This window comes from Euprymna scolopes, chromosome 23 (genome assembly GCF_053919585.1).
Source record: "Euprymna scolopes isolate OS-2025 chromosome 23, ASM5391958v1, whole genome shotgun sequence".
In the NCBI taxonomy this organism is placed as follows: domain Eukaryota; kingdom Metazoa; phylum Mollusca; class Cephalopoda; order Sepiida; family Sepiolidae; genus Euprymna; species Euprymna scolopes.
In genome coordinates, this window is record NC_136504.1 from 38,888,322 (window position 1) to 38,960,410 (window position 72,089).

Here is a 72,089-nt window from a genome sequence, read left to right on the forward strand (position 1 = left end):
ACTGATCTGAACTACGCCGCCATCTTGGTTACTGATCTGAACTACGCCGCCATCTTTGTTCAACATAATATCTCAGAACTTAAGAGTTTAACTACGCGACGGACCGCATTTGATTCTTAGTCGCCATCTTGGTTACTGATCTGAACTACGCCGCCATCTTTGTTCAACACAATGTCTCAAGACTTAACAATTCCCTCATGTCGCAGTGTTGCTATGGTCTCTTCCATGGCAAAATAAGAAAAAAAAAAGAGTTTAGCATCCAATGAGTTTTGGGTTGAGTTTTTACTTCTTCTAAAATATATGTATTATTGAGGTATTAATTTGGGGCGTACATGTAGTAAGAAATCACGTGACAGACGGACATTTAGGAGAGAGAAGAGAAAAACATGTGTAAATGCAATTGTCACCACGTGGGAATCGCCATCTTCCTGAAGGATTGTAGAGTGTGTTCAGAGTAGTTGCAAGTCAATATCACGTCGCTAGGTCACTATTTGTAGTGGACATCATTTAATGTTGTCTACCACGTCAAAAAAGGTAAAATTAATGGACAAACAACAATAAAGAAACAACGTTCACCAAAAATATGTAACTTACAAATCGTGTGAATTGATTATGGGCAACTGGTACAAGACATGTTTTATAAGAAAGCCAGGAGGAGAAAATCTTCACACATCCATACCGCATGACGTCCCAGATGAAAGAGACAGAGAGAGAAATTGAGAACTAGAGAGAGAAAGGAAGCCGATATCCACACCTATAAGCTTAAACATGCAACTGCTGGAAATAACAAGCAACAACCATATATGTCTCAAACTTGAGGGTGTTGTGCATTGTCTGCGTGTGTGTGCTGTGTGCGAGCGAGGCTGAATAGTAGTTCGACAAGCGTCTTTATATAAAGTCGCCAGATCTATGTGGTTTTAAGCAAAAATAACAGTACTTACTTGTCATGTCGTAAATAGTAATACATCCAAAAATTATGAAAATCCATAGAGCAGAACAACTGCTATTGTGTGGCCTTTTCAGGTCACCTGCTCCAGATGTGGACCCTCAGCGATCCCTAATAAAGGATCTCGTTGTTACATATGTCGGTTTCATTTTTCGCAGTGACTTCTTCACAAGATCTCTCGGCGCAGTAGAATTCGTTGATCGATTTCACCTTCGGGTTGATATGCCGCTGCCATGCTGGAAGTGAACAGATTTTCATGCACACAAAAGAAAGACAGACAGATATCTCTATTCTACTGGGTTAATTCAAGTGAAATATACAAAATATGATATAAACTTATATACAATTGTTCAGTTGTTGATTCCTTACAAAACACACTATTGAGTCTCAATTAGATTTAGTTACTCTCAGTTGCGGTGGTGATAGATGGGAAGAGAGGGGAGTGTCGACGACTCTTCAGTTAGTATTAGATTCGTTCAAGGCTCAGCTTCCACTCTGCGCCAACTTTCTTCAACTCACTGATTTTGGCACGGGGATTCGCTTATGTACTGAGGTATAGGGGTAGGGTAGGTTGCTCCTTAGACCAATCGCCAATCAGTACGTCATTCCCAGGAATTCCCGATTCCCTGTGTTTGTGCCTGTGATCTGCCGATTTCTCAGGCCTCAAAAGGTTAAGTTTATAACCTCGATTTTCGTTACCTATTCTCAAGGTGGCATATGCTGCCAATTATCCACCAAACAATAAAATTTATATGTCTGTTAAACAATAATAAAATTCATAACTCTTCCTTTCAGCAGGGTTGGTTGCTGTTATCCGGGCATACAACAATGCTTAATCATATCTGCCCCGCATTCTCCAGTGTTTCGGGAGTCTCAATCTTCCCCCAATGGGGAGCTCTACCGCTCCTTGAGACAGTCATGCCACAGTTGTGCTTTTAGTAAAAAAAAGTCTATCACTATGGTCCAACACAAAACGTCAGGCATTACAGTGGAAAAAAGGAAGATAAGTATGTTCCCTATATTCGCAATCTTCAAGGTCTTCACATCTAGGGAAAATGCAATTTCCCACAATTTTCCGGAAACATTACTTTTACCTATAAATCATTTTCTACTGAATGAATTTACGTTTTTTTTTTATATATTAGTATTTTCGACATGGCATTTAAGTAATTAGTTGTTTTGGTGGTTCTGGAATAACGAAAAAATATTGAATTAAATTAATTAATTGAAGTAAAAGAGATGGTATCTACGTACTTGTCATGTCATAAATAACATATCCAAAAATTATGGAAAACGGTTCCATAAAAAATTAGAAAAATAATTATTAATGAAAAACAGGTTTCTATAAAGTTTAGATAAGAAATAAAATTTGTTCGACATTTTGAATTACGTCCATTACGTGACGTAATCAACAGAACTTAATTACCTCCCTTGTCAACTTTTTTTCTTAGTAAGCGTGATTTCACAAATTTCATTTTTCATAAGAATTATTTTTCTACCTTATCGTTTTTCGTAATATTTTAATATGTTAGTCTATTTGAAACCTGGTAATTACTTAGGTACTATTTGTTTTATTTGAAATTCAATATTTTTTAGTTATTATAATACGGAAGTACCGCTGTTTTTTTTTTTTTTTTAAACCACATATTAAAAAAATCGATCTGTTACAAACTTCATTTTTCTTATTTCGCGTTATTTAACCAAATAAAAATTCCATAAAAACACCGCAACTCGCTTAGTCATAAAATTTTATTTTCTTGAATAAATAAAAAAAATACTTAATCATTAATCAAATTATGTAATTTTTGGGGCCCTCTTGCACTTTAGGCAACTGGAAATTAGGAAGATAGAAAAGGGACAGCAGTCGTCTGACACGGGTTGAAAGAATGCCATTGATTGGATAGAGAAATTGACGTCATTTTATATATAAACAATTTCTTAAACAATTTTTATGCGTAATTTGTGGGAACATGATGAGAATTAGCAGTGAACCGGATGTTAACGCATCCACCATGAGAGACAAAATGAAAAATCGTCTTTAGCACATGGCTCCACGCATCGCTTCCGCTCTGGAAGAAAAAAATAAGATAACCACAAAATAATTATCGACCAATGGCAGAGCTCCATGCCTAAAATAAACACCTCAAATATCACAGTCACTGGGAGCCGGTTTGCCACTATAAAATGAGGGGACCAAAAAGAAGGAAGAGGAGATTCGCCCTGCTGCGTCAGTGAACACACGGACAGATTCTCCCACCCGACCTAAAGAGATGAAGAAGAAAAAGAAATAAGGCACCAGTGAACTGAAGCCGACTACACTCTCATGTTATGGGCCAAACACCTTCAATTCTAAACAATGTCTAAGTCACACAAACCAAAGAAAAAAGGAGAAAAACATAGGAGGCGAAGACGCCGTGCTGCTAGCTGTTGATGAAAGAAGTCGCCGCTTCCAAGTTAAAAGCCAGGACACATATCACTGACAGTAGCACGACCGGCCACTCACTTACCACACCCATCATCCGAAAAGATAAGTACGCTTACGAACATTCATTCCTCGACAATTCCTACATACCTACAAACATTTTACGAACATTCATTCCTTGTCAATTAATACATACCTACAAACATTTTACAAACATTCATTCCTTGTCAATTAATACATACCTACAAACATTTTACGAACATTCATTCCTTGTCAATTCATACATACCTACAAACATTTTACAAACATTCATTCCTTGTCAATTCCTACATACCTACAAAAATTTTACAAACATTCATCTCCTTTGTTAAATCACATTCCATCCTACGAACACTTTGCCTCTTCTAATTAAAACTGTCATTAATAAATAAAACCGGTTCTCAACCTTCAATATTCGTCTGTCTTTAATTGCATGGAGTCAGATTTGTGGGGGTCGCCTGGCCTTTTTTTGGGAACTGACTTCCTCCACAAATAAAAAATGAAAATAAGAAATCTTATGTGCAAGACAAACGGAGGTTTATTTCCGGAATAGAAATAACAAACAATAACAAGTAAAACATAGTTCTCAATATTTCAGAGTTCTTTTTTTTTTAGTTCATATGAAAGAGGGAGAGTCTTTTTTTTGTGTTCTTTGAATGTTCAAATATGTAACAGAGACAATATTAATGTTCGTCTGTTAAAAGAGAGTATTAATGCGCGGAGCAGTGGAAATGAAATAATTGATGTTTGCACGCGTGGTAAGTCCTAATGAGAAAGCGTTGAATGAGTCAGAAGAGTTAAAAGAGACGAAAGAATGCTCGAAAGGCTAAGAGACTAAAGAGATAGATTTTGTGTTTGTGCATGTTTATATATGATTTGATCGGCTCCAAACAAGCTCTAGAAAATCAGTTTTAAAATATGTCCTAGGAGGAATTCCATTGGACGGAAGACATCACATGGGGTGCTTTCAACTACGTCCGCACCTTTGGTATATAAAGGTCACGCCGGAATTTGCATGGGTGTCATTTTTCATTTTTTTAACGCGCCGAAACAATCAATTGCACTGCGCGCCTAAATTGTATTTAACGATTTTAAATTTGAATATTAAACTGTGCCAACTGGCACAAATACTCCCTCCAGATTGGAAAAAAAAAGAAGTTTTTTTCAATATGTAATGTATTCCTTGAAATGTTTCGGCCAGTGGACTTTCCTACCCGTTTTTGTCGTGGGTTTGGTGTCCTCGTCATTTTCTGCTGGACTCCCATGTTCTAAGGGAATTTGTTCTGGTGGGGAAATTGTCTGAGGGTATTCCTCAATGTATGCTGGTTTAATTCGGTCGATCGCGATGTTGTCTTTCCTGTCTTTTCGTTGGACAGTAAAATATTTTTCACTTCTGTCCAAAACTTGGTATGGTCCAGTGTAGTTTGGACAAAATGGCTTTTTTGACCATATCATTCCTGATAAACACAAATTTGCATGTGTGAAGGTCGTTCGGTACATATGTTTGTTTGTCAGCCCTCCTGGTGGGGGTAAATTTGAGAGAAGACATTTTGTTCTTTAATTCCGTCACAAATGTAGCCGTGGGTGAAATATCTGTGTATGCATTAAAATACTGCCCAGGTAGTGTGACTACGGATCCAAAAACTAGCTCTGCTGGTGTGCTTTGTAAGTCTTCTTTTATTGTGTTTCGGATCATTAATAGGATTAATGGTAAATTATCTGACCAGTCCGCATTGTTAAGACTCGTAGCCAAAGAAGTTTTTAGCTGTCTGTGAAAGCGTTCGACGAGGCCGTTTGAGCAAGGGTGATAAGCAGTAGTCTTTATGTGGGTTGTTCCCAACAATTGGTTGAACTCTGCGAAGAGTTTCGATTGAAATTGCGAACCTCTGTCCGTTGTGAGTATTGACGGTACTCCAAAAATTGCTATCCAGTCTTTTAGTATTGTTCCAGCTACTGTCGCCGCCGATGTGTCTTTCACGGGTATGGCTGTTGGCCATCTGCTGAACCTATCGACTATGGTGAGAATGTGGGTGTGTCCTTTTGAGGGCGGTAATGGCCCCACCAAGTCAACATGGATATTGGTGAACCTGGCATCAGGCGCACTGAAAGTGCACAGCGGTGACTTCATGTGCCTGTGTATTTTATTTTTCTGACAGGATACACACGTCTTGGTCCAATTTCGAATATCTGCATTCATATTCGGCCAAACAAAGCGGTCTGTTATTATTTTTATGGTGGCTCGTTTGCCTGGATGCGACATATTGTGAAAATGTAGAAAAACATGTCGTCTGATGCTTGGTGGTATGTATGGACGCGGTTGTTCTTTTGCTGTATCACAATAAAGTGTTGTTACACTAAAAGGTATGGGCATTTCCTTCAGTTGCAAAGACGTTTTCTGTTGTACGTCAGTGAGTGTCTTGTCCGTCTTTTGTTCTTGTGCAATTAATTCCATAGTTAACGAACTGGAATTTAGTGAAGTTATTGCAGCTCGTGATAATGCGTCCGCCACAATGTTTTCTTGCCCCTTGACGTATCTGATGTCTGTGGAATATTGGGCAATATAATCAAGGTGTCTGATTTCTCTTGGACCATATTTATCTACATGCGTATGCAGTGTATATGTTAACGGTTTATGGTCAGTGTAAATATAGAAGTTTCTTCCTTCTAACAGATGTCTAAAATGTTTAATTGACAAATAAATTGCTAATAGCTCCCTTGAAAAGGTACTGTACTTTGTCTGTGTCTTGCTCAGTTTGGCTGAGAAAAACGATATAAGGGTCATTGTATCCCCTGTCAGTTGATGTATAACTGCTCCTACAGCTATGTCTGACGCGTCTGTTGTAAGTGTAAGCTTCGATTCTTCGCTGTCCTTAATATAATTCAATTTTGTGAAATTGACTAAGGCAGTTTTAGCTTGATGGAAAGCTTTTAAAGCTGATCCGTCCAGTTTTAATTGTTGGTTTTTCGTTTTGTTCTTCAATAATGACGTTAACGGTGCAAGGATTGTGGAACAGTTGGGTAAAAATCGTCTGTAATAATTAATTATACCTATGAAGCGACGAACTTGTCTAACAGACGTAGGTTGTGGAAAATCCGTAATGGCGCTTACTTTTTCGGGTAATGGTGATATACCATCCTTATCAATTGAATGTCCAAGGAAGTTTACTTCTTGCTGACTGAAAATACATTTGTCCAAGTTTATTTTTAAACCGTAATGGGACAGTTTTTGAAAAACTTGTTCCAAGTGTTGTTTATGTTCGTCGAGGTTTCTACTAGCAATTAGGACATCGTCCACGTAAGCGAATACGAATGGAAGGTCCCTAAAAACCTCGTCTATTAACCTTTGGAAGGTTTGACAAGCGTTCCTAAGTCCGAATGGTATTCTGACGAATTCGTAAAGTCCAAATGGTGTGGTCAGTGCTGTTTTGTGGATATCTTCATCCGCCACCGGTATTTGGTAATACGCTTTTACTAAATCCAGTTTGGAAAATACCGTGGCATTTTGCAGTCCGATTGCAAAATCGTGAATGTGTGGGATAGGGTATCTATCCGGTACAGTTTGTGCATTTAATCTCCTGAAATCGTCGCATGGACGCCATGTTGTCGCGTCTGCTTTCTGTACCATGTGTAGAGGAGATGACCACGCACTTTTGGAAGGTCGGATAATTCCTTGTTGCAACATGCGTTGAAATTCGTCTTTTGCGATCTTGTACTTATCCGGCTTCAGACGTCTGGGGGTGGCGTAGACGGGTTGTCTATTCGTTTTAATATAATGCTTTGCATTATGTTTAATATTATCCGTGACTTTGAATGGCTGAGTAAGTTGTGGGTATTTTTGAAACAGCTGACGAATGTACGTCTCTTCAGGTAAGGCAGAACTAATCCCAGTAGGCTGGTATCTTGTGGTGATACCTTTAATTACGATTTTTGTTTGGTTATCAGTCAGTGTGCGACTAGTCATGTCTACCGATAGATTAAACCATGCTAGGAAATCTGCTCCTAATATTGGTGTCGTCACGTTGGCTATGGTAAAAATCCACGGAAATGTGCGGCGCAGGCCGAGATAGACGTCTAAATATTTTTCACCGTATGTCAGTATTTGTGTGCCATTAGCTGCTTGGAGGTGGTAAGGCTGTGGAATAGCTTTTTGTTTACGTAGAGGTGGTATCACGCTGATTTCAGCTCCAGTGTCTATTAAGAAGTTATATCCGTGATTATTGTCACGAATAAAAAATAGACGACCTTTAGTGGAAAATCCAGCAACAGTCGTCGTCTCTACTGGCCGGAATAATCGTTTCCCTGATTCTTGTTTTTAAAAGAACAAGGATAAGTGCAACGCCGAGCTTGTGTGCCAAATTTTTTGTGGTAAAAACAGATTTTGTTCGCTCGTTCCCGTGTGTTGCTTCGACCTCTACTAAGACTTCGTTTTCGGTAGTTCGATCGTTTATTAAATGAGTAACGATGGTTTATTTGCATTAATTCCTGCACTTGTCGAGTGAGATTTTCGACCGTCATTTTTAGTCCTGATATATCGTCGTCGCACATCTGTTTCTGCTGTGCTTGTGCTGAGTTTACTTTGCGGTGCCTCAGATTTTCATGGATTCGATCTGCCATATCGGCGAGTTTTTCAATATTTGTCTCTTCCGTTGTGGTGCTAGGATTTGTACTGTTGTGTCTGGAAGTTTACCCAGCCACAGACTTCTCATTATATTTTCGGACATTTTGTTGTCCCTAGCAATGTACGCATGTATCGCAAAAGTTGTGACGGAGTGCGATCTCCCAATTCTACTTGGGTGAAAAGATTGCGTAACCTGGTTTCGTTTGAAAAGCCTGTCCGTCGTAAGATGGCCTCCTTAAGTTCGTCATATGGGTTGTCTTCTGGTACATTCTCCAATAAATCCGCCACCTCTTCGACGACGTCTGCCGGGAGTTTTTCCACCAAGTAACTGTATTTGGTTCGTTGAGACGTTATCCGTTTTGCGTCGAAAAGGGCCTGGATTTAGATAAACCAGGTCTTTATGTTGGTAGGATTAAATGCTGGCATATTTACCGTTAACGTTGCCAGAGGGTTTTCAACACAGGAAGGTTCCATGTTTGTTTTCTTCGCTCGAAAGTGATTTCAAAGCCTTTAAACTGTCAACTGACTTTTTCCGAGGACGCGGAGCTTGAAACTGTGGTCGAAAAAAAATTGTCGCTTTTGCCGCTGAGTCATAGTTGTTTAATAGCTTATAAGATTCCGTTGTGCATATGATTTTTGCGTCGGGTCACCAACTTGTGGGGGTCGCCTGGCCTTTTTTTGGGAACTGACTTCCTCCACAAATAAAAAATGAAAATAAGAAATCTTATGTCCAACACAAACGGAGGTTTATTTCCGGAATAGAAATAACAAACAATAACAAGCAAAACATAGTTCTCAATATTTCAGAGTTCTTTTTTTTGAGTTCATATGAAAGAGGGAGAGTCTCTTTTTTTTGTGTTCTTTGAATGTTCAAATATGTAAGAGACAATATTAATGTTCGTCTGTTAAAAGAGAGTATTAATGCGCGGAGCAGTGGAAATGAAATAATTGATGTTTGCACGCGTGGTAAGTCCTAATGAGAAAGCGTTGAATGAGTCAGAAGAGTTCAAAGAGACGAAAGAATGCTCGAAAGGCTAAGAGACTAAAGAGATAGATTTTGTGTTTGTGCATGTTTATATATGATTTGATCGGCTCCAAACAAGCTCTAGAAAATCAGTTTTAAAATATGTCCTAGGAGGAATTCCATTGGACGGAAGACATCACATGGGGTGCTTTCAACTACGTCCGCACCTTTGGTATATAAAGGTCACGCCGGAATTTGCATGGGTGTCATTTTTCATTTTTTTAACGCGCCGAAACAATCAATTGCACTGCGCGCCTAAATTGTATTTAACGATTTTAAATTTGAATATTAAACTGTGCCAACTGGCACAAATACTCCCTCCAGATTGGAAAAAAAAAGAAGTTTTTTTCAATATGTAATGTATTCCTTGAAATGTTTCGGCCAGTGGACTTTCCTACCCGTTTTTGTCGTGGGTTTGGTGTCCTCGTCATTTTCTGCTGGACTCCCATGTTCTAAGGGAATTTGTTCTGGTGGGGAAATTGTCTGAGGGTATTCCTCAATGTATGCTGGTTTAATTCGGTCGATCGCGATGTTGTCTTTCCTGTCTTTCCGTTGGACAGTAAAATATTTTTCACTTCTGTCCAAAACTTGGTATGGTCCAGTGTAGTTTGGACAAAATGGCTTTTTTGACCATATCATTCCTGATAAACACAAATTTGCATGTGTGAAGGTCGTTCGGTACATATGTTTGTTTGTCAGCCCTCCTGGTGGGGGTAAATTTGAGAGAAGACATTTTGTTCTTTAATTCCGTCACAAATGTAGCCGTGGGTGAAATATCTGTGTATGCATTAAAATACTGCCCAGGTAGTGTGACTACGGATCCAAAAACTAGCTCTGCTGGTGTGCTTTGTAAGTCTTCTTTTATTGTGTTTCGGATCATTAATAGGATTAATGGTAAATTATCTGACCAGTCCGCATTGTTAAGACTCGTAGCCAAAGAAGTTTTTAGCTGTCTGTGAAAGCGTTCGACGAGGCCGTTTGAGCAAGGGTGATAAGCAGTAGTCTTTATGTGGGTTGTTCCCAACAATTGGTTGAACTCTGCGAAGAGTTTCGATTGAAATTGCGAACCTCTGTCCGTTGTGAGTATTGACGGTACTCCAAAAATTGCTATCCAGTCTTTTAGTATTGTTCCAGCTACTGTCGCCGCCGATGTGTCTTTCACGGGTATGGCTGTTGGCCATCTGCTGAACCTATCGACTATGGTGAGAATGTGGGTGTGTCCTTTTGAGGGCGGTAATGGCCCCACCAAGTCAACATGGATATTGGTGAACCTGGCATCAGGCGCACTGAAAGTGCACAGCGGTGACTTCATGTGCCTGTGTATTTTATTTTTCTGACAGGATACACACGTCTTGGTCCAATTTCGAATATCTGCATTCATATTCGGCCAAACAAAGCGGTCTGTTATTATTTTTATGGTGGCTCGTTTGCCTGGATGCGACATATTGTGAAAATGTAGAAAAACATGTCGTCTGATGCTTGGCGGTATGTATGGACGCGGTTGTTCTTTTGCTGTATCACAATAAAGTGTTGTTACACTAAAAGGTATGGGCATTTCCTTCAGTTGCAAAGACGTTTTCTGTTGTACGTCAGTGAGTGTCTTGTCCGTCTTTTGTTCTTGTGCAATTAATTCCATAGTTAACGAACTGGAATTTAGTGAAGTTATTGCAGCTCGTGATAATGCGTCCGCCACAATGTTTTCTTGCCCCTTGACGTATCTGATGTCTGTGGAATATTGGGCAATATAATCAAGGTGTCTGATTTCTCTTGGACCATATTTATCTACATGCGTATGCAGTGTATATGTTAACGGTTTATGGTCAGTGTAAATACAGAAGTTTCTTCCTTCTAACAGATGTCTAAAATGTTTAATTGACAAATAAATTGCTAATAGCTCCCTTGAAAAGGTACTGTACTTTGTCTGTGTCTTGCTCAGTTTGGCTGAGAAAAACGATATAAGGGTCATTGTATCCCCTGTCAGTTGATGTATAACTGCTCCTACAGCTATGTCTGACGCGTCTGTTGTAAGTGTAAGCTTCGATTCTTCGCTGTCCTTAATATAATTCAATTTTGTGAAATTGACTAAGGCAGTTTTAGCTTGATGGAAAGCTTTTAAAGCTGATCCGTCCAGTTTTAATTGTTGGTTTTTCGTTTTGTTCTTCAATAATGACGTTAACGGTGCAAGGATTGTGGAACAGTTGGGTAAAAATCGTCTGTAATAATTAATTATACCTATGAAGCGACGAACTTGTCTAACAGACGTAGGTTGTGGAAAATCCGTAATGGCGCTTACTTTTTCGGGTAATGGTGATATACCATCCTTATCAATTGAATGTCCAAGGAAGTTTACTTCTTGCTGACTGAAAATACATTTGTCCAAGTTTATTTTTAAACCGTAATGGGACAGTTTTTGAAAAACTTGTTCCAAGTGTTGTTTATGTTCGTCGAGGTTTCTACTAGCAATTAGGACATCGTCCACGTAAGCGAATACGAATGGAAGGTCCCTAAAAACCTCGTCTATTAACCTTTGGAAGGTTTGACAAGCGTTCCTAAGTCCGAATGGTATTCTGACGAATTCGTAAAGTCCAAATGGTGTGGTCAGTGCTGTTTTGTGGATATCTTCATCCGCCACCGGTATTTGGTAATACGCTTTTACTAAATCCAGTTTGGAAAATACCGTGGCATTTTGCAGTCCGATTGCAAAATCGTGAATGTGTGGGATAGGGTATCTATCCGGTACAGTTTGTGCATTTAATCTCCTGAAATCGTCGCATGGACGCCATGTTGTCGCGTCTGCTTTCTGTACCATGTGTAGAGGAGATGACCACGCACTTTTGGAAGGTCGGATAATTCCTTGTTGCAACATGCGTTGAAATTCGTCTTTTGCGATCTTGTACTTATCCGGCTTCAGACGTCTGGGGGTGGCGTAGACGGGTTGTCTATTCGTTTTAATATAATGCTTTGCATTATGTTTAATATTATCCGTGACTTTGAATGGCTGAGTAAGTTGTGGGTATTTTTGAAACAGCTGACGAATGTACGTCTCTTCAGGTAAGGCAGAACTAATCCCAGTAGGCTGGTATCTTGTGGTGATACCTTTAATTACGATTTTTGTTTGGTTATCAGTCAGTGTGCGACTAGTCATGTCTACCGATAGATTAAACCATGCTAGGAAATCTGCTCCTATTATTGGTGTCGTCACGTTGGCTATGGTAAAAATCCACGGAAATGTGCGGCGCAGGCCGAGATTGACGTCTAAATATTTTTCACCGTATGTCAGTATTTGTGTGCCATTAGCTGCTTGGAGGTGGTAAGGCTGTGGAATAGCTTTTTGTTTACGTAGAGGTGGTATCACGCTGATTTCAGCTCCAGTGTCTATTAAGAAGTTATATCCGTGATTATTGTCACGAATAAAAAATAGACGACCTTTAGTGGAAAATCCAGCAACAGTCGTCGTCTCTACTGGCCGGAATAATCGTTTCCCTGATTCTTGTTTTTAAAAGAACAAGGATAAGTGCAACGCCGAGCTTGTGTGCCAAATTTTTTGTGGTAAAAACAGATTTTGTTCGCTCGTTCTCGTGTGTTGCTTCGACCTCTACTAAGACTTCGTTTTTGGTAGTTCGATCGTTTATTAAATGAGTAACGATGGTTTATTTGCATTAATTCCTGCACTTGTCGAGTGAGATTTTCGACCGTCATTTTTAGTCCTGATATATCGTCGTCGCACATCTGTTTCTGCTGTGCTTGTGCTGAGTTTACTTTGCGGTGCCTCAGATTTTCATGGATTCGATCTGCCATATCGGCGAGTTTTTCAATATTTGTCTCTTCCGTTGTGGTGCTAGGATTTGTACTGTTGTGTCTGGAAGTTTACCCAGCCACAGACTTCTCATTATATTTTCGGACATTTTGTTGTCCCTAGCAATGTACGCATGTATCGCAAAAGTTGTGACGGAGTGCGATCTCCCAATTCTACTTGGGTGAAAAGATTGCGTAACCTGGTTTCGTTTGAAAAGCCTGTCCGTCGTAAGATGGCCTCCTTAAGTTCGTCATATGGGTTGTCTTCTGGTACATTCTCCAATAAATCCGCCACCTCTTCGACGACGTCTGCCGGGAGTTTTTCCACCAAGTAACTGTATTTGGTTCGTTGAGACGTTATCCGTTTTGCGTCGAAAAGGGCCTGGATTTAGATAAACCAGGTCTTTATGTTGGTAGGATTAAATGCTGGCATATTTACCGTTAACGTTGCCAGAGGGTTTTCAACACAGGAAGGTTCCATGTTTGTTTTCTTCGCTCGAAAGTGATTTCAAAGCCTTTAAACTGTCAACTGACTTTTTCCGAGGACGCGGAGCTTGAAACTGTGGTCGAAAAAAAATTGTCGCTTTTGCCGCTGAGTCATAGTTGTTTAATAGCTTATAAGATTCCGTTGTGCATATGATTTCTGCGTCGGGTCACCAACTTGTGGGGGTCGCCTGGCCTTTTTTTGGGAACTGACTTCCTCCACAAATAAAAAATGAAAATAAGAAATCTTATGTCCAACACAAACGGAGGTTTATTTCCGGAATAGAAATAACAAACAATAACAAGCAAAACATAGTTCTCAATATTTCAGAGTTCTTTTTTTTGAGTTCATATGAAAGAGGGAGAGTCTCTTTTTTTTGTGTTCTTTGAATGTTCAAATATGTAAGAGACAATATTAATGTTCGTCTGTTAAAAGAGAGTATTAATGCGCGGAGCAGTGGAAATGAAATAATTGATGTTTTCACGCGTGGTAAGTCCTAATGAGAAAGCGTTGAATGAGTCAGAAGAGTTCAAAGAGACGAAAGAATGCTCGAAAGGCTAAGAGACTAAAGAGATAGATTTTGTGTTTGTGCATGTTTATATATGATTTGATCGGCTCCAAACAAGCTCTAGAAAATCAGTTTTAAAATATGTCCTAGGAGGAATTCCATTGGACGGAAGACATCACATGGGGTGCTTTCAACTATGTCCGCACCTTTGGTATATAAAGGTCACGCCGGAATTTGCGTGGGTGTCATTTTTCATTTTTTTAACGCGCCGAAACAATCAATTGCACTGCGCGCCTAAATTGTATTTAACGATTTTAAATTTGAATATTAAACTGTGCCAACTGGCACAGATTCTACATACTTCCAACGTTGTCAATTAAATGTATTCTTTGTTGTGACCTCTATGGCCTCATTTCCTTCACCCCTTCTCCATCTATAAACCAACCAAAAAAACCTCCGGGCCATAAATTTTAATTAATTAAAAATGATAAAAAGATACGATATTGAAATTGACAGTATTAGAAAACAATTTTTTTTTTTTAAATAAATGATAGTTTTAGAAATAAATAAATACATGCATGATACAAAAGTACTTTTTTTTTATTTAGTATAAAACAGATTTTTTTTAACCAACCAAAGATAATTATAACTGATATTGTTCTCTGATACATATTATTATACGCGGAAATATTTAATTTAATATAAAATATAGTTTAAAATAAAAGTAAAATAGTTCACTATAAGTCAGCGATCGAATTGCTTCTACATTAATTATTTTTATTATTAAATACTTATTTACAATACTTTCAATTCTTAAATTCTATCTGAACTTTGAAAAATTCTTTTAACTGGAGAACTAATTAACGTTTTTTTAAATTTAAAATAAAAGTAAAATAGTTCACTATAAATCAGCGATCAATTATCGAATTGTTACTTAAATGACTAACTTTTAAAAATGCTTCTCCATTAATTATTTTTATACTATTATTAAATGCTTATTAAATTCTTTTACAATAATTTCTATTCTTAAATTCTATCTTAACTTAAAAAAAAATTTTAATTCTAAAAATGCTATTAATTATTAAATACTTAGTTATTAAATTCTTTTCCAATAATTTCAATTTTTATCAATATTTCATAGTAATGACGTCATAATTTCTCTATCCAATCAAATTGCATTCTTTCAACCGGTGTCAGACGACTGCTGTTCCTTTTCTATCTTCATAATTTCCAGTTGCCTAAAGTGCAAGAGGGCCATTTTTGGAATATGACATCTCCGTTCTGTAAAGTGTATACGACGTACTCTTCTATATTTTCTTTACTATTACTCAACGACATAAGTGGCAGTTTGAATAAACAACTTTTTCTCTCCCGACGGAGAAGATAATACCTGGGATAGCACCAGTTTAATAATGAAAGGTGGAAAAGCAATTGTGTGTTTATGAACATCCTGTTTTGTTGCTAGAGGCAAATCCGCTCGGCCATGACAAGTGGATAATTATATACCATTTTCGGCGAAATTATTTGACAAGTTTCATTTTTAAAAACTGGAATAGACAATTTTGTTAATAAAAAAAACAAAAACAACAACACAAAAATGAAAGCAAAAAAAAAAAAATGTTCACAAAAACTAAAAGGCGCAATTCTTTCTATGGGTAAATCACAAATCGAAAAAAGATAAATATATACATATATATAGATTTTCATTTTCTATTGTGTTTATTTGTTTAAATGGCTACCCATATAAAATAATATAACAGACGAAAGTCAACCACACAAAATTAAACGCTTTTCTCTCTTCCCTAAAAAAAAAAAAAAAAAAAAACTGGCAGATGTTGAGATCAGCGGCCTAATCAAACAGACTGCAATTTAAAAAAAAAAAAAGTAAAAAATTAGGCATGTTTGCATTACACGAACGGCGCCATGTTTATAACCTCGATTTTCGTTACCTATTCCCAAGGTGGCATATGCTGCCAATTATCCACCAAACAATAAAATTTATATGTCTGTTAAACAATAATAAAATTCATAACTCTTCTGCGCCGTTTCTCTAAATTGTCGCTTCTCGGTCAAAGAACAGGGGGGGGGGGATTGGCGAACTTGCATTTTCCCGAGATGTGAACACTTTGAATATTGCGAATACAGGGGGCATCCCCTCTTTTCGCTACTTTAATGGCTTCCGACATTTGTAGCCGATAAGCGATACTTTTTATTTTTCGCTAAAAACACAATAGCAGTTGTTGTTCTACTCAATGAATAATCTTCGTAATTTTTGGTTATATTACTATTTTCGACATGACATTTTAGTAAGTAATATTGTTTGTGCTTAAAACAACATATTAAAAAAAATCGATCTGTCGACTCAAGCAAGCACCAAAATGTGTATAAATGATAAAACTGGTGTTTTGTTTTTTTTTTGTTTTTTTTTGTATTATTATTAAATGGTGAAGTATTTCGAGTCAAAATCGATTTATTATTACGTAAAATGCGTTTGAGATGTGCAAATATGGTAGACTTAGTCTACCATATTTGCACATTTGGTAGAATAATCGAGACTTTTACAAAATGGAGTCTGGGTTTCTTCGGAATAGGAACGAAAAACGAAATTTCAGTTAAATCCAATGGTATGTATTAATTGTTATGTTGAAATTAGTAAAATATCCAAAGATTACGAAAAATGATGAAATAGTCTTCGAAGAAAATTGCAGGTTCAATAATTGCAGTTTGTCTTCTTACCCCCCCCCCCAAATAATGGTACTACTAGTGCAGAGAGTGATCCGGATGTAAATAATAACGTTACTATTTAAAAAGCCATTCTTAATACGGGGAGGGTGTTTTGTACCTATTCTATACTTCAACCTTACAATTGAATAAAAAAGCATATCATTAAACTTGGAAATACGATTTAAAAACTAGCGCGGATCCGGATCATTCTCTGCACTAGCACCAAAATAATGGTGGATGGACGGGTAAATGTGACTATCGGAATACCCTGGCAAAATCACCGCTAAAAAATCGTCCAAAAAATCAGGGTATTCCGATAGCTGCATTTACCTGGCGGATGAATGAATTTTAAAATCGTGAAAACACATGTCATAATGCAATGCAGTAATATTTAACTAATTGTGACATGACAATTAAGTAGATAACATTGCTTGGAGATTCAATTTTGCGGCCTCCGATTTTCGTTCTTATTTCGAAGGAGCGTCTGGCTGTGGTTGGAGTCTTTCTTGAACCGGAAGTAGTGTAATGTGTAAAAAGGAAACCGAATTAAAGGAACGAAATAAGCACTTTCATAATTCCCACAAATAGTATATTTAATTTATTGCGCATGAAATTAATACAATACTATAGCAATGGTTACATTACAACAATAAAGGATTAATAACATAAATAACAGCTTTAGGCATGAAGCCCTAAGAAATTTTGGGGGGAAGGGGTCGAGGAAAAAATACTGGTTTATTTACGTTGTACCTGCTATATTTAGGTAAAATTGAGCTTTAAGGATAGATGAAATTATAAATTGACTTTTAACGTTGTATCTATCATTTCAGATGGTATTATTTTATTTTATTTTTTTCGTATTGTCACTCGGACTTAGGGTTAGTGATAAATTTAAAGAAAAGGCGTGTGTTTGTTTAATTAAATTTAAATTTAATGTTTATTTTCTTTAAATCGATTTGAAATCATATACTTGGCTGCCATGTTGATTACTGGGCCTTCTTAGCACATTAAAAAGCAAATTGCATATTCTCTCCATAGAGCCTAGCTACATGATTGGAAGGAAACAAAATTTCAGCCCAAAAGGGTTGGCACGTTTGTTATGTCAACCCGTGTGGATTATCTGGTTGTACTAAAAACATTTTCAGGACTGTATTTATTTATTTATTTTTCAGAGATTATGCTGTCCTCTCACTGGTATTCTATCTGGTACTGGCTTAGCTCAACATCGCTTAACATTGGTGATCTAACAAAAACTGGCATTTCCCAATTTTTGAGATGAAAATTGATTATTCATACTATTTGGATTCTTCAGACTACTGTTCTCATCTTGAGTGTGATTTTCACGTTTCGGTCAACGTAACCTCCAAGTACTTGGAAAAATCAATTGTAAAAGTGATATTCTCCTGAAGGTTGAAGGTTCAATTCTTAGTGTGGGCGACCGAAAAATACAATTGTGAATTACTTGGAACTTCTATATAGTCATAGCTGACGGGAGAAGAGCATACTACCCCCGTGAAGTAAATAAAGGGTTCCCTTCATAATTCTATCCATATTCTTGAGTTCGACAGAAACATTTCTGAGTTTGATGAGATGCACCCAAAGTAGGTCGGAGGTTACATCGATCGAAACGCTGTGAAAATCACACTCAAGATGAGAACAGTAGTCCGATGTATCCAAATAATACAAAAAACTGTCATGTTAATGGAATTATGATATTTGCATAAGTGTTAACCATCATTAAAAAGAACATGCTCTTCCTTAACCCTAACATTAACCCTAATACTGGGTGGCAATGGTGTTTTTCTTTTTACATCTTTCACTCCCTGTCTGCTTTATGTTTTTTTTTATTTTCATATTGTAAGTCAGTCATTTTGTGTATGATCATTTAACTTTTAGGGACCCTTAAAAGTCAATTTCACCTTATATATATATATATATATATATATATATATATACACAGTGTAAATGTTTTTAGTGAAGGAAATTGCTTTCATTTTTAGTGGCTACCTTTCAATTGTTATCGTATAAATCGTTAACTGATTTCATTGAGTCACTATAGACAGCCACGGTGGCTGATCTATACGAGCACCTTTTTATGTTTACCTTTTAAAAATTGATTGGCAATTTCTTTTTGATAAAAAATCATAGGCAAAATTGTACTCTTACGCTGCATACTAATTCTTGCGCACACACACACACACACACACACAAAAATAAAATTGTACATTTTTAGGCAATTTACATATAAATATCAGGTTGGTGCAAAAACGATATCGTTTTCTCACATATGTTACTTTTATATATGATTTCTGAAGTAATTCATTGATATATATATATATATAGCCATGTTATATATGATTTTGAAGCACGTTTTTCGCATTATCGAATCGTGTTATTTGTTACTGTTCTTAATCCCATCATTCATTTTTTTTTGCAGGCTTTTTGATAGCATGGACAAAATCCAAATCCACACGATTTTCTTGTTCCAGTTCAAACTAGGCCGAAAAGCTTCCAAGACAGCTCATGATATCAATGTTGTGCTTGGCCCAGGAACCACTAACGAACATGTGGCACAACAGTGGTTCAAGAAATTTCTCAATGATGAAGAAAGCCTCAAACATGAAGACAGTCGTGGCCAGCCGACTGTGGTTGATAACAAACATTTGAAAGCCTTAATTGAAGCCGATCTTCACAAAACGACACAAGAAGCTGCTGTTGAACTTGAAGTTGACCACTCAACAGTCGTTTGCCATTTAAAGCAAGTAGGGAAGTAAAAAAAGTTAGATAAATGGGTGCCGAATGAATTGAACAATAATAAATAAAAAAAATGGTTGTTTTGAGGTGTCTTCTACACTCCGTCTGCACAACAAAAACGATCCATTTCTTGAGCAGATTGTGATGTATGATGAGGAGTGGATCCTCTACGACAACTGGCAACATTCGGCACAGTGGTTGGATGTTGGAGAAGCTCCACAACACTTCCCGAAGCCTAAATTGCACCAAAAAAAGGTTATGGTGACTCTTTGATGGTCTGTGGCCGGTCTCAGCCATCACAGCTTCTTGAGTCTGGGCAAAACAATTACGACAGAGAAGTATTGCCAACAAATTGACAAAATGCACAAGAAGCTCCAACATATGCGGCCGAGATTGGTCAATATGAAGGGACCAATTCTTCTCCATGACAACGCTCGCCTGCATGTTGGTCAACTGACCCCGCCAAAGCTGAACGAATTGGGCTATGAGACTCTGCCTCATCCGCCATGCTCACTGGACCTCTTGCCCACTGATTATCACTTTTTCAAGCATCTTGACAACTTCCTGTGCGAAAAATGCTTTAAAAGCCGAAATGATGGCGAATCGGCCTTCAGTGACTTCATCGCTTCCAGAACTCTGGATTTCTATGCTAATGAGATAAATAAACTTGTTTCTCGTTGGCAAAAATGTGTCGATTCTAATGGTTCTTATTTTGATTAATAAAGTTTAGTATGAAAGGAGTCATGATCTTTTGAAGTTGAACGTCAAAAAACGACATTATTTTTGCACCAACCTAATAGCTTGAAACAAAAAACAATAATAAAAAATTGTTAGAATTTATTATGGGGGGATTAGTTTTGCATATAAATCTAACATGAAATGACCAGCTTTTTCTAAGCCAACAGGCAGTAATAATAACCCACTTTCAAAGCGGATAGCATTTTAAGGACATATAATTAAAATACTGAATTTATGTGCATGACGAAATCATGTGCATAGCGGCCATTTCTCAGAAACAGCAGATTGAAAAGTTAATGATCCATGAATAGAGGTTTACATGTAAAAGGTTGAAAAACGTGATAGTAAATATGTTTTTTTTTTTCAAATGTCTTCTTATACCCCCCCCCCCCAAAAAAAAAACGCCCTTTCCCAGTCCTACCACTATCGTTAAGTTCGGGTGACAATGCACACATCCACAATTGATTTCCAAGAAATTAAGAATAGCCAAGATGAAATTAAAAACAACAGAAATACAACACGACAGTAAACAACTATAGGAGAAGGTAATGTCTTGGAGGACTACCTCTTAGGATTACTAATGTCTCTTACAATTTTAACAGAAATCAGAATAAGTTTTTTTCTAGACGATTCCCCATTTTCAAGGTAGGGAGTCAAAAATTGGTGTGCCGGATTATGTTTTTATTTTTTATTTTTTTTTATCTGATTTCCTGGTTGCAACAAAGATGGAGAACAGGTCAACTGTGAGACTGGGTACCTCTACCACCTAATAATGTAAATTGAGACTCCATCAGAATGTCAAACTTGACCACGTTTTTCAACGTCAATGTCATATTAAATGCAGGTTTTCATCGGCTATATTCAAGGGCCAAGTAGGGAGTCTGAACAGAACTTTTTATAAACCTATATTGTGCTTGTTTCTTTGGTATCGACAAAGAAGTTATTGTCAAAAGTGACATTTGACCTAGATATCATAAAATTAAATCAGTTCTAAGTTAACCTGTAGAATAGCACACCAAAGTCACGCTCTAATATTTAAAACAACGTTATTGAGTCATCTCCATTCATATATAAATAAAAGAGGAGTGGAGGAGAAGGATATTCCTATTGGAAATAATACATAAATGCAAGGTGAAACGATTAAAGTGTTGCACTAAAGAAAACAACACTACAGCTTTATTTTAAAACCTTTTTTTTTTTTTTACATAGGAGTCACCATTTATCAAGGCCTGGAAGCCACTCAAAGATAAGGGTTAATTAGTGTACAGTGGTCAAGGGGAACATGTCAGTAACCATTAGTGGAAATTTGGTAAATTGGATTACTTAAGAGGATGGCTCATCAAGAATTTGTTCACGTTGGACTTGAAGACGACCATATTGTAGTCAGTTGGAAAGCAGGAAAACGGAAGAGAGTTCCACAGGCGTGCAGTTCTAAGAAAGAAGCTTTGTTCATGGAATTTACGTTTAGGTTTAGGCACAGATAAAGAGTGTGGGAAATTATTGATAGTGGTTTCAGCAGGGGTGGGGGCATAGATTGGAGCTCAGACAAGCACTTGCCATGAAAATAACGATAAAGCAGAAACAGAAAAAGTCAATTCAGGTAATTTGATTATGTAGTAGAGCTAATATCTATTCAATGTAACCGCCTTCAGCCTCATCACCCAGCTTAATACAGGTCCAGAACTGGGAGCATGCCTTTTCCACAAACGTTGGCAAGAGCTTGGCGAAAGGCAGCAATCAGGCTGGCTTTGGTGTTGTGGGAGGTCATGTTGGTGATGTTTTCAACGTATGACCAAACGAAGTAGTCAAGCGGGTTCAGGTCAGGGGAGAATAGGGCCAGTAAGAGAAGGGGACAAAGTAGTAAGGTCATACTAGATGCAGGTCTTCATTGGTTACAATATGAGCCAAGTTAGGAGTTTGCACAGAACAAAAGTTCAGTCCTTTGTTATTGTGTGACATTACCGTCTCTGGGAGCGGTAGGACTCCCCATTGGAAGGAGATTGAGATTCCTGAAACATCGGAGAATGCCAGGTAGATATGATTGTTTTATTGTTAAGTATTGTTGTATACCTGGACAACAGCAACCAACCCTGCGGAAAGGAAGAGTTAAGTTATGAATTTTATTATTTTTCATGAAACTGACATATAAATTTTATTGTTTGGTGGAAAACTGGCAACATATGTCATCTTGAATAGGTAACGGAAATTGAGGTGATGAACTTGACCTTTGGGGCCTGAGAAATTGGCAGATTCACAGGTATACACACACATGGGGAGTCCCCTGAGATGACATGCTTACTGACGATTGGTCTAAGGAGCAACCGAACCTACCCGAACACCTCCGTATGTAAGCGAGTCCCCGCGCCAAAATCGTCAGTTGGAGCACAGTTTTGAGCGAATATAATATTAATTGAAGCGTCATCGCTCCCCTCTCTTCCCATCCATCACCACCGCAAAACTGAGAGTAATTAAATCTAATTGGAACTCAATAGTGTTTTGTCAAAAATCAACAACTGAACAAATATGATATAAACTTAGAAGTTTATATCATATTTTGTATATCTAACTTGAATTAAACAAGTAGAATAGATATATCTGAGTCTGTCTTTCTTTTGTGTGCACGAAAATCTATTCACTACCAGCGTGACAGCGGCATATCAACCCGAAGGTGAAATCGACTCTGACCAAATCAATCAATGAGTTCTACTGCACCGAGGGATTTTGCGAAGAGTTCTCTGCGAAGAACGAACACAGGTCACCTTGGGGTCTGTGACCGACGATCGACCCGTATGTGACAAGGAGATCCCTATTTAGGGATCGCTGAGTGTTCACAATTGTAGTGAAATTGGAAAATTGAAATATTTAAATGAAACCATTGGTATCTACTGAATTGTCATGCCACACTAATGAATATATCTAAAAAAAATTATTATAAGGTAGAAAATTAATTATTAATGAAAATAGTTTTTGAAGACAATTAGCGAAAATTAAGTTTTTCAAAATTAGCCGAAGATTTTCAGTTTTCAGAAAATATTTACCTCCCTTTTGTTACAACTAGAACTCTGTTTTTTTTTTGTTTTTTTCTTCTTCTTCAAAAACTATTTTCAATAATAATTCATTTTCTAATTTATCGTTTTTCATAATTTTTAGATATGTTCATTACTGTGACATGACAGTTCAGTAGATGCCATTGATTTCACTTAAAATTCAATATTTCAATTTTCGAATTTCGGAACCATAAAGAAGAATCCAAAGTTCAACACCGAATGCCAAACTGTGTTTAAAGCACCACCGAGGATCAGAGCCTTTGTATGTCGTCGGAAGAAGCTGTATCAAGATTTACTGTAGGGTACCACTTCAGATCCACTTGGGGAGCAGCTGAGATGGTTGGAGAAAAGACAAGCTCTTGGTGGAGTTGGGCGCCGGGTCTGTGTTAACAGAACTGAAGTTATCTCTACAAAAGTGACATTTGACCTGTATATCTATATATCTATAAAAGTGAGAAACGTGTGTGTGATCCCGAACCCAACCCTTTATTATTATTACGGGAGTACCGTGTTCGGACTCCAGCTAGGCTCTGGGACATAGTTGCTGATTTTCTGTTTTGAATGTTACTTTTCACAGCCTTCGTTCAGGATTGAACTCAGCACCTTTGGGTAGCTGTAAACTTTGATACAACGTCTAGGACCACTAGACATTGTATCAAAGTTGTATCAAAGTTTACAGCTACCCAAAGGTGCTGAGTTCAATCCTGAACGAAGGCTGTGAAAAGTAACATTCAAAACAGAAAATCAGCAACTATGTCCCAGAGCCTAGCTGGAGTCCGAACACGGTACTCCCGTAATAATAATAAAGGGTTGGGTTCGGGACTCCTAACAAACAGTTGTGACTATAACGTTGTGACTATAACAACCAAGATGAGGAAGTCAGTCCGACAATCTCAATAAATGAAATACATGCAAATATGTTTACAATGGAATGTAAAGTTTTAAAATGATGTAAAAAAAACAATAACATTGCAAATTTAAAAAAACAATAACATTGCAAATTTAAAAAAAACAATAACATTACAAATTTAAAAAAAACAATAACATTGCAAATTTAAAAAAACAATAACATTGCAAATTTAAAAAAAACAATAACATTGCAAATTTAAAAAAACAATAACATTGCAAATTTAAAAAAAACAATAACATTACAAATTTAAAAAAAACAATAACATTGCAAATTTAAAAAAAACAATAACATTGCAAATTTAAAAAAAACAATAACATTGCAAATTTAAAAAAAACAATAACATTGCAAATTTAAAAAAAACAATAACATTGCAAATTTAAAAAAAACAATAACATTGCAAATTTAAAAAAAACAATAACATTGCAAATTTAAAAAAAACAATAACATTGCAAATTTAAAAAAAACAATAACATTGCAAATTTAAGAACAGAAAACCAGCATTTGCTTCATTTTCTTTCCCCCCCCCCCAATTTTTTTTTTTTCAAACTTTTTACATCCTAAATTTGATTCTGCTATAAACTAAAACGTGTAAAACTATTTCCTGTTTCAGATGTTAAGAAGGAAATTATTCCATCTCACTAATGGTACGTTGGTCGACCTCTACGTGGGTGATATCACCACTGTCCCATTAGATGCTGTGGTTAACATAGGAAATTCAACTTTATCAAATAGAAATGGACTCAACAAGGTAATATTGGACAGAGCTGGCAATGATATTGTGCAGGAAATCAACAGAAAGATCAATGCCACCCAAAAGAAGAGATTAGATTTTGGTGAAGTCCTGCTTACTGGCGGCGGCCGTCTTGCTTCTAAGAAGATCATCCATACAGTTGCCGTCACGTTTAAAAATGCACACGTCACTGACGTGGCAGCTGTTCGGAAAGTGATGCAAACCTGCTTGAAGAAAGCCAAGGCTGAAAAATTTATTTCCTTAGCATTTCCAGCTATCGGAACAGGTTTGTAAATTTTAAATATACGTTTTTTTTATAAGTCCAACATGTCAAACATACAACCCTTTTGGAAACATATTTGTGGACTGCTTTAAAGATACATGCCTTTCCTTACTTTTTAAAACAATATATCACACACACACACTATATATATATATATAATAAGTTATAAAATATATATGGCGATTAAGCTACACAGAATATTCCGCGTTTCATCCACGCTAGGATTCATCAGGCTTATGTCAATAAGCCTGATGAATCCTGATGCATAAGCCTGATGAATCCTAGCATGGATGAAATGCGGAATATTCTGTGTAGCTTAATCACCATATATATTTTATAACTTACTACCTAGCTCTACCTATGTATTGAGCACTGTTGAAGTAAATACTTAAAGTTTACGCATAAATCTATACTTTCGTATATTAATTTATGTGATTAAATGAAGTAGTCATATATATATATATATATATATATATATATATATATATATATATATATATATATATATATATATATATAATAATTTATAAAATATATATGGCGATTAAGCTACACTGAATATTCTGCGTTTCATCCACTATAGGATTCGTCAGACTTATGCGCATAAGCCTGACGAATCCTATAGTGGATGAAACGCAGAATATTCAGTGTAGCTTAATCGCCATATATATTTTATAAATTACTAACTAGCTCTACCTACGTATTGAGCACTTTTGAAGTAAATACTTAAAGTTCACGCATAAATCTATACTTTCGTATAATTTTATGTGAATAAATGAAGTAGTTATATATATATATATATATATATATATATATTTAGTATGTGATATATCTTTTAAACAGTCCTCAAATATATATGGTAGTGATGAAATGATTCTAATATTTTCCATGATTCTGATATAATTACCTATTCCGTATTAAATTCCTGATTTCGATATAATGATGGAGTCCGATTTTTTATAAATGTGTAAATATTTAATTATAAATAAATTCATTTGTCCTAATTATCATAAAAACCCATGTACAATGTGCATATATCTTAAACATAAAAACACATGTGTAAGGGGGTGATCTATAGATTTTAATTTTAGTGGTAGTTAAAAATAAATAAATATTGATTATTTTATAATTACTACCAGCAGTGGAAGATTTTGTTTTAAACAATATCAAATAAAAAAAGATAACTAATATATTATATATATATATATATATATATATATATATATATATATATATATATATATATATACTAGCAAAAGTACCAGTCGTTGACTGGGTTCAAAAGCAGCCTACAGAAAATGGACTCTGATTTATTAAAGTATGATAGGTTATAAAAAGGAAGGGTTGTAAAGAGATGGCTTCGAATTTGGGGGTATCAAAACCAAAGCAAAATATGATGAAAGTAAAAATAAAATAGATAAACCCCATAATTTATTATACCATACCTATTCACACTGAAACACTTATCACAATATTCTGTGGATCTTTATTAAAAAACCTTGTTAAACTTTGTGACATATTTCCATTCTATGAAGGTCAGGCGTGAACGAACACCCCATAATTTTATTATACCATATTTCTTCAAACTGAAACATAATTATCAAAGTATAATTACACAAATAGATATGAAAAGTCTTTATTAAAGTTTGTGCCTATTTCCATTCTATGGAGGCCAAGTGCGAACGCAGAACCCACAATTTTATTATACCATCCCTATTTAAGTTAAAACATACTTATAAGTATTCTTATGTACATCTATATCAAAAACACTTGTAAACGTTTTTTTTTTTTAATTTTTTATTTCCATACTTTGTGGACCAGGCACGAACGCAGACCCCACAATTTTAATGAACCACCATTCTGCCAGATCAAACATACCCATTCCTGTGTCTCGATACATCTTCTATCATTATATGTAATCAGTTTTTTAAAATAGTCAACCACATAGGAGCCTATTTGTGACCAGACACACACACACACACACACATACACACAGCTTTATATTAATTTTTTATTTCCATACTTTGTGGACCAGGCACGAACGCAGACCCCACAATTTTAATGAACCACCATTCTGCCAGATCAAACATACCCATTCCTGTGTCTCGATACATCTTCTATCATTATATGTAATCAGTTTTTTAAAATAGTCAACCACATAGGAGCCTATTTGTGACCAGACACACACACACACACATACACACAGCTTTATATTATATATATATATATATATATATATATATATATATATATATTAATGAAAACAAAGAGATGTAGTGTTTACCTGATATACACAATGGTAAACTTCAAACTAATATAAATAACAGTATTTATATATAGAAAATTTAATCCCAACCGAATGAAAAAAGCTCAATACACAATAGAGAGTAGAGCTTGTTATAAGAGAAAGAAAATTAAAACTGTAAGTTGAACTTTACAATCAAACTTATTGTTCAACTGAATACTCCAAAAAACAATTTACAAAGTCCTTATTCCGCAGAGTTTCAAAGAATGCTATTCTTGTTATTCTTCTCATCAGAGGACATAAAGAAATCAGCAAATTATATTTGTAGCAATGCTAGAATTTGCTAGTTAAGGCATTAAGTGAAATCGCAATTTATTGTAGTTATAAATTGAAAAATAAAGAGTGAAAAAATGTTAGATATGTAAAAAAAATATATTTAAAAACAAACTGCGCATAATATTTCAGCTTGCATGAAAATCCTCTCAAGTTGATCCGAAATTCAAAATAGTTCTTATGCATATAATCCGATTAGAAAGCCTTCATATATATATATATATATATATATATATATATATATATATATATATATATATATATATATATATATATATTCTTCAGAATTGTGTAATGCAATAGATCTACTGTTATGGAAATCCAGTGATTATTGGTCTAACAAAATACTATTGGCTGTAATAGTTTATAAAGACAATCCCAGCTAAATAAAAAATTGCTCAATATACCAGATAGAGCAAATAAATCATAAATTAGTAATTAAAATTCTATGACGTGAAATGGTTAAGTTTCAAATCCAGACTTTTTATTAAATGCAAGACAAAGAATACAATTCAAAAAGTATATTTCCTTAACCTATAAGTTTTCGATGTCTACCCATCTCCTCCTCCCTTTGCTAATTTTATCCTCTGAAGAGATGGGTAGACATCGAAAACCTATAGGTTAAAGAGATATACTTTTTGAATTGTATTCTTTGTCTTGCATTTAATAAAAATTCTAGATTTGAAACTTAACCATTTCACATCATAGAATTTAAATTACTAATTTATGATATATATATATTTGTAGTCATCGACATACAGTCCTGTTTCATTGTATCACAACTCATCAGTGCCGCTATATATCTTAGTAGTATTTATATTAGTATTTCTTTACTTTCCAGTTTACTTCATTTTAGTTTAGGTTCCTGTACTTTATCGCTTTTGTTTTCCTCCATCTTACATATATGTTATACTATGTTTGTATCGCTCTACCTCTCCTTTTTATTTTTTGCGGTCCTGGATATGACTTTAAACTATATCCAATGGTGAGGCTCCAGCTTGTGGGCTTTGGGAAGTGTGTAGCCACCCCATTAATTGCCATTGCTCCCAGGTCCATTCTGACCCAGAGTGGTAGTACCTGTTTGGGTCCCAACTATGGGTTAAATAGAAACCTACTTGAAAAAAAAAAAAAACTCAAATATATTCTATTAAAAAAAAATTTCTTCAAAATGACTGGATTCGGCATTAAATAACCTGAAAAGGGTTGATATGCTGTAAAACAAAAACAACTAAATAACTAACTAACTTATTTTTTGCCTGTACTCATATATATATTTTATTTATTGGATTTTTTTTCAATTTTTTAAACTATCTACTGCATTTTATTTAATTTTATTTATTTTATTTTATTTCATTTTATTTTATTTTATTTTATTTCACTGCACTCTGCTCAACTTTTATCACCCGTTTTATCCATTTTTAACTGTATCCCTCCTCCCACTGAATTAAGCAGTCTACCCTTCCGTTCATCCAGCTATTTCTTTATACGTCCTCTATATATCATCACCACCACCCATCCCCCACATTATATTATCCCCCTCTATTCCTTATTGCTCCTGATCTGTCTCAAGTCCCCAGCTAATTAAAATTCACCTACGTTAGTTTAACACCCCCAAATTACTACCCCTTGTCCATCAAACCCCTATATACCTATGTATTTTAACTAGAGTTTACATTTTACAGAACTTAACATCACAAGTGCGTCAATATCCCTCTAGCCAAAATTTTGTATGTTGATCAAGATATTTTTATTAAACTAAGAAAATCAAAATTTACGATTTTTTAGCGATTTTAATACTAAACTGAAATTCCACATGAAGGTACTTTATGTGTCTGGCAGTGTTCTTAGATAGGTTTTGTATCGGAATGTCTTTGATAAGTATCGATAATCAGAAAATCCGATGAAAGAAAGAACAGGCGATTTTGACTAGAGTTTACATCTTACAGAACTTAACGTCACAAGTGCATTTGAGAAGTTTTATTACCACACAAGCAGTAAGGCCAAGCATATAAAATCAACAGTAGGTTTAATTAATTGGAATTCTTTTTTAGCAATTTAATTTACCATGGGCTCATAGCGCAGTCGATAGAGACGTTGAATCTCTATAATTCCAAGTGAGCATTATCTGAAGTCAGTAGTTTCAATTCTACCCAAAGTTGACCAGAGACTTAGTTGGCCAAAACGTGGTGAGATAACAACAACTATGGAAGGCAGTAATTACTGAAGATACAGTTAAGAGATTCAGCATTCCTATTTCATCATGGTTAACCACCTGACGAAGGCCAGAAGAATAGTTGGCCGAAACGTCATGAAACAACAACTAGAAGATGAGGATAATAGTAAATAAATAAACAACAGTAGGTCCTTTGATATGACAGAGGCGCATTCAAAATGAATGTTTCTGTTTAGAGCATGATTGAAGCATGATACTTGATTTTTACATTTTAAACTTTAATGTGATGTGTATATATTTATTTGCATGTGTAGGATTCACTTCTAAACTAATTAATCGATTATTATGCATTTTGAAATACAGCTACTTTGTGTAAGGGGTTACAATGTAAGCTATGTCCAATTTAGTTTAGTTTTATGCCAAGGCTTAAAAAAAGGGCAGGAGTTCTTTGTGAAAATATATCCGGTATTTTTAAAATTTTAATAAGGTGCATCAGCCACCAATTCATAAATGTTTGTCAATTTTCAGTTTGTTTATGTAAAATGTTTTTGACTTGTGATGGGGGGTATGAGACGAATGGATTCGCCAATCACTTTTATAACCAACGGCTGTGCTAAACAACCAATCAAAACGTCACAAAATTATTATAAAAATCGTCGAATTTTGGATTCAATCAGTTCGCCATTTGCTACGTCACTGACCGCATTTAATTCTTCGCCGCCATCTTGGTTATTGATCTGAACTACGCCGCCATCTTTTGTTCAAAATAATATCTCAAAACTTAAGAGCTTACCTACATGACGGACCGCATTTGATTCTTGGTCACCGTCTTGGTTACTGATCTGAACTACACCGCCATCTGTGTTCAACACAATGTCTCAAAACTTAACAGTTTATTTATTTTAGTGGGCAGAATATGGGCACAACCTTCCATTTGATAAATCCAAATATTTCAGATTTGCATTAAATTTGATTCATAGCCATTTGACACCAATTAAGCAAGATCTCCTGAATTTTAATCTCTTCCCAAGACCTCCTAAGCAGAAACTTTAAATTTTAGACGTTTTCTTTCTTTTTTTACAAAGGAGTCACCACTTATCAAGACCTGGAGGCCACTTGAGGATAAGGGTCAATGAGTGTACAGTGGTCAAGGGGACAATATCGTAGTAATCGTTAGTAGTAGAAATTTTGTAAATTGGATTACTTAAGGGGACGGCTCATCAAGAACTTGTTTACGTTGGACTTGAAGACGATCATATTGTAGTCAGTTGGAAAGCAGGAAAACAGGTGTACAGTTCTAAGAAAGAAGCTTTGTTCATGGAATCTACATTTAGATTTAGGCACAGATAAAGAGTGATAAGAAAGGGGGAAATTATTGATAGTGGTTTCAGCTAGACGAGTGTTTTTTTGTGAAAGTTTGGCAAGGGGGAACCATACTTGTTTGTAGTTCTTCCAAAATAATGCATTTCATTATCTTTCAAAAGTTTTTTCGCGCACACACGTTTTATAATGCTCTGCCGTATATGTACTTTTTAAAGTCTCTCTCTCTGCCACCTCATGTCGGCCATAACCAGCGCTTTCTTCCTCTTGTTTTTACATGTCCATCTTCCCCAGACACACTTTGCTTCTCTTATTGACCATGTGGGTATTTTTATCTTCTTTTCTAGTTACGTAAGCTCATGCACACTTGCTAAATTGAATATACCTATTTACTATGCCTCCCCACGGGACAGAGTTAGACACCAGAGTCGTTTTTTAACGTGGAGAAAAGGTACAAAAATAAAAATTGTCTCAGTCGTGAAGGATTTCTCCTCGACCGAAAGAGAACAAGAAATAGAAGTGCAGCATCTGAAGAACAGATGGTATTTATTTGCTCCCCCACCGAGCAAATTAGGCACAAGGCCGATTTTTAATGTGAGGAGTGAAGGGAGGGGGAAGGGGAAAAGGGGACCAGCTCCCGAGAGGTGGGAAATGGGAGCTGGTTAATGGTCAGGCATGTGGGGTTGCCCCCACATCTGGTCTTTGCTATTCATAGCTAGTCATATTTAGTCATAGCTTGCAGCATCTGCCGGAACAGATACTACACTTTGATCTTGGCCCGAAGGCCAAATTGCTAAATTGAATATAACTAAAATTTCTGCTGCTAATATTTCTGCTAGCCAGCTATTCTACAGCTGCTGCTGATTTTCTTGTTCATCGACACTCTGTTACAATAAGCGTGCACCACTTTTTCACAATGAAACAAAGATGTGATATTCCAAAATCATCTAAATTGATCGAGTAGTTTTTTTTTTATTATTTAAAAAGTAAATTTTTACAATTTTTAGCGATTAAGTATTTTTGGCAGCCGTCAATGATTTCTCACTTATAGAAAAATAGATAAATCTTGTTAGTCGAATCAAGTTGTTCGCTTTTAAGTTTTAATGCATCCTAAAAAAATATGGCGCATATCGCCTGTCCCATCCATAAAATTTGATTTTCTTAAACATAAAAAAACTACTTGATCAATTTACGAGACTTTTGAAATATGACATCTTTGTTCTGTGACGGGTTCCTTCATCATAAAGAATTTTTTTTGTATTTTTGTTTTTTTTAAAATAAGTATAATTCTAAACAAGAACCAAAGTTTCTATTATAATAACTTTTTTCCTTGGCTTGTTTGCATTTGAAATTTCCTCTCTACTCCTTGTTTCCTGAACTGTACTGTCATGCAGCAATTTAAACAAATATCTCACGGCACACCTCCCTAATTAGTGTGCCCCCTGTAAATCTGGCTCCTAATTAACAGTAGCCCATTACATTTCAGAAGCAATGTGTCATGTTTGGGGCAAATAAAATTTTGAAAAATAATACTTTTTAAAATGAAATAGTGTAAATAATACTGTCTCAAACAATTTTTTTCCCTTTGCAGGCAAATCATATTTTAAACACGATGAATGTATCGATGCTTATGTATCTGAACTGAAATCCTGGAGAAGCTTGTTTCCAAAGGAAATCCATTTTGTAGTTTATAGTGGGAGACTTTTCAATGAAATCCAAGCCACCTTCAGTCTTCATTTTTCTTCACCTTCAAATGTAACAGGAAATAGCAGGTAAGTAACCTTTGTTCATTAACATGATTCATTGTTTTGGCATATCAAAACTGCTCAGAAATTTCATGGAGTCTTGTTGCCATGTCTGGGCTGATGCATCTACCTCGCTCTTAGACAGGGGCTAAAAGAAAATCTAATAGATCCTGCACTATCGGCCAAACTCCAACTCCTGTCTCATCACCGCACTATTGTATTCCTGTGCCTGTTTTACAAGTACTTTAATGCAATGTGTTCTGATGAACTCATAGTGCTAGTGCCCTCTTGACGTACATACTCTTGACTTACCTGACAAGTACCAAAATCACACCCCTTCACTGTTGAGATCCCTAGATGCCGGAAAGCCTTCTACTGTAATAGTTTCTTCTCAGACTGCTAGACTTTGGAATTCCTTCCCTGTTTCCTGCTTCCCTGACTGTACTAAACTTCATGGGTTTAAATGTAATGTGAACAGATATATTGCTACTCAACTCCCCAGAGTTAGACATGATTCCAAAACGTAGCCCCTTGTGGCCATACTTTGTTGGAGTGAAAAAAAGAGTAAAAAAAGAATAAATAAATTAAAAAAAAACAAATTTGTTTGCTCTGAGGCACACATGTGAATAGTTCATTCCACTTGTTTTTAATGCAGCAAATTTAGAATATCAAGGAAAGCAGAACGACATGTTTTTTCTTTTTTTTTTATGGAAATCACTTGAGACAAGGCATGAAGCCACTTGATCTAAGGAGCTAACAAAAAAAGAAAAGATGATTATTGCAAAGACAAAAGACGCCTATCGGCTTAAGTCTTGAAAAGACAAAAGTTATAGGTAGGAAGGTAGGCGAAAACGGTCAACAGGAAAAGACTTCAACAAGCCTGCAGTTCTTGGAAAGAAGCTACTGGAATAGGACGCTGTATTACAATGAGGTATTAAAACAGCGAAATGATGAAGACCACTGGATCAACAAGTCAAATGAGCTGGAACAAAGGAAGAAGAGAATAAATCAGAGAATTCTGAAGAGCACATGTCATAATAGTATTTATAGAAAAGACTGAGACTAGCAACACTACATGTGTAAGAGAGATTGCAGAGAAAATGAAAGGGTGAGGGCCAACAGAATTACAAATACGTTTCTGCAATTTATCAGGGACCTTCAAATGGGATGGAGATTCACCGGCCCAAATACGACAACAGTACTCCATACATGGTTTGATAGTAGATTTGTAGAGATAGAGAATAGCCTCGGGTGTGAGAAAGTGTTTAGAGCGAAAGAGAGAATCGATTTTATGAGAAGCTGAAAGAGCAATGGATTTAATATATGAACTGCAAAAAAGATTTGATGAGAAAAGAAAACCTTCCCATTATTTAGTTTAAAAAAAAAAATGATTCTTCTTCTTTTCATCTTTTTAATGCGTGCGATACAAGTTTCCCACTTTTTTACCCAGTCGTTTGCCTTAGTGTTATACTCTGCATTGGTTGAGCAGCAGAGCGCAGACAATGTGCTGCATTATATAGTCCTCCTCTCCACATTTGCAGTTGGTTAAGTCGATTTTGTATCTTATTTGACCATAATAACCATTGATTGTTCCATTCTCATTTTCAGATGGTTGAATGCTTTCCAGAGTGCTCCTGAGGAAGGAGAGAGAGACAGCCTTAGAACGTCAGCATTAAAATCAACAGGGTCTAGACTAGTAGTTCCCAATCTGTGGGCTGCGACTTCATTTGGGGTTGCAACTTCAATGCCATGGGGTCGCCAGTTGATTTTGAGTCGAATGTGAATATTATATAAAGCACGGTAAAAATACATTATTATGAAGGAGAGGTTTTGGTGTTTCCTAATCTGTGGGTTGCAATCCCAAATGGGGTTGCGACTTCCATGCCATGGGGTCACCAATTGATTTTGAGCCAAATGTGAATATTATATAAAACACAGTCAAAAAAATTTATTATGAAGGCAAGGTTTTGGTTTACTATTGAATGTAAGAAACGTTTTCTGAGGGCAGAAAGATACAAAAGTAGATTTGTTTGTCAGTGTAGATGGGTATTTTTCCGTGAAATGAGTTGAATTTATTACATGTAATGTACCTGTTGGGAATATTGCTTTAGTGTGTATATATATATATATATATATATATATAGTATTATAATGTGCACATATACTAAGTGTTGGTGCCTTCTTTTGCTGTGACAGATTTGGGAGACAGAGAGAAAGAGAGGAAGAATTATCACACAGGCGATGATAACAAGCAGCCATCATTCCCTTCCCTTCTTCCTACTACTTACCTGTGATGTTGCCTTTCCCTGGCCTACTTGCCTTTTGCCTCTGTATTTATTGCATGTTTGGTTTCTGATTTGTTTTGGTCACGCCACCAGTGCCGCTCTTCCCACCTACCTAGGGTTGCCTGAGTGATTCTTAACACTTTACAAATGCGTGTAAAATAAAAAAAGGTACAGGAATGATTTCTTAAAGTGGTGATTCATTGTCATAGTTATTGAAGATGTCGAAAGACCACAGTGTGTAGTATGTTTAGAAGTTCTTGCTGATGAGTTTGTGAAACCAGTTAAACTTCTAAGACATCTCCAAACTAAGCAGCCTGACTTGAAAGATAAAAGTATTGATTTTATATTTAAGCAAAAGTTGTTCATGTCAAAAGCTGCTGGCTTGATGCAATGGAGTATTTCAAAATAAAATTTTAGCCCCCATTAAAGCTTCATACACGGTTGCATTAAACAGCATATACTAAAAATCACCCACAATAGCTGAGAATCTTATTTTTCCATGCATCAAAGATATCGTACATCTCATGATTGGTTCTGATGCAGCATATAAATTATCGCCTCTTTCCGTGTCAATACGATAAAACGAAGGATAACAGATATGTCTTAGGATATTTTATGTCAAATTATTCAAGAATTAAAAAAAAAATCCAACTTTTCAACATACAGCATGATGAAAATACTGAGTTGACAAACTTTTCACAACTTCTTGCGTATGTTCGATATTATAAAAAAAATTTTAATTAAAGATTTCTTGCATTGTATGCCTTCATAAACTTCAATTACTGCTGTTATTTTATATTTAATTGATGATTTCTTCAAAGAATATTCGGTCCTGGATATGACCTTAAACTATATCCGATGATGAGGCCCCAGCTTGCAGGCTTTGGGGATTGTGGAGCCACCCTTTAATTGCCATTGCTCCCAGGTTCACTCTGATCCAGAGTGGTAATACCTGTTAGGGTCCCAACTATGGGTTAAATAGAAACCGACTTGAAGAAAATATATTCTTTTAAAAAATATTTCTTCAAAATAACTGGATTTGGCATTAAATAACCTGAAAAGTGTTGATATGCTATAAAACAAAAACATCCAACTGACCAAAGAATATTTGATTGAATTGAAGAAATTGTGCAGAGTTTGTGCTGACAGGGCATGTGCAATGCTTGGCTGTAAGTCTGGATCCAATTGTTATCAAAAAGTGACATTAGAAGTGATTGGATCTCGCTCATGATTCATCGACAATGATTAGCTACTAAGACGACTTATATGGCTTGACACAAGCGTATTTAGAAAATCTTACTGTTCAAATAAGAAGTTATTTTCCTGATGAATGTTTAAAATCTTTCTCCTTTGCAATCAACCTTTCAATGCCAGTGTATCTGATGTTCTTGTAGCAGCAGAAGACGAGTTCATCGACTTATAAAGTAATTTGGAAGCTAAATAAAAAAAATTACAAAAATTTTGGGCAAAATTTTTCAAAAATTCTCAGTTATATTAAAGATAGCCATAAGGAATTTATTGCCGTTCCCAAGAACTTGTTTATGTGAAGTAGCGTTCTCTAAACTTCTCATCCTTAAAAACAAGTATCAAAATCAATTAAAGGTGGAGGACAACTTTAGGTGTACCATAACGACAACAGATCCCAGGATAAAATTTGTAAAAATGAAGACAAAAGTCTTAACATTAAATAACAGATTTATTAATTATCTTTGTTGGTAGGTTTGTATTGAGAAAGGGTTAGTTGTGGAAAGAGTTCCTGTGTAGTAACATATGGTATTTATTTGCTCCCTCACCGAGCAAATTAGGCACAAGGCCGATTTTTAATGTGAGGAGTGAGGGGGAAATGGGGACCAACTCCCTGGGGAGTAGGGGAGCTGGATAGTGACAATTGGTATGAAGGGTTGCCCCTACATTGACCAAGGTCTTATCTGTGGGGTCCCCCATAGGGTCTTTGCTTGCAGTATCTGCCGGACAGATACTACACTTTGATCTTGGCCCCCCAAAGGCCAAGAACCGGTTCTCGAAAAGCCGAGAAATGTGCTTGTTGAAAGAGAGATGATAATCATGGATACCTGTTGAAGCTGGTTATCAGAGCATGCGTCCATGTATGGACGGGGACAAACGATTAGAGTGCCCTGTGATAAAAAGAGAGTTCATGTGTGTGTACCGTGTTGAATTCTGTGTGCAGAGGCAGCCATGTTGGCTTGTTTGTATTCGTGTCTTAGATGAACCCCAAGCCTGAAGGTCAGGTGAGCTCTATTGAATCCCAAGAGAGAAGTTGGGGGTGACAGGTCTGTGCCATGTGGAGTTGTTTTCAGTCCAAGATCCAGGAAGAAAAAGACTGATTTGCCGTGGGTTTAACCATTTTTTCAACTCAGTCACTTGTTCAGTTCGCCAGAGAGATGGCGTTTGATTGGACAAGCCAGAAAGGAAGTTGACGGCTACAACCAATCAGCAATAATGTTACAAAACAAACATCTTCAAAATCTTAAGCCTTGGACACATGCTGCTGCTGCTACAAAGTGCTTGCTAAAACTGTAATACTAGTCATCTCATTAATGTCAGTTCATAACTTTCATACTTGTAGAAATTTGTGTGTTCGAATAATTTAGAATTGATTTGCAATTAATTTTTGTAGCAGCTTTGGAATTTTTTAATGAATAAATTTTGAAATTAATCATCAATTTACGGAATGTATAGGTATAGAATAAATAATCTATAATTCAATAATCTCAATATACGGCAGTTTGTTGTACAAAAAATGAATGTATATATAAGATATTTTAAGGATTGAAATTGCTTCCTGATTGCTTGTTCTAAAATGGGTTGCCATATTTAAAAGGTTGGAAACCATTGGTCTAGACCGTTCTTGTAATGACCTTGTCCCTGTTGATTGCAAAATAATGTATTCCCATGCAGTTCTAGGAGGTCCACCCTCCCAGGATTTGCCTTCTCTTTTCGAGAAGGGGTTAGTTTATTGCTAATCACCTGAAGCGCCCCTACTGAGGAATACCAACCACAGGTATATGGCACAATCAGAATCATGTGACCTGCTAGTATATCTATAAAAATTTTATATTTAGTAAAAACTCTTGTAATTCTTGCTTTTGTTATTTCATCCTTTAGCCTTCACATTTCATGAGTAATGTTTTTGATAAAGGAGCAAACTTGTTGTTTTCTGGATTGGATAACATATATCACTTATTGTTAACTAATTTTTTACCTTAGTCTACCATATTGTAACCAGTCAGGAAGCAGACCAGTGAAACAGTGTTTTCACAAACGGGCAGTTCTAGGAAAGAAGCTTTGTTCATGGAATCTGCATTTAGATTTAGGCACATATGCAGATTGGTGGAAACTGTAGATAGTGGTTATAGCTAGTTGAGTATTTTCTGTGAAAGATTAACAAGTGGGGACTATAGATTGGAGGGCAGACAAGCACTTGCCATGAAAATAACGATAGAGCAGGGACATGCTCGCAACATCTCTTCTGTGAGAAAGAGGTTGCAGAGAAGAGAAAAGGGCATCCACTATTAGGTTTTGAAGCCAGTTTTGATCATCAAGGCAAGATAGGGTCTTGAAGTGTTTTGTTTTTGCTCCTTATATCAAGTGCCCTCATGCCTTGTCTGGAGCAATTTCCATTAAAAAATAAAACAGAATGTAGCAGTGATACAATATGGTTTTCTATTACAGTTCTGAATCTTTGAACTGAGTATTGATCATTCGTAAATTTAGATCACGCAAACTACTACTACACCTGAAGAAGGTCAACGGTTGCATCGATCGAAACGTGAAAATGACACTCGAGCTGAGAACAGTAGACTGAGGAATCCAAACCATACAATTGTTTGCTATTTTCTAATATATATTTAAATAACTTTTTTGTTTTCTTTTTATCTTAAAACAGTTTTTATGTGAATAACTCCTTATCTTCAAATCGAAAAAGGAAAAACAGCACATCGAAAAATTCTGCATCCAGTGGAAGTCTTTTCCAAAATGACAATGTTCAGAAGAACACACTTCAAAACAATTCTTCTGGGCTAGGAGCCACAGGGGGAGCAGCAACAGCATTTGTCGATACAGTGTCCTCTGACCCAACTGTTCCAAATGACACCTGCACCATTTGTCTTTGTGATTTTACTGACCGAAAGACCCTAAAAAAATGTGGCCACTCCTTCTGTTCTGCTTGTATTAACCAAAGCTTTTCATCAGTTGGCCCTTCCTGTCCAATTTGCCAGACTGTTTATGGTAAAGTAATCGGACTGCAGCCGCCAGGAACAATGACCGTCCAAAGAGAAAGCAAATCTTTGCCAGGATTTCCAGGTTGCAAACATTTTGTTGTGTTTTACCAAATACCAAGCGGTATCCAAACGGTTTGTTGTATTTTTTCTTCTTTTTCTTATCATCATCATCATCATCATCATCATCATCATCATCATCATCATCATCATCATCAGTTTAATGTGTTTTTACATGCGGGCATGTGTTCGACGGCTTTACAAATTTTGACTTCTACAAGGTGTCTTCAATAAGTTTCCAGACTTTATTCATATGGGCACTTTTATTGATAGTACACACATAAAACTCGTTCCCTTTGAAGTAATCTCCTCCAGCTGTAATGCACTTGTTGTACCGTTGTAACATCTTCCGGAAGGCCCCATGGAAGACCTCTTGTGTGAGTGTGCCAATGATCCTCGTCACATCCTCTTTCATCTCCTCAATTGTCTTACAGCCTCTAAGGTTTTCTTTGAGCTTAAGGATTAACCAAAAGTCTCAGGGAGCAAGGTCTGGACTATAGGGAGGGTGAGAAACTGTCTTGATGCCCATCTTGGTCAAATAGTCTGTGACAAGAACGGAGTTGTGGACTGATCTTTTGCATCTTCAGTTCTTTGTGAATAATTGCGTGTACAGTTCCCACACTGACATCAAACTGTGCACATTGTCTTTATAGACACATGACGGTCCTTATTCATGAAATTCTTTATTTGGCCAATCAACTCTGATGTTCTGACTTCCTTACTCCTTCTACACCTCTCATTATCCTTCACTAACTCCTTGTTTTCCTTGAATTGTTTATGCCATTCAGAAACTGATTCTCGGTTCATGCAAGATGGTCCAAAAGCAGTCTGAAGCATTCCGTACGTTCCTGTGGCATTTTTTTTCAAGTTTAAAAAAGAATTCATTTATTGCATATCATTCTTAAGTGTCCTCACGTTCAGATTGCATTTTTGAAATTCACCAGCTGTGACAATTAGGCTTTAGTAGGGTGTATTCCAATTCCTGCTATAACTGTTCATGAACCTGAAATCATAAAAATTGGTCAGTCATCTCACAAGATGTATAGCAGTAACATACTGATTTTTCAAGAATCTACAGTAATTTTAAATGCCTGTACAGTACAAGTCTGGAAACTTATTTAAAGCACCTCGTAAACTTACTTATCTCTGAATAGGGATCCCATTGAATTTATCCGTCTTTTATCACATCCTCCTATGTTTTCCCTGATCTTCTCTTGTGAACTGGACTTGCTACCTTAACTGTTCTACATCTACTAACCCAAGAATACTCATCCACTTTTTCAACGTGTCCATACTATCAAAGTCTCCTCTCCTACACATACTCATTATACTGTCCAGATTTAATCTTATTCTGAACTCATCAGAACAGAGCTTGTCTTTAATATTCACATTAAACATTTATTGTATCATTCTTATATCATTTCTCTCCATGCAACGCATGTCTTCAACTCTTATTGGTCAGGTTTCACTTCCGTACATCATCATACGGTGTATACTTCCCTTGGTCGATGGCGGTAATTTCATTCAAATTCATTCATTGAAACCTCCACTACATATGGCATAAAGAAGTCGACACACTAGTTCTCCTTATATCACCAAAGTTAGGCAATGTTGTGCCTAGTCATTATTAGATGGGTGACTATTTAGGTAAACAAGGTACTGTATGTCATCATCATCAGCGCCCCTGCTGTTTTAACAGCGTTGGCAACCATGGCTCTCGAAATTGTAGAATCATGGTAATCTTGGGAAGACAAGTAAAGATGGTAGTTTCCTGTTGCTTTCTGCCTTGATTCAAGGGTGCATCTTCCCCTACTGAGTTAAACACGCCTCCAGATACCAACCGAGATATTTATACAATTCGGCGCAGTGGCTCTATATAGGAGGATGGTAATACTTACTTGTAATTATTAACTTCATTAAAATCTTATTCTGTTATATAAAGCACAGCTTTCCGTGTGTTTGTATGTCCTGCCAAAAGTTAAAAACTACTAACCAAAGACTGACAAAGTTTCTTGAAAAGCTGATCTATTCAATTTTTCTTGATAGGCGTTACTTCTAAAAGTGATCGCTACAGTAAACGAGTTACAGTGTTTTTTTTTTCAACATGTTAAAACAAGCAAAAGGAATACATTGGGCAGAGGTGAAAGAGAGGATTGTGGAGAAGGATTGAATAATGGAGGAGAGGAGTAAAAATTGCCCCCAAATCGTTTGTCCATCCATGGTGTTCACACTTTTCTTAATGACCACTCCTTGAACCTTATTTTTGAAATTTTGCACAAACATTAGTCATGGTTAAAGTAAATTTTTGCCAGAATGGATTTTCTAGGATAACTCTGGTTGCCGTCCCTAGGGCCCATTATAGGGGTAAAATTTCCCCCAAATCGTTCATCCATTCATTTGCTTGCACATTTCTTAATAACCATGCCTTGAATTTTTAAAAAAATTTTGCACAGACATTAATCATAGTGAAAGTGGCAGATACACCAGCCAAGATCTGACAACAATATTCAATGTATTTACGAATATTCATTGTATATATATATATATATATATATATATATATATATATATATATATATATATATTATTATTATTACTTACTATAATAAATTATAAAATACCTACAGACACTAGTGTTTCATTCTTTCGGGAATCATCAGTATAGGGTGTTACGATTAACGCCAGTTGAGAGATTTGAACTCCGGCAACAGAAGTCATGTCTGGCTTCATTAGTAAGAGTCCGAACTACTAGGCTACTGCGAATCGCAAGAGATACAGTTTGAAATAAACATTTATACTCATTAAATGCTTTTTTTAGCATCGATCAGAGAGTTATTTTGTAATTATGTGACAATCTGCACGTATTAGTTAAGTTGACTGACTTTATTACAACTGGAAGTGCTCAACGATAAGAAACAAGTTATTTATAGGGGCTGATATTATTATTTACTATAATAAATTATTAAATACCTACAAACACTAGTGTTTCATCCTTTTGGGAATCATCAGTGCAGGGTGTCACAATTAACGTCAGTCGAGAGATTTGAACCCCGGCAACATACGAAAATTCACATTACACTTAAACTTTTGCATATCAGTACCGTCAGGAAAAGAAGTGGTCTGGGAGTGAATTCCAAAGTCTAGCAGTTTGAGGGAAGAAGTTATTTAAGCAGAAGGCTTTACGGTATCTCGTGATCTCTACAGTGTAGGGGTGAGATTTTGCTGTTTGTCTGGTTTGTCGGGGTTATTTACGTTGGAGATTGTATTAGTGCTTTGAGTATCTCTGAGCATTTACCATTGAAGTATTTGTAAAACAGGCACAGGAATGTCATATTTCGTCGATGAGACAAAAGGTTGGAATTTGACCGACAGTGCAGGACCTATTAGGTTGGTGACTCTTTTTTTTAACCCTATCTAGGAGTCAGAGACTAGTGGCAGATGCACCAGCCTAGATGTGACAACAATATTCCATGCATGAGCAAATAGTGGCTTTGTAGAGATACAGGATACTCTCAGGTGTGAGTAACCTTTTAGCTCGGTAGAGAGAGCTCACCTTATTCGCATCAGCCTTGGCAATTACCTTAATGTATTTGTTCCAATTCATGTTGCCTCTGAATGTTAAGCCTAGGAATCTGAATGAAGTATTGCAAGTAGTGTCTCATTAACCATGTGAATCAGTGGTTGAGAAGGTTTTTTGTAATTATTAAAGGAAATAAGCTTAGTGTTATATTCCTAAATACTTAGGAAATAAAGACAAACGTGAGTTACACCGAGTGGTATGTGTAATGGGGTTTATTTATAATACAGAAACGTAAGGCTGCTCGCCTAAGGTAAATAGAAGTACATAGTAACAAGTATGGGGAAGAAAGTCTGATAATCAACACGTAAGACTATCCGTCTTACTGCGACTGCTTGTCTGCCGCTGTCTGCCAAACAGTCCAATATATATATACAGTTTGTAACCGGTGTATAGCCAGTTATGTTCCTTCACAACACCTCCCCCTGAAGCTGAAATCTTCCTGATTTTAGCTTAAATACCTCTTCCTTTTAGGGTCAGGGCTTAATCTCCTGGTAACTTTTCTCTTTCTTGCGCTTTTCCTTCTGGTCAGCGTTACCCGGGGTAAAGGTTTCTGTCCAGCCCGTATGGTCGGTTCAGGCGAAATATTCATTGTTTGCGGTACACACGCTGGTTTTGGTATATCAAAAATATCGCACAATGTTTCCATTGGTGTCTCTTCCACATTTGGAGACAGTCTGGGACGTATTTGATTTCTGTGTCTTTTGCAGACAAAACTTAATCCTTGGATGGTATAGACCATGCTCCCAATCCTTTTTTTGATAATACCTTCAACCCACTGATTTCGTCCATTTTGAAAATTTTTGAAATATACATTTTCACCTGGGGAGAAGCACTTGGTATTAAGGGTTTTCTTTTTTGAAAACTTTCTTTTTCTCTGGTAGCAGCCTATCGAAGACAGATCTTATCTTTCTTGCAAACATTAGCTCAGCCGGGGAAGAATTGACATTATTATTAGGATTTGGTGTCACCCTGTAAATTGCTAAAAATGTTTGAATACATTGTTCGTCTGTGTCCGTAGTAAGATTTTTCTTAAGTGCCCTTTTAAACGTATCTACAAATTTTTCGGCCAACCCATTCGATCGTGGATGGTACACAGGTGTTGTCATATGTAGAATATTTAGTGAGTCACAGAATTCTTTGAATTCATGAGCAGTAAATGCTGTTCCATTATCGCTCACTAAGGTTTTTGGCACTCCAAAACGGCTAAAAATTTCATTAAGCGCACTCACAGTGTTTTTTGCTGTTGGATGTCTAAACTTAAATATTTCTGGCCATTTTGAAAAAGAATCTACAATAATCAAGTAAAAATAACCATTTATAGGTCCCGCATAATCAATATGCAGACGTGACCAGGGTAGGTCCGTCTTTGGCCATGGCGTCGTTTTTACTGGAGGATCTCGAGCTGCTAATTGACATCCTCTGCATGTCTTGACACATTTTTCAACTTCCTTGTCCATACCAGGCCAGTACACATATCCTCTCATAAGGGATTTCATTCTCGAAATGCCCGGATGACCTGTATGAAATTCCTTCAGAATTTTCCTCTGTAACGTTAGTGGAATTACGATCCTCTCACCATACATGAGCACATCTTCACAGATGGAAAAAGGCGTTGTTTGATCTACCTTTTTATTTTTTTTTATCCATCCCAATTGATTTTTCATTTTCTTAATGAAAATGTCATTTACTGCCTCTTTTTTTATTTTTTCGAAAGTTACCGGAAGTTCACGTATCATATTACACATTGAACTTGTACATTCACTTTCGTCTTTAAGCGCAGCAATTACCGTTTCTTCGAAACTTTCGCTTCTTTTAGGGATCAACCGTGATAATGCATCTGCGTGTCCTAACTTTTTTGAGGATACATGTTCCATCTTAAACTGATAGTTTAAGAGGGTTACAGCCCATCGCTGTAATCGATTCGCAGTATGTGTGGGAATGCCTTTCTTTGATCCAAATATGGTAAGTAGGGGTTTATGGTCGGTTTGCAAAATAAAAGATCGTCCATGGAGAAATCGATTGTACTTTGTAATTCCAAATATTATCGACAGCGCCTCTTTTTCAATTTGGCTGTAATTTTTCTCCGCTGCAACCAACGTTCTTGAAGCATGGGCGATAGCTTTTGTCCTACCATCCTCATACTTGTGAAGTAATACAGCGCCAACACCGTAATCACTGGCGTCCGTTGCTAGTATTAGTTCCTTTTCTGGATTGAAATGTGCCAATGCTAAGTCTGACAGTAGACATCTTTTGATATTTTGGAAAGCAGATTCACATTCCTTATTCCAGTTCCATTTAACACCCTTTTTCAGTAACTCGTTAAGAGGAGCTCTTAAATTATGTATGTTAGGGATGTAAATTGCATAGTATTGAACTAATCCCAAAAACGATTTTAATTTTGTCACTGAATCTGGAGCAGGCATCTTTTCAATTGCTTCAGTCCTTTGTGGATCCGGTCTTCGACCCTCTTTGTCGATTATTTGACCTAGATATTTAATTTTTTTCATAAAAAAATCGCATTTTTCTGGGCTCAATTTAAAACCAAATTCCTGTATTCTTTTGAATACTTCTTTTACATGCTTCTTATGATCTTGCAAATTTTCACTTTTAATTAGGATATCGTCAAGGTAGGCCATTGAAAATTCCAACCCTGCCAGCATCGTGTCCATAATTTGCTGGAAAATAGCAGGAGCAACCTTTAATCCAAAAGGAAGCCTCTTTAGCTTAAAAATGCCCTTATGAGTATTTATGCCTAAGTATTTGGAGCATTCATCGCTGATCTTAATTTGCAAGTAAGCATCTGAGAGGTCTATCTTAGAAAAAATTTTTCCTCCGTTAAGCTTAGAGAACAGATCTTCTGCGGACGGAAGGGGATAATTATGGTCCAATAGACAGTCATTTAAACCCGTTGAAAAATCTCCACAGACCCTTATTCTGTTATTTTTTTTCTTTACATACACGGTTGGACTTGCCCAATCTGTGTGGTTAACTTTTTCAATGACTTCCAGTTGTTGAAGTCTATCCAACTCTTTTTCGATTGCGTCCATCGCTGAAAAAGGCACATTCCTTTTAGGTTTGAATACTGGAGTGGCATTTTTCTTTAATTCAAATTTTGCCTCTGTCTTAATACAGAGTCCTAGTCCTTCGGCAAAAACATTGGGAAATTCAGTTTTCAAATCCTTCAGGAAGTCTTCCCTTTGGTTTGCTTTTTCTGCAGTTAAAACGTTACAAAACGAATTTATGGGTTTCTCCCATAAATTAAACAGGACAATCCAATCTACCCCAAACAGGCATGTATTCTTTCCTGGTACGACGTACACTTTGGATTTATGAGTCTGGTTAGCGAATGTCACTTTGCATTTTAATTCTCCCTTGAACTCTAATCTTTTGCCGCACACACTTCTCGCCGTCTTTCTGGTTTTCGTTAATTCAGGTCGACCTATCCTTTTCCATATATCTTCATTTATAATACTAATATCTGCACCGCTATCCAGAAGCAATGTAACCAGATGTCCATTTATCCGAACATCAACATATTTCCGTCTTTCGCAGCTTTTTTCTTTATTCATGCGAAGCGTATTTACATTATCGGTCCCTTGTCTTTTCTTCTGGGCACAGTATGTTCCCTTGTGACCTCTGAGACCACATTCATAACATATTTTGTTCCTAAACCAGCAGGTCTTATTGTTGTGTCTTAAACTACCACAACATTTACACTTTAGCTTTGGGTCTTTGTATCCTTTAAGGATCCTGTGTTCTTGGAACCTGGACTTTCTTGTGGTCCCTTGCCTTTTTACTTGCTGCACCTTAAAAATATTTTTCTCTTCAATGCGAGTGTTGTCTTTCTTTATGTTAATCAGACGTTGACACTCTTCAGTGACTTTTTGCAATGTTATGTTAGGATCCGCCTCCATAATTGTTAGGATCCGTGAACGTATATCTTTGTCCCTTGGTGCTGTGAGACCTTGTACAAAGATTAAACATTTAAATTGGTCTGCGGAAATTTCATTCAATTTAAATGATTCGCATAAACAGTTCACAGTGCAAGCATATTCTAGATAGTCTTCAGCTTCTGCCTTCTGAATGTTCAAACATTTGTATCTAGAGTGAAATAGGCTATCCCTTTTATCAAATATTTTCGACAAGGTACTAATTGTTTCCTCGAACGAAACCTCCTCCGGTTTTTTTGGTAGAATTAGATTTGCATACTTGGTGTTTTCATCAGTACCCAGTTTTTGTAGTAGCAGGGTAACTTTTTCCTCATCGGTCCAGTCTAAACATCTTTTCGTAAAAATTGTTTCGTATCTTCTGTAGTATGCAGGGAAAGTAACACCAGTATCCGGGGAGTAACGAAATTCCGTTAGTGAATTTGAAATACCCTCGGCAGAAAAATTAGTCTTCTTCCCGGTCGACGTTAGAATTAGCTTTTCTAAATTCTTTTGCTGTGTCGACATTTGTCGTTGTAGTATGTTTGTTTGTTCTTGTTGTGCCTCTAAAGTTTTTTGTGTTCTTTCTTGTTGTTGTTGCAGCTGTTGCTGTAGCTGTTGTTGTTGAATTTGTTGTTGTTGTTGTTGTTGCGCTAAAAATTGTTGAGTCATTTTTGTCTGTTCCTGGATGCTAAGGGCTAGAGCCTTAGTTAACTCTGCTAATTGTTCCATGTTAGCTTCTAGTACAAAAATGTCTTTTCGAATTCTACACAATAATTCCAAAGAAAAATCGTAAATTTACGTATATCGTAAATTAGTAGCAATATGCAGACACAACACGTTTCAACAAAGTTCATCCATAGTAATTCAACAGGCTTTGTAAAATAATTCTTTTTTTTTTTTTTTTTTTTTTTTTTTTCAACAACGTAAGTTCATACACAAAATATTTCTTACTTCCCACGACAAATAGTTCCAATTATTTATATAAAGGCAATAACAAACAATTAATTTTCCAAAAAAAAAAAAATATATGGCTGCCGTTCCCACGTGGCATAAAATGGTACAATAGTCGTTGTATTTATATTTTTTCTTTCGAAACTCGTAATCCTTTAGTGTAGTTTCGAATTCAACTTGCGACCATTTTTTTTTTTTTTTTTTTTTTTTTTTTTACTTGTCAAAATAAATATAAATTCCACTTTACCTTGAACATGTTTCTATAATTTCTTGTGAGTTCTTTACGAAGAAAAATCCGTACTTTTCGCTACTTTAGGTAGGAAAAATTTTTAAATTCATTGACGCACGTGGTCAAAAATCCTTGTGTAGTTTGTTTTTTTCGTAAAACAAAAAATCCTTGCATTGTACACAGTCCTTGGTACGGTAATTTATCTCTGTTAAGAGAAAGAACATCCTTTCGTCGCCATTGTTATATTCCTAAATACTTAGGAAATAAAGACAAACGTGAGTTACACCGAGTGGTATGTGTAATGGGGTTTATTTATAATACAGAAACGTAAGGCTGCTCGCCTAAGGTAAATAGAAGTACATAGTAACAAGTATGGGGAAGAAAGTCTGATAATCAACACGTAAGACTATCCGTCTTACTGCGACTGCTTGTCTGCCGCTGTCTGCCAAACAGTCCAATATATATATACAGTTTGTAACCGGTGTATAGCCAGTTATGTTCCTTCACAACACTTAGTCTTGGCAGCATTGAATGTTGCCATCTATTTACGGCCCCATTCAACTAGAGACCGGAGATCTTCCTATAAGCCAATTCTTAAATATGTGCTCATTCGTTTTATGTGAATTTCAGAATATGACATCTTTGTTCACAAGCAATGAATGAACATCAGTAAACACTATCAATGCCAGTTTATTTGACTGCCATGTTTTTACTTTGTTACAGAGCAGTCATCCAAATCCTGGAGCGAGTTTTTCAGGTGTTACACGGACTGCCTATTTGCCATGCAGTAAAGAAGGTGAAACTATCGTCAAGATGCTTCAGAGAGCCTTTGAACAGAAACTCATTTTTACTGTTGGGGATTCTCGAACGACTAACATGTCAGATGTTGTCACTTGGAATGACATTCATCATAAAACCAGCATTATGGGCGGTCCCAGTAGGTAAGAAAAAACACAATTCATTACAAATTTTTTTTTTTTTTTTTTTAATTTTTATTTATTTTTTTTATTGCTTTTTGAACCTAAATTTCCTAATTTTGATTTTGTTAAGTTGAAACAGCTTGGAGTTGTTGGGAAAACCAAGAGGCTCCTTGCTGCAATATTTTTAATATAATTAGAGGGTATGATTAAAGAATATTTGAATGTTCTGCTTATAGACACTGGTGATAGGAATTGACCAATCAAATAGAGCCATCCTCTGCTAGCAACTAATCAGAAACTAGGATCACTCAGTAAAACATAGGGATATTTTAGAATTCCTGCACAAAACTTTTCTGTCCACACAAGAAAGATTTTTGCTCTTTGTTCACAAAAGTTTCAAGATCACAACTTATACAGATCAGATACCCACCGAAAATTCTTTTTAATCTCCAGGACTTATACAGATTAGTTACTTACCAAATATTCTTATTAACCTCTAGGACTTATACAGATTAGCTACCCACTAAAAACTCTTTTTAATCTCCAGGACTTATACAGATTAGTTACCTACCAAATATTCTTATTAACCTCTAGGACTTATACAGATTAGCTACCCACTAAAAACTCTTTTTAATCTCTAGGACTTATACAGATTAGTTACCTACCAAATATTCTTATTAATCTCTAGGACTTATACAGATTAGCTACCCACTAAAAACTCCTTTTAATCTCCAGGACTTATACAGATTAGTTACCTACCAAATATTCTTATTAACCTCTAGGACTTATACAGATTAGCTACCCACTAAAAACTCTTTGTAATCTCCAGGACTTATACAGATTAGTTACCTACCAAATATTCTTATTAACCTCTAGGACTTATACAGCTTAGCTACCCACTAAAAACTCTTTTTAATCTCTAGGACTTATACAGATTAGCTACCCACTAAAAATGTTTTTTAATCTCTAGGACTTATACAGCTTAGCTACCCACTAAAAACTCTTTTTAATCTCTAGGACTTATACAGATTAGTTACCCACTAAAAACTCTTTTTAATCTCTAAGACTTATACCAGGGTTTCTTTACCTTTTTTTCGGCAAACACCCCACTCTGATACTAACTACTGCCCCCTTTGTACATGCATCTTTACATAGTAATGTTAGTAGTAGTGGTAATACATAATTACTTATATTTATTATTGTGTAACGTGCATTTCGTTATAACAAATATGTTAACACATAAAATATAAAAGATTCTACATCAATGCTGAATATAAAAGATTGAAACTTTCTTTATCAATATCGACAGCTTAAAACCTAAATTTTACTCATTTGCCATCTATGAATTGTATGTACCAAAACAAAATTATCAAAAGTTGTAAATTAAATTTCAAAATATGAATACAATTTTCAACTATATTTTTGTGAAGTAAACAAAAGACAATTTTGTCTGCACTTTGTAAATAAATCCGACTGTACTTTAACGTTATTCAAGCTATGTTATTATCAACATATAGTCTTTGTATAGAAATCGTAATAGGATAATAGATCATAATCATGGTCTATTGGCCTTGTCAAGTTTGCCAGAACCCAAAACCCATTCGAAAGATGAGAAAGATTTGTTGAAAATGTAAGTTAGAAATCAGTTAGAAACACCTAAGAAACTTTTTCAAGAGTACGGATGGGGGGGGGGGATGTTTGAATCAATTTTTCCAATTAAAAATAAGTGTGATGCAATCGAAGTCACATGAATTGTGAATCCCAAAGAAAATGTGTTGTGAAACACTTAGTAATGTTACCAAAAGTTCTGTCTTTCATCACCACTCACCCAACCCCAATAGGATCTCAGATGATAAATTTGGCCACCATCCACCTAAAGTCTCGTAACGCTCACCCCCCTCCCTGGTGGGTAGTACAGACTTCATTGGGAAACCCTGACTCATACAGATTAGCAACCCGTCGAAAACTCTTCTGAAATTAAACATTCCTTTCAGTTCAAACTCCAATGGGTTGAAATCGTCTTTTTTTACATTTTTTTTTTTCCTTAAAAAAAGGGAAAAGTTGATTTGTTCTAAATTATTACCTCCTTATTTTTTGCTACTGGATTTTATTTACTTTTTCCTATCTCTCTCTTTCTCATTTCTCTTTTGCTTTATATATATATATATATATATTCAGTAATGTGATTGATAATTTAAAATTCAAATTAGAATTAAATTAAAAATCCGTTTCACAAGAAGGAACAACAACAAAGTCAATAATTTGTATGATCGTTTTGGAAAACAATGTTTTTATTGTGGTAGACATTAAGCCACGGACAATAATTTTTACATATAGTATTTTTAAAAAAACAAAGTTTCCTCATCAGCAAAAGTATTGGGAAGGGTTTTTAATATATGTAAAAGACACCATAAATAAACCTAGCATTAAAAGTAAGGCAGATGTATCTGGAAAAAAATTAAAATAAATGGTATGTATTTACTTGATAAGCAAATTAATATGGGTTAAATATAGAAATAAAATAGAATAAAATTATAAATCTGAATTTGGTTTAAATATAATATTATAATAATATATTTCTAATAAAATTCATAGACACACACGTATACATATATATATATATATACATATATATATACACATATATATACACACGCATATACACAGATACATACATATATATATAAATATATATAATTATTTACCTTTTAATTCTCCGCCTTTTGAAATCAGCAATTAAGGTCAAAGTATTCATATGGATGTTTATTGTAGCTTTCCAACTTATGAAATGATAAATTTTTAAAAAGAACGCTAATGGAATATTTTATATCGGTTAGCATACGTTTGATTAAAACGCTAAATTTAAAACTGAAGAAAGAAAGGGGAAGATAATCTTATTTCTTTAATTAAACAATGCAAGAGAGATAATTAGTATTTAATTTATTATTAAGGAATAATAAATCAAGCAAACAAAATATAATCTATTTTGAAATTACTGAATTTAATATTTGATAATTTATTTATTGAGATCAAAAATATCATAGGTTAAGGCTAAGAATATATTTTAATAATATATAATAATGGTCGATATATCAGATCAATTAATATTAACAATAATATTGATGATCAAAATTTTTATTAATAAGCATATCAAGTTATAGTTTAATTTCAATAATTTTTACATATGGTATTTTAAAAAAAAAACAAAGTTTCCTCATCATCAAAAGTATTGGGAAGGGTTTCTAGTATATGTAAAAGATACTATAAATAAACCTAGCATTTAAAGTAAGGCAGATGTATCTGGAAAAAATAAAAAGGTATGTATTTAATTGATAAGTAAATTAATATGGGTTAAAGATAGAAATAAAATAGAATAAAATTATAAATCTGAATTTGGTTTAAATATAACATTTTGATAATATATTTCTAATAAAACTTAAAAATTAAATACCAAAACACACACACATATATATATACACACATATACATACACATATACACACACACATACATACACACACACACACACACATATATATATATATATATATATATATATATATATATATATAATTATTTACCTTTTGATTCTTCGCCTTTTGAAATCAATAATCAACGACAAAGCATTCATATGGATGTTAATTGTAGCTTTTCAACTTATGAAATGTTAAGTTTTGAAAAGAACGTGAATGGAATATTTTATATCGGTTAGAATACGTTTGACCGAAAACGCTAAATTTAAAATTAAAAAAAGAAAGGGGGAGATAATCTTATTTCTTTAATGCAAGGGAGATAATTAGTATTTAACTTAATTTATTAATAAGGAATAATAAATCAAGCAAACTATATTATAATCTATTTTGAAATTATTGAATTTAATATTTGATAATTTATTTATTTACTGAAATTAAAAAATATATCATAGGTTAAGGTTAATAATATATAATAATGGTCGATATATCAGATCAATTAATAATAACAATAATATTCATGATCAAAAATTATTATTAATAAGCATGTCAAGTTATAGTTTAATTTTAATATTGAAAATTAATAAGTAACATTTTTAATGATTTAAAGTGGTTTATATTTATTAAATTTAAACCAAGGTTTATGACTGCATGCGAAAATAAGTTCTTCTCTTGAATTTAAGAGGGTGGTTCTATTTTTTATATCTTCATATTTTAAAATTTTTAGAGTCCCTTTTGTACAAAGTGCACAGAATTTATCTCCTGGCTTGTATGCTTTGTAAGATCCTATTATTTGCCATTTCAAATTGAAAGAAATATTGTTATCTTTGAGTCGCCAAATATGCTTGGATAGGGTACTTTGGTTTAACAGGGAGTGATTTTTAAAAGAATAGTTGTGCGTTGAATTTCTATGTTTTATTAAGCTAGATGTGGAACCAAAATATATTGCCTCTTGTTTAGTGTAATTATTTTCCGGTAGATTAGGTGTTGGATTATTATATGGTGGGTTGGTCTGTATTTGATTGGTAGATTGGTTAAAGTTGGTGTCATTATTTAATCGGGTGGTTGAGTTATGGTTGCTATTAAATTCATTTAGATTTGGAGTTTTTGATACTGTGCAGCTATAGACTACATTTTTTATTTTACATGAGCCTTGTAGGGGACATTTATTTTTTCTTCTGCATTTACAGCCTGCTATATTTTGTATATTTGTATTTTGTAGCTTATTAATTTTTTTATTGTTAAAACTAATTATTTTTTGATGAAGGTTTGACATATATATATATATATATATATATATATATATATATTTGGTTTGGCATAGTATATATATATATATATATATATATATATATATATATATATATATATATATATATATATATATATATATATATATACTAGCTGAAGTACCCGGCGTTACCAGGTTGTATTTGATATATGTGAATATTCCATCCTCATACATAATTATCTTATTGATTAAACGAAACATTAATTCATAATGTCTTCCTTTTTCCACATCCTCCATGAGGTAGGAGCAGTAGGTGTGGCTTATTTTATAGAGGTCTCGTCAGTAGCACTAATTCTCTTTTCTAGTTTAATCTTTTATCTTTTAATCCTTCTTCTTTCAAAATATGATGCAAGAATCTATACATATACGATAGTGCTTTTGATTCTGCTTGCTTGTAAAATACATTTTAAATATATTTAAAATCATGCAGATATTCGCATTTATTAATACAAAAATATGATGACAAAAGTTTTTAAATAAATGACTTAGAATCCAAACCAAAACATTTCCCCTCGTAGACGTGTTCTCTAATGATGTTGGTATCGAGACATAGATAATTAAGTCTAAATATTAACACACTTGAAATAATGGATTTTATGTGATCATGCACAGAAAAAAGTATAAACATGTCGACTAGTTGAAATGAACATTTCACATTTCAACATGCCGATATATGTTTATTATTATTATTATTATTATTATTATTATTATTATTATTATTATTGTTGTGGTGGCACCCACTCATTTACATATGTGGATAATATTACACATAAATAGCAAGACTCGGTTAGTCTGAGTGTGTGTTAACCAGAAGCCACCGAAGGCCGAGCCGAGAGCAGATATGTTCTCCAGCCAAGACTCTCTTACCTGGCAACCATTATGTAAATATACTGTAAATATAATTTTCCTAATACACTTCTTATTGATCTACTTTTATTTTGTTGAGTCTTCATTTGTATTGCCTTATGTGTTATTTGGTTCAACCTGCAAACATAACAGTTGGCGACGAAGATGAACGTTAAACATAACAATTATTATTATTATTTTTTTTTTTTTAAATTTATTTATTATTATTATTAATATTATTATTATTATTATTATTATTATTATTATTCAACCCAAACAAAGATTTTACTCATTATAAAACATCCTTGTGTATAATTACTATTTACTGTTAATTTCAGTGTTATGTGACCAGTAGTTTAAGAGTTTACCTGTTAAATATTATATATGTATATATATGTATGTATATATTCTTTTTCCTTTTTCTCCCTCTGTTTTTGCCTTGCCTTGCTCTGCTTTTCTCTCTTATGGCCGTTTTTTCTGAAAAGTAAAAGTAGTAATTTTTACCGTGGAGATTAAGACTTCACGTGATTCATCAGGTGAGTAGAGGAGTTGGATGACTTTTGTTTCAGCAAAGAATGACTTCCTGCCTCTTTCCCTCATCATCGTCTTTATCTTAATTGACACTCTCTTAGTTGAAACTTATTGGAGTCTGTTAGGAAAACCAAGTCCAAGAAGAATCACCTGAAAAACGGACCTTTTTTTTGGTTCTCCCGACAAAGTAGGAATTGGACCTGGTAATTCACTCCTGTCCATCTGTTTGTTTGTTCTCACTTTTCTCAATAACCATGCCTTGGATATTTTTAAAATTTTGCAAACATTGGTCATTGCGAAAGTAAATTTTTCGTCATAGTAGGGGGGGACCCCACATGCTCGACTTGTTTTTATGAAAATCGCTGAAGACAATCCATAAAGCTACTTAATGTAAGGAGCTAACTAGAACTACAGATGATTATTATACTGGCAGGAGATGCCCATTGACCTTAGTCTTGAAAAGATCAAGTTGTTAGATAGAAGGAAAAACAGTGAGCAATTCTTGAAAAGAAGTTACTGGAATCGGAAGTTGTATTACAATGAGGTATTTAACAACAAATTGATGGAGAAATCTAGGCAGACGAATCAGACGAGCTGTAACAAGGAAGCAGTTCTGAAGAACACGTGATAATAGTGTTTTTAGAAATGATTGAGACTAGTAACATCACATCTGTGAGAGAAAGAGAGAGAGAGAAAGAGAGAGAGAGAGAGAGAGAGAGAGAGAGAGAGGGAGGTTGCAGTGAAAAAATGAAAGTATGGAGCCAATCAAATAACAGACATGTTTCCTCCAACAAATGAGAAAACAAAGGTTTAAAAATTCAAATATATAACAAATAAAAAAAAAAGTCAAGATAAGTTACTCTTCTACCTACCTGGAAAAATTTTGTTTTTTAACATATTTTAAAGCTTTGATTCTGTTTGTAAAAAAAAAAAAAAGTAGTACCGAGTTGGTAAGTTTAACCGACAACAACATGACCGACCCCGAACATGCTGTCTTCGGAGTGTCAGTAATGTGTCAAAGCTCAAAAAATAAACAAAATATCGATCAATTAACTTAATCTGATGATTAATTTATTTGTAAATTTTGTTTTTTTGTTGTTTACTTTTATCAGTATTTTAATTAAATATTTTTCAAATTATTTTAAATATGTTTTTACCACTATTATTATTATTTGTACTCTCTAGGAGTTTTCACACAGGTCATCATCAGGGATTACTTGCTGACAACAACTGGTTGTAGTTGGTTGAGTGTTTACGCGGTATCAGCTGAGATTGATGCCCATTTTTTAAATTTTATTTTTTACTTTTTATTTATTTATTTATTTATTTGTTACTTGTACAGTTTAATCAAGACATTCAAAAATGAAAATATCAAAAAATGGTTATATTGTACGTATCCGTTTTGGACTGAAGATCCCTGGAAAAAAATTTCACTTAATTTGATTGAGTAGTTTTTTTGTTTTTTTTACAGCGGAAAAACATGTTTTTATGAGAGGGCATTGAAGTCAGCCATCTTGGAATCTTTTGAACACGCCATGAGGAGATAACTCGTTAAAGCGCCGGCACTCCCTCCCCATCTTTAATCCTAGTTTTTCTTCCTTTGCTCGGTGTCATAACAAAAACTACTTGATGAAATTAAGTTAAATTTTTTTTTTTTTTTTTTTTTGGAGAACTTCATTCCATAATGGATGCATACAATTTAACCTTTTTTTGATATTTTCATTTTTTAATGTCTTGATTAAACTGTACAAGTACCATTTATTTTATTGTATCATTTTATAAGATGTCATGCAGTTTCATTAATATTTATTCATTTATTTTCTTTATTTTTATTTATTTTATTTTTTTTTTTTAGATATGGCTATCCTGACCCAAACTATTTGCAGAGAGTCTCTGAGGAACTTAAGGTCAAAGGCATAACACCGGAAGATGTTAGAGGAGAAAAAATAAAACCCAGAATCTCTGTCTAGGAGCTCTTGCTTGCCTTGACAGAGTACAAAATCGACTTCGTAATCTAGTGGGAGATGATCTCTTTTCTCTCCTACGGCATTTTTCTTACAGAAGAGACATTGCTAATTTTCTCTACTCTATCATCATTTTCATGGTATGTGCTCGACTGAGCTCCAATCTTTGACCCCCCCCATAAAACATTCACAGCAAAAACTCCTCTTCCTAAAGCCACTATGAAAAATTTTCTTTTTCTCTAAAAATTAAACAGAAAAGCTCATTTCCAAGAACTTCTGATCTGTGAAACACAATACTGCAGGAATGCTTCCCAATTGACTACAATATGGTCATTGTTAAGTCCAATGTTAATAAATTCCTGTTGAGCCGTCCACTTAAGTAATCACATTCTAACCATTTAACCCATCATTTCCGATCCTCTAACTTGTGTTGGTCATTGCTAACATTATCTTTGAGTGGCCATTAGGCCTTGATAAGCAATGATTAATCAATATAAATTAAAGAAATGATGCTGGGATGTGCAGAATTACAGATATGGATTAATGAAAATCCAACTTTTATAATTCCACATGGAATAAGAAAAATCTTTCTGTACTTTTATCTTTTTATGGATTAATAAATTATTATTTTTCATCATTTTTTTTTGTCTTTTATCTTTACTACTAGCCTAGGTACCCGTAATTGCCCGGGTGTTTGGAGGTATGTGTTAAGCAAAAACAAAAAGAACAAAAAAAAAAAAAAACGTGATAGTAGGCAGACAGGCTCGAACCCATATCATTAAAGAAGAAAAGAATGTGAAAAAAAAGTGACGTCTTTGCTGTTGTGCCCCTCACCAAACTGGAAGTGACGAATGTTTAAATTAAGGCTAGTCAATTGAAAAAAGGGGATGAGTTTTGAAAATATCGGCAAAAAACGCGACCCCTCCCTGTAAAAAAGTGCCCAGTTGAAGGTGAAGGAATTAATATTTTTACCCAATTTTTCGATATTTAAAGTCTGAAGGGTCGAGCTTTAAAACGATACCAATCTCGTGTAAATACGTCCTCTCTGTCGAAAGTTTTAGGCAGACATACAAACATACATACATACATTTATACAGACAGGTGAGATTTATATTATAGAAGATTATATAAAAGTCATTTTGTGTGTGTTCCTTCCTTCTTTGTAGGTTCCAAAACAGCTGAGTCAATCTTTTGCAAATTTGACACAAAGGTAATTTATATTTCTGGCAGTGTTCTTAGATATGTTTTGTACAGAAATTCATCTGATAAGTATCGAAAAAATCTGATCTTAAAAACAGCCCTTCTCTCTTATAGATAAAAAAGAATTTTTATAGGGGGATATTTTACGTTACACTGGCCAAGAGAAATAATAAAATCTCAGCAAATTATTTCTTCTAAAAAAAAAACAAAAAACAGAGATATTGTCATCTAGAGATATAGCTCAGTGGTAGATCATTAATCAGAAGTGACTTTTCCAGGGCATTCATCATCTACAAATTCGACTACAAATCTAATGATCCCTTATTCAAGCCCAGGTATAACTGACCATTTTATTTTAATTTTTTCTTATCAATGAGTTTAATTTATTATAATTTAAATTTAATTTATTTATTTAAATAAAAGAAGAGGTATCGTTCAAAATCGCCGCAAACCATTTCTTTGTTTGCATATTTTAAAACTAAACATTAATCAGAAGTGACTTTTCCAGGGCATTCATCATCAAGCCCAAATATCAGCTGACATGATATTGTACACAAAGACAGACGGAATTTGATGAACGACATTATCATTATTATTGTAAAAAATCTTTTGTGAATTGGTCCACTAGGTAAATTATTCCTTCCCAACTCTAATTAAGCCCCATTTCTTAGTGTTTTGTCCGAATGAAATGAAACTTTGGTCATAACTAGTTTATTATATTCAAAACATCACATCAAAACACTAGGGTCTTTGGCCTTTTTTTCTTCATTCTACAGCATATGTTCTCCATTTATCTTTTTTTTTTATTCTATAATAATACATAAGCAATCTGTATAAATCAAAATATCATATTTAAGCATTTTGTATGACCGGGCAATGTCGGCCAAGCAGCTAGTATATATATAATGTTTTCCCATGGATTACTAATGCATTTTCAACAGACCCATTTCGGATTTTTCCTGTTCTGGATATTACCGTCTTTCCCATTGGATTTTTAACATCTCCTTTTTTCCGTTTCTTGCTTCCTCAATCCCCTTGAGTCCCTTCAAATTGTCTCAAACTGTTAAATGATTTTTTTTTCATGTAAATATCATAAGCTTCATACGAGAGGCGTGCAATAAGTAATGCCCTTGACCAACTTCCAGTTGTCTGATCTAGCTGAAATTTTGCATGTGCAATGATTTATATCTCTACAGGTTATGTGGCAAATTACAGCTCTGAACTAATTGTGGTTTCTGTTTTACAGGTGTTTGAACTGAGTCAGGTGTGAAATGGAGCCTGTTGAATGTCGAGTAGTGATCCGGTTTTTGTATTTGAAAGGACGCACACCACAGGAGACTTTTGATGAAATGAAAGAAACTTATGGTGATAATGCCCCCATCATATGACCTTGTAAAACACTGGCATCGTGAACTCAAACATGGCCGGAAGTCTGTGGAAACAGCTTCCAGAGCTGATCGCCCCCTCCCCCTTCTGCCATTGATGAGGCATCTTATTATAGAAGATTATATAAAAGTCCGTCAAGTTGAGGCTGCCATTTTGGAAGATCGGCGCATTACTATTTGCCAAATAGCCCAAGATGTCAAGATTAGTACAGGGTCTGTGGAAACTATCATTTATGACCATTTGCATATGCATAAGGTGTCTGCCAGATGGATTCCCAGGTTGCTCACACCACTCCAGAAGCGAGAACGTGTTGAGTGCTCGAGGATGAATTTGGAGATGTGCCAAGAAGATGAGTCAAAGTTTTTCAAAAGACTGATTACACAGGATAAAACCTGGGTCCATCACTATGATCCAGAGACCAAAGCTCAGTCAATGCAGTGGAAGCACTTGGACTCACCACCTCCAAAGAAGACGAGTGCAGCCCTCCGCTGGCAAGGTCATGCTCACAGTCTTCTGGGACCAGGACGGAGTAGTGATGACAGATTTCCTGGCAAAGGGTACCACAATTACAGGAGCCTATCATGCTTCACTTTTGAGGAAATTAAGGGAAGCTATCAAAATCAAGAGGTAGGGCAAGATCAGCAATGGTACCCTCCTCCTGCAGGACAACGCTCCAGTCCACAACTCGCATGTCACCAGATCAGAAGCACGGGCGTGTGGTTATGAAATCCTCGCCCATCCTCCCTACTCTCCTGACCTTGCACCCTCTGACTTTCACCTCTTCCCAGCCATGAAGTTGTTTTTGAAAGGAAAGCGTTTCCCCAGATGATGCAGCCTTGATTTCTGAAGTCGCATCGTGGTTGGAGGACCAACCTGGGGTGTTCTACAAAAACGGTCTCCAGAGCTGCATCAAACGATGGGAGAAATTTTATACTAGCGGAAGGGGCACTCGGTCTTGCCTGGTCTGAAAATATGTTTCAGTACATCTTAATTCCTGTAGATTTCGTATTTATTTTTACAGAGCCAATTCTCTATTGAATATTATATTGTACCTAATGTATAGTATTGATTTCAGAAATTTAAAAAAAAATTACTTGGGTACCATCAGCTAGAATCAAAATCAAAATATTTAGCACTCCAGCCACATTCCCTACCGTTCGAGATATTGACAGATATTCAAGAAAGATGTAAAATAAAACCACTTTAAGCTATGAATGGATTTTTGCATTCACAAATGTAATAATATATTTTTGGCAAGTTGAGATGAAGTGTTCATTTCAACTTGCCGACTTATTTCTGTATGCGTTATTCATCCATCCAAACAAAGATTTTACTTGTTATAAACCATCCTTGTTGTATGTTTAGTAATTCCTGTTAATTTTTTTTTTATTTATTTATTTATTTATTTTTTTTTTTTACATAGGCATCACCACTTATCAAGGCCAAGAGGCCACTCGAGAATAAGGGGTAAAGAGTGTACAGTAGAAGTTGGACAATATAGTAATCGTTAGTAATGGAAATTTGGTAAATTTGTTAACAAGTGGAATGGCTCATCAAGAACTTGTTTACGTTAGACTTGAAGACAACCATATTGTAGTCAGCTGGAAAGCAGGAAAACGGAAGACAATTCTACAGGCGTGCAGTTCTAAGAAAGAAGCTTTATTTATGTTATGGCCCAGCTGAAGCTAGGAAATAGGCCTAAGTTAGCAGGGTACTGGAAGTTAAACACCTCCCTTCTAGAGATACAAGACTTCTGAGATAAATTAAGAGACTTAATTAAACAGGCACAAGTGGGGGCGGTTACCGGTAGTAAATGGTGGTTAGGTCTCAAAGCCAAGATCAGAAGCTTCCCCGTCAAGTATGCCCAGCGCCTTGCACTAGATAAGGCCAAGACAAAGAAGCAGCTAGAGCAGAAACTAGCCTGGGCTACGAGGGAGGGTGATAGGGTTAGTCAGGAACTAGCTAAGCAGGACCTTCTATGCAAGACTAGCGAGTGTTATGAAGGCCAAGTAATTAAAGCTAGACTTAGAAAGATAGGCAACGAAGCAGTCAATTCTGATGCAGATGTGCGTCGTGAGATTTCTAGGCGTGGCTCAGGCAAATACATTGCGAAAGTCAGACATCCGGATGGACGCACCCTTGAATCGACTCGGGAGATCTGCGAGGAGTTTTGAGAACATTTCGAGGAGCGTTTAACACAGCAGCCCAATCTTCCGGTCCTTGAGTTTAGCGACTATTTGGCTGACTTTCCCCGCCTCGAGGCGGCTAGAGCAGCTAGTTGTGAGGGCCAGGTCATGGAGAGGGAGGTTTTTACTGCGCTGAAGCAGGTCAGCTGTAACAGATCGCCAGGACTCGATGGTCTGTCATACGAACTGTATTTGAGGCTGTCGCCTATGTTTCTGCCTCTTCTGACGGATGTGTTCAACCATTGGTTTGCTCAGGGATCCATCCCAGGGCAAGTCACCAAGGGAGTGATCACATTGCTGAAGAAAGGTGATGGGCATGGAGGGGAAGAGTTAGACGATCACAGGCCCATAACTCTGCTTAACACAGAGTTGAAGATTTTGGCCAAGGTCCTGTCAAATCGGCTGCAGGTTGTTATCGGCGAGTTGGTTGAACTGGAACAAAACTAGGCTGTGAAGGGGAAATCGATTCAGAACAACTTGCACCTCATCTGCACGATCCTAGAGGGGGGAATAGACGACACAGAAGCCGCGCTGATCAGTTTAGATCAGTTCAAAGCTTTCGATAGGGTTGACCATTGCTTCCTGGCATCTGTCTTAGAGGCCGCCGGTTTTAAACTGGACTTCTGCAAGTGGATCTCCGTCATGTATCGACAGCGCACAGCAAGTGAACAGAAAGCACTCGAAACCCTTTGTTATCTCTCAGTCGGTTCGTCAGGGTTGTCCGCTGTCGCCCCTGCTTTACGTTCTGGCCTTGGAGCCCCTGTTCCGTAAGCTGAGACGTGGGGAGGCAAATTCGGCCCTGCACTGGAATGGCTCTGCCTGGCAGCCCAGCTGCCAAGTTATCCGTGTTTGCCGATGATGTCACGGTCTTCGTGTTGAGCTTCAGAGACATCGAGATCATGTCGGAGGTGCTTACACAGTATGAAAGAATCACGGGGGCCAAGATAAACCGCAGTAAGTCGGTTAAACTGCGGTTGGGTGCCTGGAGTGGTAACACAAACCTCCAGGCACCCTTCAGCTGGACGAATGGCCCAGTTTGGATCCTTTGCCTGTGGTTTGGACTGGGTCTCCAGCTTGATAAGAACTGGCTGGAGGTACGGTAAAGGTGGAGGCTGCGGTCAACTCGTGGCTTCCTAGGAAACTTTCTTTAAAGGGTAGAGCCGAGGCGTGCGCCACATACGTCTTCCCTCTCATCCTTTACTGACTGGCTGTACTTCCCCTGCCTGCACAACACCTAACAGCTCTTGTCGAACTCTTGTCCTTGGGACAGAGGAAGACGCTGGGTGAGCAGACAGGTCTGTATTCAACGTCCGTGTGAGGGAGGTTTGGGAATGCCAGACTTGAAGTGTCATCGAGATATGAGAGGCTGGCCTTCCTGAGCCACTACCTTCAAGAAGAGCAACCGTGGCACCCCGCGATCACTGTCGCCTTTCCCGACCTCATTCTTGGCTCCTCTATCGAGAGTCATCAAAGGCCATGAGGAGATTCAGCCTTCCTAAAAGAGTTCCGAGCTGCTCTAAAACGACTACCAAGGTCCAGTGACCCTGTGACTGCTCCACAGAGATCTAGTGAGGGGGGGCTGCCGACGACCCACTATGCACGTGTTTGGGTTGGTATCAGAGTGAGATCCGCTCCACGTGGAGTTAGGCACCAAGTTCGAGTCATCTAAACAATTCGGAGTCCTCTTTGACCTGGCGATTGGCCCGAAATGCACTTCCAACTAACTACATACAATGCATATATATTATTCCTTAATTGGAATTCATTTTTGAATGAGCATTATATATATCAATTTATTTTTATTTCGGACTATAAAGATGTAAAAATAAATTAACATACAATATAGTTCAGGTTTTTTGGAATCGCCTGCTTGTCCCTGTTGCAACAACGGCTGTAGAAACAACTGATCACGCTTTCGTCGATTGCCGCGAACTCTGCCAATACTGGTCGTATGTCAGCAAGATGACGGCTCGCATCAATCCCGAGCATCCTCGCCCGATTACTGTATCCAATGTTGTGGACAACGTGAGGCCGCCGTGGGACAGGGAAAGACAAATGGTCTACATTACGATCCTGGCCGTGGCGAGAATGGTCATTTGGGCTACCTAGGTGAGGAACATGCAGTTCTGTCAAGCGTAATCGATTTTCAGCCTCTTAGCTAACCAAGTGAATGCTTCATCCCTCCCCAACTAGAAAGCCTCAAAGATACCCATCCCCTCCTATCTGTAATTTTTCTTTTCACCCCTCACTCTAAATTTCACCCATCTTGGAGAGAAAGAAATCAATCACTAACGCCCTATCCCTCACCCCCAAAATTTTCTTTTCTCCATTTCGTCCCATCTATAGAGCATCCCCACTTAGAGATCGGCCTGCAAGCGCTCAGGTTCCTTTACAATCCAAACAAGTGGCCTATCAACTAGACGGGGTTGGGAGAGTCCTACTAACCACTTTAGTATTTTCTTTTTTTTCTTCCACCACCCTCGACACAAATGAATTATTGTATCATCATTATTGTTATCTTTTTTGTTTTTACGCATAAATAAAAATGTTTTAAACAATTGGGTTCTAAGTAGGACGTCCCCCAGTACGAAAGGATTAATGCGGTATTATAGTGAAAGAAGATACTAGTTAAGAGGAATTTTTTGTTTAGTTCTGGAGTGACAAGGATGACCGACGACCCCCATTTTCCCCCATTTTTTTTGTTGACCTTTTGAGTTGGCCTTATGCCTAAGTTTTTTGTTTAGTTGAGACTTACATTATAATTTTAGCTTGAATAAAGAATTTAATATCTCAAAGTGTAGTATCTGTTCCGGCAGATGCTGCAATCAAAGACCATTGCCCTTGTGACAATCTTCTGGTCCATGTAGGGGCAACCCTACATACCAGCTGGCAAATCACTATCCAGCTCCCATTTCCCACCTCTCGGGAGCTGGTCCTCTTTTCCCTTCCCCCTCCTCCTCTCTCTCCACATTAAAAAATGGCCTTGTGCCTAATTTGCTCAGTGGGGAAGCTAATAAATACAGCCCACCCTCTAAAATCAACAGAGATTAGACCATTCCTATAATGATCTTGTTGCAATATTTTGGACTTGTAATGGGGTATGATCCCACACAGTCGGATGATTCTATTTATAACCGATGCTTGCTAGGAACTGACAAATCGAATTAATTAACGTTCTGCTACCAACCAATCAGAAACCAGAATTGCTTCATAAATAATGAACCTTTTCTGGAGCAATTTCACATGTTTTTTTTTCTTCCCATCTCGACACGGTAAGAATATTTTGCTCTGTGGAACTGTCTACTGCAAACAAGTCACCTCTCAAAACTTGTTTTAGAACAACGAACCATCGGAAACTGTTCTGTCTACTGCAAACCAGTCATCTCTCAAGACTTGTTTAAAACAACAAACCATCTGAAACTTTTATGAAACTAAACATGGCTCACACTTCTACACTTGTTGATTTTGCGTTGGGAGTTTAGTTCTGTGCAGTTCTAGACTTTGCATTCTCTCTTTGAGAATTGCTAATCGCTTGAGGCGTCCTCGCCGGGGAAAGCCGACAGAGCTGTCAAGGCACTTTTTGCAGTTCAGAGAACCCCTCCTCTGAGGTTCTGACTTCTCAATCTCCCCTTCCGACTTGGTGTCTAAGTTCTTGCAGTGGGAAAAGAACTAAACAACTTCAGTTCAGGTCGGGAGCTTGAAACACTCCCATCTCGTCAAGTCGAAAGTCAATTTATGTTAGCGCTGGTGGTCATTGTTGTATGCACAAACACGCATATTTTTGGCCACAAACAATTTGTGGCCAAAAATATGCGCGTTTGTGCATCATTACTAACATAAAAGAAATTACATTGCTTAATATACGGAAAACTACTTGTTTGCAGAAAATTTATATGCGATATTCATTTTCAGCATACCTGAAAACCTCTCAAAGTCATTTTAAAGGCAATTGTCACGATGGAAAGCAAGTAAAAGTTTAACAAAAAGTTTGGTATTTTTGTACGAGAGTACCCAGCGTAGTATAAACATCCCTGACCTCACCATGTTAAGAACGGCTTTCGGAATAAACACCCCCAACCTCAAAAGCCGTTCTTAACATGGGGAGGTTGTGGGGCTGTTTATTTTCGAAAGCCCTTCTTAACATAGGGAAGTTTGGGTATTTATACTACACTGGGTTCTGTCATAAAAAAAAATACCAAAAAGTTTCATATCTTTCGTCTTGAGCCATAAATTTTATAGCGAGCCCCACTCTCCCCAATGGTTTACTTCCACTTGCGCAACTGTCATTGCTCAAAGGCAGCATGCATACCGCAGATTTAACCGGCATAAGTCCAGCTCAAACAGACAGAAGTATATAGAAGCTAGAAGTAATGTTAAAGAAATAGCGACAACTAAGAGAGAATTTACTGAAACCACTAAAAAACGCATTGAAACACAAAAATTAGGAACTCAAGACTTTTGGAAAATCTACAACAGTGTAGTAAATAATGGGCAATCAACAATTCCCCCCCTAATCAACAATCACGAGGTTGTTTGCTCAGCAACCGACAAGGCTAACATGCTTGGCAGTCGGTTTGCCTCAAACTACACACTGGACCCTTCCAACCACCCCCTACCTGATTTTCCTTTGCGGACAGACGTCACGCTAGACGATCTGAAAATCACCCCTGCTCAAGTGCATGCTATCATAAAAAACCTTGACACTTCAAAAGCATGTGGACCCGATCTCATCCCAGCTGCGCTATTAAAAAAGTGCTCAGCCAAAGTAGCTCCAGTTCTCTCCAAACTCTACAACAAATGCCTTAATGAATCTTGCTTTCTGGGCTGTTGGAAAACTGCCTCTGTGGTACCAGTATTCAAGAATTCTAGCGAAAGAACTGACCCATTAAATTATCGCCCCATTAGCCTCCTCCCACTTTTCGCCAAAATATTTGAGACCATAATTAATCATGCTCTAGTCCATCACCTTACAGATGCTAAACTTCTGACTGACCAACAATATGGATTTAGACAAGCCCGTTCCACACCAGACATCCTCACTGTAATCTCTGAACATATATACCATTCACTGGACAAAACGGGGGAGGGCAGAGCGGTAACTCTAGATATATCTAAGGCTTTTGACAGGGTATGGCATGAGGGTCTCCTCAGGAAAATTAGATCATATGGTATCACTTGTAGAATACTTAACATAATTAAATCCTTCTTAAATAAGAGAAAAATCCAGGTTGTCCTCGACGGTCGTACATCTAAACAATATGATATAAATGCGGGAGTGGCTCAAGGGTCTATCCTTGGACCTCTGTTGTTCCTAATATTCATAAATGACCTCCCCGACAAAATTGCCTCTGAGATGGGTATATATGCTGATGACACCACACTCTATAACAGGCATGACAGGAAAACAAATGAACACATATCTAAAGAAATGGCAAAAACACTAGAGGATGACCTCTAATCTGTAGTGGAATGGGGATAAAAATGGATGGTCACATTCAATGCTGCCAAGACTAAACTGGTTTCCTTCAATAATTACAAGAAACCTTCTCTGCCACCAATAGCAATGGCCAGTGACTCTTTACCTGAGAGTACATCTTTCAAACTCCTTGGCCTAACGTTCACAGGAAACATAAGTTGGAACAATTACACTGAAAGCATTGCCAGGGCCGCTGCGAAGAAGGTAGGCTCCCTCTACCATGCTAGAAAACTACTAACACCTGAAAGTATCCTGTACCTCTATAAGGCCACCATTAACCGATGTATGGAGTATTGCTGTCATATTTGGGCTGGTGTATCGGCTACTAGTCTCTCGCTCCTTGACAAGGTTCAAAAGAGAGTCGCCAATCTGATAGGCCCTGAACTAGCATCTAAGCTTCAGCCTCTGTCCCATCAATGGAATGTTGCATCCCTCTGCCTGTTCTACAAGTATTTTAATGGTGAATGCTCTGGTGAACTGCAGACGCTTGTGCCCCCACGACATAGACATCCTCGACAAACCTGACAAGCTGCAAAATCCTACCCCCACACAGTAGAGATCCCTAGATGTAAAAGATCTTTCTACTCCAGTAGTTTCTTCTCCAGAACCGCTAGACTCTGGAATTCCATTCCAGGTCCCTGCTTCCCCAAATGTACTGACATGCACAAGTTCAAGTGTAACGTGAACCGACATCTTGCTGCCCAAATTCCTACATAGTACCCCAGTAGTTGTTGCCCCTGATAGTGGCCCCCTACACCAAAGTGGCAGTGTGCCTTGTTTGGGGTGAAAATGTAATAAAAATAAAAAAATAAACAAAAGATTCTATTTTGTGAACATCACGATTTTTGGGGTTTGTATTATTGCTGTACACATGGATTCAAAAAAGTTGTCAAAAAACAAATATATAACAAATAAATGTTATCAAAGGCAAGATAAGTTACTTTTCTACCTAATTGGATAATTTTTTAGTGTTTTTATTTAATGTAACGTGTTTATTCAGATCGAAAAACAGTGTTTACCGTGGGAAATTAAAAATTGCGCCCGAGTCTCCCTTTGACACGGTAAGTTTGGAAAAAGGAGTTAAAAATAAAAAAATAGACAAAATACCGTTAAAAACTGTTGCGAACCAGGATATAAATACCCTAACTCGCTACAAGAAAAAATAATGAAACGAATTGAATGAAGGAAACAAAGAACTCAAATGCTGGAATAAAATAAACATGTTTATTTTCTGTTGAGAAATGAAAGTCTTGGGTGTAAACGTGTTCATTCGCGCGTGGAAGGAAATGGGAATGCAATAGAGAAACGCGAAGTGGCAAGCCGGCCTGTAGAAAGCTCAGTAGAGAGTCGCGCACATGTCTGTGTTGATGGACCAAGACCGAAGGGGAGATAGAGTGAGAAAGTCAATCCAGGTTATGGAGATAAACAGCATATAAAGTGTACGTACGGTCTGATAGCTTTTTGTCCCACCTAGTAGCAAGTGGTGTGAGGCACGCACGTGCGCGCGCATGCCGAAAAGGCATGCTGTCAGTCTGTAGACCGCCCAGCTAGGAAGCTGGTCTGAAAAGGGTTGGAAACAGCTTGTCTCTTCCTTTTATAGATGTTTCCGGTGTGTCTTTTGCACATGTGTGGATTTCCTTTGAAAGGGGAAGTGACTTTGTCTTTGTGTGTGTACATGTGTGTGCGTTAACGTGTGTGTATACACGTAAATGTGAGTGTATGTACGCGAACGTGAATATATGTACATGTGTGGACGTGGGCGATTATGTTTGTGTGCGCGTATGTATATGACAAGTAATATAGCTTGAGATGTGAACGCATGTTTTTGTGTGAGACAAGAAAAGACTCGCGCAATACTCCCCTTCCTAGGAAAAAACATATAGGCAGTGTATATATATTTATATATATATACTAGCATTTCAGCCCGGCTTTGCCCGGGTGTTTTGAGGTGTACGCTTAGCAAAACAAAAAAAAGGTCAATTTTTTTTTAATTTGACCCCTATTATGACCCCTTAAAATTTATAGTTTCGGGCTCAAATCACTTTATTAAGTTAGATCCAGGTTCAAGGAACCTATATCTAAAATTTCAAGTGTCTAGACCCAAAATTGTCGGAGGAGTTTGGTAGAGTTCTTAAAGGTCAAATCGTTGAAATTTGACCCCTTAACAGCCAAATTTCTGGCTGACACCCGTCACATCGATTTTCCCAAATCTCAGTACCCGGTATTTCAAATTTCGAGTCTATAGACTAAAAATTGCGTAGGGAAATGTACACAGACAGACAGACACGTTCACTTTTATATATATATATATATATATATATATATATTTTTGTTTTGTAAGTAATGTTTTCGGCAATTGACTTTTCGTACTGTGTTTTGCTGTTGGTGTGGTTGTTTAAAACAAAATGTCAAAAACGAAGTGTGTTCATAAAAAAAAATGTATTTACTTACGCGTGGAAAAGGCGTTTACTTTTTTTTTAGGGTGACATTTGTTTGGTTGTTTTTTGGGTGTGCTGACATGTGCAACTAGTTGCTTTGACAGTGAAGTGACTTGTTCGTTTGGAAGGAAAATTTTTGTTTCGTTATTGACGTCGTGTGTCCAGTTGACAGTATCTTCGCAAGTGAATCTGCGGTAGAGTGTGTATATATTGTTTGGACGAGCGCTAGTTGCACATTCGTTCGTGTTGAACGGGGTGTGATTGCCAGCTGTCAACGAAACTTCCAAGTTGTGAGTTTATCAGCGTGCGTGGTGCATCTCAACTCGTATTGTTGATTTAACTTCTTCCTATGTGTTGATAGGGATGTCCTGTAATTGTTTCTTTGTTGTTGCGTCTGCTGTGCGGGAGGGAATGTGTATAGGCCTATGTGATTTTGCTCCTCGCGTTTGTTGCAGGGTAATGTCAAGAAACCGTGAAAAATGTTTGTCGAGCTCAAATTTTTTTTTTTATTTCGGTATGAAGTCGACAGCTAAGTGTTTGTTTTCTGCCGAGTCTGACGAGGGGTCTCGTCATTGTTGTTTGTAGTAGTTATTCCTGTCAGTAGTGGTTCACTTGTTTTTCTTTGTTGAAAAGTTTGCTTTTCTCTTTATCAAATAAAACACGCGTCTCCCTCAAAACAATTAATTTAAAAAAAGGTAGGGTCACCATGCTTGTTCGTTTCACATCTCGTTGTGGTCGGTGGTTTGTTGTGAATTTGTGGCATAGGAGGAAATGCGTGTTCCTCTCGCGTTCGGGTGTCACCAATTTGTTGAGGTGGTGCAAATTAGGACTAATGAATTGAATTGAGAAAGAGATGAAGTACGTGCTAAATTGAATTAAACAAACTAGGATCTATTTCGTGAAGAGACAAGTGAAAGAAAAGGGTACAACACGTGTTCATGTCTGCGTTTGTCTCTCGCTATTTTCTGTTGAGAAATGAAAGTCTTGGGTGTACACGTGTTCATTCGGACGTTGACGACTACGCGCGTGGAAGGAAAGGGGAATGCAATAGAGAAACACGAAGTGGCAAGCCGGCCTGTAGAAAGAGAGGGTTAAGCTCAGTAGAGAGTCATGCACATGTCTGTGTTGATGGACTAAGACCGAAGGGGAGATAGAGTGAGAAAGTCAATCCAGGTTATGGAGATAAACAGCATATAAAGTGTACGTACGGTCTGATAGCTTTTTGTCCCACCTAGTAGCAAGTGGTGTGAGGCACGCACGTGCGCGCGCATGCCGAAAAGGCACGCTGTCAGTCTGTAGACCGCCCAGCTAAGAAGCTGGTCTGAAAAGGGTTGGAAACAGCTTGTCTCTTCCTTTTATAGGTGTTTCCGGTGTGTCTTTTGCGCATGTGTGGATTTCCTTTGAAAGGGGAAGTGACGTTGTCCATGTGTGTGTACATGTGCATACGTTAGCGTGTGTGTATACACGTAAATGTGAGTGTATGTACGCGAACATGAATATATGTACGTGTGACATGGACGTGGGCGCGTATGTTTGTGTGCGCGTATGTATATGACAAGTAATATAGCTTGAGATGTGAACGCATGTTTTTGTGTGAGACTAGAAAAGGCTCGCGCAAAACCCACCGAATATATGTCAGCCTATGTCACGGTAACATATATTGAGCGAATTTCTAACAGTATTTTGTCCAGTTTTTTTATTTTTAACTCCCTTTTCCCAAACATACCGTGTCAAAGAGAGAGTCGGGCGCCATTTTTAATTTTCCAATACATCGGTAAATACTATATGTTTTTCGAGTTGAATAAACATGTTACATTAAATAAAAACACTAAAAAATTATCCAGTTAGGTTGAAAAGTAACTTATTTTGCCTTTGATAACATTTATTTGTTATATATTTGTTTGTTTTTTTTTTGACAACTTTTTCGAATCTATGTGTACAATAATACAAACCCGATTTTTGTGGCCTACACTTTATTGCCGAAATTCGGTGCTTCTACACTTTATTGCCCAAATTGGAGACACCATTTTATTTCACACAGCTGCTGTCCAAATTTAGGGGAGAAATCATTACATTAAACTATGGCCGAAGCATGAATAAATAACAAAAAAATTAAACTTCCGGAAAGAACTATGAAAAACGTAAATAAAGAAAGTGAAAGAGAACATATATCCGTAATTGTTTGATTGGAAATGTTTCGATTTAATTTATGAGAACGGGAAAGTTTTTCATGGAACATTTGTTTTTTATTAAAAACAGAAAATCAAATGA

General features: G+C 36.3%; 1 protein-coding gene across 1 annotated transcript; it reads left to right on the forward strand.

Annotated features, from left to right (window-relative positions):
- The first annotated feature begins 15,044 nt into the window (after positions 1–15,044).
- LOC145245842 (uncharacterized) lies at positions 15,045–57,769 on the forward strand. The gene is made up of 6 exons (XM_080107497.1): positions 15,045–16,142; positions 24,620–25,025; positions 32,685–32,865; positions 39,031–39,496; positions 48,834–49,051; positions 57,024–57,769. Exons 1-6 carry the CDS (start codon positions 16,089–16,091, stop codon positions 57,136–57,138), a joined length of 1,440 nt encoding a protein of 479 aa, XP_079963623.1. The 5' UTR covers positions 15,045–16,088; the 3' UTR covers positions 57,139–57,769.
- The last annotated feature ends 14,320 nt before the right edge of the window (positions 57,770–72,089 follow it).

What these genes read in the sequence shown, in the direction of transcription:
- LOC145245842 (XM_080107497.1), top strand. Translation starts at nt 16,089, where the DNA reads ATGAATAATCTTCGTAATTTTTGGTTATATTACTATTTTCGACATGAC. An exon ending in ATTTTCGACATGACATTTTA is followed by an intron (nt 16,143 to 24,619) that starts GTAAGTAATATT and finishes TTCCTGTTTCAG; the next exon opens with ATGTTAAGAAGGAAATTATT. An exon ending in AATGTAACAGGAAATAGCAG is followed by an intron (nt 32,866 to 39,030) that starts GTAAGTAACCTT and finishes ATCTTAAAACAG; the next exon opens with TTTTTATGTGAATAACTCCT.